Raw genomic sequence first — 71354 nt, 5'->3', positions numbered from 1 at the left:
GATGTACCAGCAACTGAAACCATAAGAATGATTCAGGCCCTCCAGCTTCCAGCCCGGGCATGAAACAGGCTGGGACATTGCACTGAACCCACCGTGGGGTCACAAAAAGGGACCTGAGCTGGCACTGAGAGGGACAAGACAGTGAGAGAGGTCAGTAATTCTTCTAGATCAATATTTTAAAAGAAAAATATACAGAGATGTTTTGAATAAGCTCCTGTGACATAAATAAAAAATAAGCAATATAAAATCTATATACTGTCATACACATATGCATGCATTACTGAGAGCTCTTCTTTACTCATTAATTCCCTTGGGAGTAAGAAAATCACAGCTAAAAACAATCATTTGTATGCAGAGATAGATAGCATAGATAGATAGAATTTTCTGTTCTTAGCAAGACAATAAATACTTTTTGGAAAAACTCCAATAAATTAATGTAGGCCATACTGAATAATTTTGTCTAAACAATTAGCAAAAGAGATATTTTCAAAAAGTAAGGAAATGAAAAAGCTGATTGATTTTTGTATTTCCAGTTTCTTAAGTTTTAATTCTATAACACTGTTCTCAAGACCTGACCAATTCAACCCTTGAATGAGTCTTCTAGAAAACTGAGTGTGTATTGCAGACACAAGGTTGAGGAATACTTCCCAGAATAAAAGGTAAAACTCCCCAAATTTGATTTTAAGAGTGCTTAGAACAATCATTACACTTTTCTGATTCATCTTCAAAGCCAAAAAATTCCCAGTGTTCTCATGCAAACTCCTGTGTCTGCCAACTGGGCAGGCAGTCCATGAGCAAGCAGCTCTACTTGCCCTGCCACTGGTGATGGTGGACACAGGCAGTCCCACTTCTGCTCCAGTACTTCCACTTGTGTGTTGCATCTTTAAACCACAAGGCACAAGTCCTTGAGAAATAATATTTGCTCTGATACTTCATAATCTGGTCAGCATATAAAAATGGGGAAGACTAGAATAATGTCTCCCAGCAGAATGAGTTTGGTGACATTGACTGATTTAAAAAAAAAAAAAAAAGCTATGAAAAAATTAAATGTTTTCCCTGGACATTGGGAGGATGAGATGTTTCCTAACATTTCAATCAATATTTCCTGTTTTTTCCTGCCCTTTTGCAGCATCCCCCTGACTTAATTTCTGATCTTGAACATGGAAGATTTAATCAATCATTGCTCCTTCTGCTTCTGGAATTCAAGTGCTTCAAAGCGCATTATTTACTGAATATCATTAGGCCATGGTGATGAAGTAGCTCTGCTTGTATCTTTAATCCACTCCTTGTTACACAGCAACATAAAATAGACCTGTCTTCCCCTGGTAGCACTTTACCAGGTAAAGCCCCAGGCACTGTACCAGGACAGGAAAAGGACTGATCTTCCACACTTCTCTAGGCTAATCGTAGGGGTTAATAGAAAGAGAACAACAGATGCCTTGTGAATTATTGCTCTGCATATTAAACCTTCCTTCTTTTGTTGAATGCAAGGCTGGAGTGTTAATTATTTTGTTACAGAAACTAGCAGTAGTTGATTTTATCCATAGCACCACCAAATTTTATTTTCCTCATGCCTAGAGAGCTGTTTCAGGAAGAGATGACAGATGCTACCAGCAATAACAAAACCACATGCCCTTTGGATATGTAACTGAAATGCAAAGGACTTGCCTCGCTACTTCCAGAAGTACAAGCACATCTGGCTACAGCAGGAGAGAAAAATGGAGAGCTGCTCCCTGGGGACTTGCAGCAGCTCCCCTCTGCTGCAGGCAGGCCTGTAGGAGGCCTGTGGGATTCACCAGCTCTGCTATACAGGGTGCCCATACTACTGCTTTAGGCAAGTCTCTAGCAATCCACTAGGCTTGGTTTTTCACTGTGTAGAACAAGTCTGAGACAGGACTTGGGCCATGGTTGTTCCGAGATTCTGTTCCACAGAGCCACAAAACTTCACAGTGCCAAACTCTCCCATGTTAGGGCTCATCAGGAGTTAAACTAAAGATAATATATGTCATAAATAGTTTTGGGAATAACAAAACATCACCCCACATTGGAGTGGTTGAGTCGTGCCTTGTTCTTTGTAAATACATGGTGAATATTTTGAACAAATAATTACTAAACTTCAGAGTCTCTCCTTCAGGATATTCCTTGGTGGCAATTTTTGCTTCACATCGAAAGAAACTGATTCTTCATTCAACAAATGAAATGTTTGCCAGAATGACATATCAAGAATTATAGAATCATAGGATGATTTGGGTTGGAAGGGACCATAAAGATCATCTACTTCTAATCCCCTTGCCATGTGCAGGGACACCTTTCACTGGACCAGGTTGCTCAAGGCCCCGTTCAGCCTGGCCTTGAGCACTTCTGGGAATGGCACATCCACAACTTCTCTGGGCAACCCATGACAGTGCCTCACCGTGCTCACAGGGAAGAATTGCTTCTTAACATTTAACAGAAGCTAAACTCTTTGCCCCTCTGCCACCAGGCAAGTCATGGCTTTACCAGATAGTGGAAGGAACCCACCAGCGTATCAGGCAGGAACTTCTCTGAGCCTTCCTCCCATCCCCAACAAATATCCCCACAGTCAACATTTCCGAGGTAACCACGACCCTTGGGGTGTCAGCCCAGAGAAAAAGTCCAAACCACATGAATTCATTCACAAGCAGATGCAACATCTGTAAACTGTTTTGCCTTGAATGTCGGGAACACCTATTTTGCTTGCGCAAGTAATCAATAAATGTTATCCTCACTATACGTAAAGGAGCACTTAAGCTTGTCCTTAATTTGTAGAATCGTATTTAAGGTTAAACTCATGTTTAAACAACGAGCAATTTTTCTTCTTTTAATTAAGATTTATACAGGTTCCCATATGTACATGAAGCAATGAAGTCCTAATGAGCAGAGACTTTAATTATGATCATTCTGTAATTGAAATAATGGTGTGCCTCAGAATGAGACTATTATGTTGCCAGATAATGGACTAATGAGCTCCAAAGAAGTACTAAAAAAGGTCTGCAAAAGATTCTCACAATTCTTATGAGGACATGCCTGCTTGCGGACACCTCCATGTAGTATTCAAACATGTATAATGGAATATATAGTGTGATACATCCAAAGATTTATATCAAGGTGTTGGAAATGGCTGAAGGTCAAAGGTATACCAAAAGCAATGCAATTAATTATTAATGCAAGACAGAAGAAAATAAGCCAGACACAGCTGCATAAAGTGATTTAGGAGACAGATTAAAAATACAAAAAGGGAAGTAAGTGGGAGTCAACACTGGGAAAACGATCAACATCCACCACAATATTGGTTCCATCAGCTGTAACCAGCTCCCTCCACTTCTGATTGATGAAATACACTAGAGTCCGATATTTTTTTTTTCCCTAAATGACCAACTCTAATCATGAGCTCTACACATTGCTGCTTTCTTCATCGTTCAGCTGGTCAGGAAAGAAAAGATAATTACAGAATGTTTGTTTAGTAATTGTCTGCTTCTATTTTGGAGTTTGCTTCTGGTGCTAACAAATGCGACTCCATTATGTCATTTATCATGTGAACAGTCAGGTTGAGGAACATTTTAAATCAGGAACTATTTTGGTTTGCATGAGAAATAACCCCACAGAACAACTGACAGCATGTGTGAGCAGAAAAATTCCATGGCTGAAAATGATAGGTTAGGTGATTTCACCGGGTAAAAAGCTTAAGGAGATATCTTTTCACCAGCAAAGCAGAATGTTCATGGGGAAAGGAAGAGTTGTAGCCCCATATTTTTCCTCACAAGGAAGTCCAGATTTTAAGTTATTCAACTGGCTTGCTAGGTAACATTTGTTTTCTATTACCTTTTCTTCTACCACCCATTGCAAGGGAGAGCTTTCATTTAGATCTTGAATGTGCTAAAAATTATACTCTAAACCTGACTTAAGTACAGGTAACACAGGTTGTAATTATATCTCAGGTGTGGCAAGAGTGGGGAAAGTAGAGCTAAAGGGAAGCACCAGACAGACATTATGCACAAATATATCTAGAAAGTGATGGGGAGTTACAGTTATTTACAAACAGCTTCCTCCCCATAAACCCACATCTGTACCCAAAACATTTAATTTCTTATGTTATACTGTAGCATCAGGTACATGACTTTTTCCTGACTTAATACACCCCACACATTGCTCTTGTCCATTAGGGTGGGATCTCATGTGTATTCCCCATCCTGTGGACAGGGGTCATTCTTGGTGAACCTAAACATGGTGGCTTGGGCTCAGTCAAAAGGCTACCAGGACCACACAACCATGTGAGAACAAACTGGAAATTTTCTCTTAGGGTATTTTTCAACCTCAAAATAATTTGCTAACTGATTGCACAACTGTGGGTTGAGAAACCTGTCTGAAGTGACTGGCCAAAGGAAAAAAACATCCATTTAATAGGGTGTTCTCCCAGTAATAGTGGAACAGGAGTTGTTTGACAATACTTTGGGTAATGTCTTGAAGGCTGTAGATGACTAATAATAGCAGTGCCTTTTTTTCCAGAAATATGAAAGTCATAAAAATGATGGTTTAGAGGGACCAAAACTATTTATAAACTGAAGAAGAATTCAGTGAAGAGTTTTGACTAAAAAGGAGTGGAGGGGAGAATTTTAATGTGCTTGAAATAGAAGTCAAATCTTAAAGAAAAAAATGCAAATCTGAAGTATTTTAAGTGGTTTTAAAAAAAGTTGAGTGGTTCAAACATGAAAGGACACCTTTTGTTTCAGATCAGATGAAGATTTCATGTTTACCAGGATAAGCAACCTTAATTTGAAATGTCCTCTAACTTCAGCCTTTTAAGGATGGGCAGAGGACTTTGGTTCACCCAGGATCCTTCATCCATGCTATACACAGAGAAACAGTAATACAGAGAATTTTAACTGGAAAAAAAAAAGTTCCCAGGAGCATTGACTTCCATCATAGGGTTTATTGTTCATTTCCTTTTGGCCAATTACTCTCTTCAGAAACGTCTCTGGCATATTATGAAGACTAAGTGCTAAACCTGGGAGGTCGTTTCACTTGCAGCCTGTCGAGTATGTCTTTACATTGCTGGTTAACGACTTGTGAACTTCATTGTCAGATGCCGCTCTGCGACTTTGCATCTCCCCGTTGATGGCTCTCTGCCATGAGCCGAGCAACTGCTGGGGTTCGAGGGTGCCTCTCGCCCTTGTGAAATACAAGTTCATTCTTTTTCTGCTCGCCTCGCTTTCTCCCTGCAAATTTATGACTTGCTAACAAATGTGTTGCTCTTGATTCCCTCCTCTTCAGTGATCTTTAAGATCTCTCATTTTATAAGGAAGAGGCAGGTGGGAGATCTGCTTCCAAAAAAAAAGAAAAGAGTTTCCATAAGCGTGGCTTGTGTCTTAAGGCTGCCTATATATCTGTCCAATTTCCATTGACTTAATTCAGTCATTTTGGTCAAATTATATAGCAGTAATTAACTGCCCTAACCAAAATGTTTTCCTCAAGGTGCTCACATTCCTGTGAGAGCCATAGGTTGTAGCCACACATGCAGGCAGCATCCTTTCATTATTCTTCATACAAATTGAATACATCCTCTGCTGGCCTTTATAGTTGTTCTCCAAACACTATTCACAATTAATGGAATATTCCTATATTCACCTATTACTTCAAAAACCTCTGTTCAAGGTTGTTATATCCTGGGAGTCATAGTATTTTTTGCACCTTCGCAAATTTTGGCTCAATCCCTCTTCCTGCCACAGGGAAGAAAATAAGTTTTAAGGGCTTCTGATTTTCCCTTGAAGATAGATGAGGGAACCCAGGACTAAAAGTTACAAGGAGAATCCCTGAGCCTTGCCCTCTGCTTTCACAGACTCATGATGACATTTATAATCATACTGATTTCCATTTAAAAACTGATCGATCTGTTAGGCTAATTTACCCTCCTTGCATCTGCCAGGAGGCTGCTCCAGAAACTTTCCTCCCTGGCACTTCAGGAGGTAATGATGAACAGGTGGGGTGGGCCTTTAGCAGAAGTCACCCACATCCAAGCAGCACCATGGCTGTGACACAGTGCCAGCAAGGCCAGCATTGTTCCCCTGCTCCTGTCACCAGAGCTGGTCCCCTGTGGCGGCACGGGGCTGCATTGTGCTGATCTGGCACCCAGGAAATCAATAGCACTCGGGGTGGGAGGAATTACAGCACATTCCTAGTAATTGTGCAAATGCAAATTTATCACTCCAAAATCTTCTCTAATATAAATCCAGTGAGGTCAATGGAGTTAGAGCAAAACTGGCCATTCTGCTTCATCTGTTATGCTCATTTTTATAAAGATGGATAGCAGCTGTTAAGAGAAAGGAACTTTCAAATGCCTGGAAACACACTAACCTGGGAAAATGAGCTGCAAGGATGCCAGGAATCACTCTTTGTGCAGATGGGTATTCTGCCTAACCACAGCAATCAGCATTGCCAAAAACCTTCGCCAGCATGAACTGCTACAGCTCCATCAGCAGCACTGATTAACAGGAGCAGAGGGTCCTGCCTTTTGGTTAAAATGTGCCAGCCTGTTACGGAGGAATTCCCAATTTTGGCAAGTAACACCATCTCCCTACATCGAGGTCTTGCTAATCTGCAACTGCCCTTTCCAGGGATTGTGTAAGGTTTTCTGCAGTTTCTTGAGTTTGCTCCGAAAATCTTCTGTTGCTTGTGCAACCTTTTTAAGAGTTACACAAAAGAACTGTTTTCCTTAAGGAATCCTTAGCTTGTGCACAGATAAACCCAGAGTGTAAATGTTAATGTTGCTTCATCACTGCTGAAGTGAAACCAGAGATTTTAAAAGCCATTCTGCAGAATGATCTTGCATCTTTAGGGGGGAAAGTAACTGTTACTGATTATAATAATAAGATTTTGGAATGTACTTCTGGAATTTTTTTCATTCACCCGATATGATACTCTCTTTTTTTCCATAATCATTGTGGTTTATCAACAGTTACCCAAAAAAGTTGGGGTTTGTTCAGAAAAAAAGACTATTGAAAAACTATCAAAGGGTCAAAGCATCTGTATAAACTTCTGTCAAGACAGGAGGAGCTTTTACAAATAGGTAGGATAAAAATATGATGTATTAAGGCTTTTCTTTCTTTCTTAAGATCTTTTACTTATCTCCCAGGAAAGTGTGTTACTTCAGTGCCTTTTCCCATTTGCAATGGTGTCAGCAAACCATCAGCCAGAGAAGCCAGGTGTTTGAAATCATCCCCAGAGACCGCTGCATGTAGAAATACCCAGCAGTAGGGAATTGCCTTGATGACCAAGGCTGTATTCAGCCTATCTAGCTTTATTAATCTGCTGACAGGCTGCCACTTCCCACTGGCATCAGTGAGAAAGCGAGTTAAGCAGCAGCTTAATTAATGGCCAGGCTAGGTGCTTTCTTCAAAGACTGACTGAGACAGACACTGGTCTTGCCCAACTGAAATGCCAACGCAGTTTAAGTGTTCCTGCAACCTCCACGGTCAGGCTATTTATACAAATTTGGTATGTTTGAAAACTTTGTGCAGAAGGATGTTTGGGCGTCGTAAACACAAACCATGTGCAACGTAGGTACTTGTGGGTCAGATATTTGCCAAAAGTCAAAGCCTTTAGCAGGATAAGAAAATATTCCTCTCCATCGCTGATTTGAAATAGCTTTAGCTTGTATGAAACACAGACTCATAGGACTGGAAATATCCCTGGCCTTAGGCTGTATCAAAACATGTGTGACAGAGATTTGAATGGACTTAGATGCAAGTCATGTAAGGTCAAGTTTCCATTTAAGAACCATTTGCATTAGCAGCCCTACCACTGTGTAACACAGAGGAAGAGACACTAACGATATTTAGCACATTAACATGGACAACAGCTATTTGCCACATCCTCAGGAATAAACACAGATGAACTTAAAACGAAGCTGCGCTTCTAATCCCTCCTTGTTGTGCAGGGTTTTTATAGAGGTTCACACAAAATCCTCACTGGGGAGCGAGATTTGAGATCTAGTTTGGACATAATATGGCAGAGAATACACAGTCTGTGCCAGTCAAGCTCGCCCGACACAAATACAATTGCAATTCCTCGTGCATTTTGGTGAATGAGCAGGCTCATACCTGTCTGTTCAACCAGGCTCAGGTTCCTCGCTGAAAAATGGTCCCAGCAGAAAATATTTAGCCCTTGCACCTGTGTGGGGGCAACCTCAGCTCCCTTGACAGAAGCAGATGGGAGGTCCATGTGCTGCTACGTCAGAAATGTCTGTCATTCTCCCGTTTCTCCTATGTCCTGTGTTTTAGGTTATCAGGCGTGCTCCTCTTGATGCCAGTTAAAACGTAGGTGTCAAACACAGAAGGCATGTTCATTTATAACTACACAGACTATAATTATATGTAGTCTAGGGCTTATTTCCTCAACTAGGAAGAAGGAAAAATGGGTTAGGTGGGTGTGAGTAAAGTAGCAAGCAAGAACATGTTTTTTAGAGGTTATGAAACTACCTTGATCTCCCAGTATGAGAAATGCTGGCTAAGAACAAACAAATTGGAAAACTGTGTGCAGGCTGAGAGTCGGGACAAAAACAAGGGAATTGGGAACTGACAAGGGTATAGTAACAAGTTCCTGACTGAGCCTGGGAACTTAGCATTACAAGGAAAAATGGAGGAGAAATATGAGGTCATCACCACGGCTTATTTGCAGGAAGATAAATGCCAGTTTGGGATTACCAGGTGAGATATTTCAGTGAGAAATGGCGGCTTTAATGTCACTACATGAAGCATCAGTAAGACCTCCTCCCATTTAATACTCTAACTACTTTTGGTCATCTATATGCACTTTAAGATTAATTGAAACCAGAGCAGATGGAGGGAAGAAGTCTGAGGTGAACTGAGAGTCATTTAGGAAAGAAGATTGAAAAGCCAGTCCTGTATAGCTCAGGGGGGAAAAGGAGACAGGAACCATCTCCATAAAAATACTTGAGTAATGAGCAGTGAGCAAAACAGCTACTGAAATGGAAGCCGGTGCTGGTGCAAGAAAATGTGGGAATAAACTGGTGATAGAAATGACATGAAGGTTCCTGACCATCAGGAACATGAACAGCCTGGGTGAATATCACAGAAGGAATAACAGGCACAAAACACAAAATTGTTTTAAATTGAAGGATGGTCTTTTCATGAAAAAGACCATAAACAACATCGTTCCTGGCACAGCAGAGAAGTGGGCTCTGTGATCCAAGCTCCTCCTGTGCTTCTAGCTCTAAATTGCCTAACGGGAATAGAACAGCAGCAAACCAAGGCCTTCGGCTACTTGTTACTGGAGATCTGTGGAATATTTTCACAGCAGCTGTAATGCCAGAAGCTCCAGTGTCCTGGCTAAACACCAGGACATTCCTCTGCTATTTAAGTCCCCCCCGTGGTTTCACTTAGTAATGCTACTATTTGCTCCCAGTCCAAAAATTGTGGAACAATGCTGCCTTTTTGGGCTTTAAAGATGTTTTCTATTTACTGAATTGCTCTTCAAACTGTAGTATAATTCACTCTAGGGTGTAACTGTGTTGCATTTTAACCTGCACAGAAATAGCATGTGCAAGTGTGGAGAGAGGATGGGAGAAAAAATAGCAATATAAAAATATCTTTATGACAGCCCAAGTGAGCAATATTACCCTTATTTTACATTAGAGAATTCCTGATCCTTTTAGTCTATAAGCAAAAAAGTTTGAAACCTTTGCCATGAACACAAAAAAGGCAAGTGTGATTTGGGGCTTTGCTATCAGCTGTAGCTTTTAAACAGTCTCTGGAAGCTTGGTCTTGAATCTTATTTCATGACCTTTTCAAAGAAGTCTAAAGTTGAATTCTGGCTTTTCATCAAAATCAGAGAAAATTAATGACCCTGGCCTAAAGATCCTAATATGCACTGGCAGGCTTGGAGTTTGGAATGGTATGAATTTCCCAGGGTGTAAGAGTCAATGACTGTTAACCTGCATTACCTGTATTGCAACAGTGCCTGGATCCTCCCAAACAAGAATAATGACATGTCCTATCCCAGATCTGTATCTATGGATGGCAGATATTACGTAGAACAAGGAATCATTATTATTATTTAATTCTTGCAATCACCAGAGCAGCTGAGCTACTCCCACAGCTGCATTAAATATCACGACTAAAATATGCAACCCTTTTGTTATTTCATCTTCTATGAGAAAAGTGGACTGTCACATTTCAACAGACAATTTTAAGCACATATTTCTCAGTAAGTATGTTGGGAAATACAGCTCACAAAACGTGCCCTGTTATTCCAGTTTTGCCTATATTCAGTAATACTACCTAAAGTAGCTCCAGACAATATAGCTTGGGTCCTGGAGCTGTGCAGGTAGCATGGAGCAAAATATAGACTAATCTGCCCTAAGACTGGAGTAAATAAGTCTACACAGAGCTCTGCCTTAACAAGTTACTTTAATATTTGGATGGAATTGGGTTAGAGATGGCTTGAGTAGAGCTGATTCTAAGCACAAGCCAAGTAGGCAGATTTTCAAGGGCATTCACCACCAGGACGTGAAAGCTGCTGAGATAAGAAACTTTCTGCCTAATTTTGCTGTGCCAGAACCCTGTGAAGGGGAGGAGAGAGAGGTGCAGGAGGAAGAGTAATTCTTGCTGGAGCTGCAGGAGCAGCACTGGCCTCCTATCGCAGCTCCTTCACAGCCTGTGGCATAGTCAGGCTGCAGCCACCCTTCCTGAGGATGGAGGAACTTCGGGTGTGCCCACCTTGGTGAGCTGGTGTGAGCTGAGGAGAGCAAGGACCCCCTTTCCCAGCAGCCATGAGTGCAGTGGTGCCTCACATGGCCTTGCAGAGGAAACAGGAAGATGACTGATAGTGATGGCTATGAGAGGTTGTGCCAGATGCTCTGGCCAGACCCTGCCCTCCAGAATAGGTTTGTTGCAGAGGAGCTTCATAGAATCACAGAATCAGCCATGTTGGAAAGGGCCTCTGAATCATCAAGTCCAACCCTTGATCCAACACAGCTCTGGTTACTAGATCATGGCACTAAGTGTCACATCCAGTCCCATATGGTGAAGTGAAATTTGGTCTCCTAGATATCCTGGATTCACCTTCTGGGGATAACAACTAAAGTATTGAACTTGGTCCAAGTGTTGTAGCCAATAGTGCTAAGAAGCGCTGCAGGATTTTGAGCAGACAGGAGTCTCCTTAGCCCTAAAGACTTTTTGTCCAGCCATCTCATTTTGCTGTCAGCCTGACAAGAGGTGATAAAATTACCAATAACGGCAGATCACTCACTGCCAGGATGGAAGAGAATGCCAACTTGAGAGGAAAATGAGCTTTCCTCATGGATCAGGGCAAGGGCACTCCTGCACTAGGGGCTGCATGGATTATCTCCAGCCACATTCTTCAGGAGAAGGTGCTAGCCCAAATCTATGCAGATTCTCATTCCACTCTCCAGACTCACTGACACTGCCCTTGCAGCCTGTTTCAGGTGCCCACTTCTCATCCATCAACAATTTCAGCCTCATCCGGGCTGCGTCTGTGGCAGGGATACAGCAAAACTACGTGCCACTTTTCTGGGATGAGGCAGCATCACGGCGCCCAGCTTGCCAGCTCGCTCCAACGAGCTCAGACAGGAAATTCCCGGGAAGGAATCCCAGCACATCAGAGGGGAGAAGGAGAAACTTTATTGTCACGGGGGGCAGGTGGCCCGTAGAGCGGCGCCGGAGCTGCGGCGTTGGCACCACCGAAACAGGCAGTCGGTTGGCTCCGAGGGCTCCGGCCGGCTCCAGGCTCCCGGCTGCAGGCAGCGCCCGCCGGCAGGACAGCTCCGGCCAGGAGAGGGAGCCGTGGCCCCGCACACCCCGCCTCGCACCCGCCTCCTCCGGCCGGACAGCGCGACCGCTTCCCCCTCACGCAGCGCCCTCCGGCTCCGATCCCGCTTTCCCGGAGCGACCCGCCGGGGGCGGGGGGACCCTCCCCGAGCGCGCAGGGAGCGCGGCCGAGGGGAAAGGGGCGGGCAGGGCGGAGCGGAGCCGCGGGGCGCGGATCGGGGACGACGAAAGAGGTAGAAGAAGAAGAGGAGAAGGAGGAAGAAGAGGAGAGCGCGGCGCGGGGCACAGCTGTGCGCTCCCCGTGTCCTCAGGTGAGCCGCGGTGCGTGGGGATGCGTGGGGGTTGCCCGTGTTCCTGTAGGCGTGGGCAGGGACAGGGGTAGGGAGCTCGGTCCGCCCCGCCCCGGCCGTGAACTTCCCCGCACGCAAAGGGAAAGTTTGTGTCGGAGGAGGAGGTTTCCAGCCCCGGCGCGGGGTGCGCGGGGTGAGGCGGGCGGTGGTGGTGGCGGCGGTGGCGGCGACCGTAGCAGCCCCCACAGCCCCTGCTCCTCGGTTGGGGAGAAAATAAGAAAGAAAGAAGAGGAAGCGCTCGGGAGAGCCTGAGGAGCAGTGCCCGGAGGGCCCGGGCACGGACGGGTCGGCACGGTGAGAGCGAGGTGCGGTGATGGGGGGAGCGGGGCGGAGGAGGCGGCGGGCGCGGCTGTGCCGGTGCCACCGCGGGGCCGGGGACCCCGCGCATCCTCGGGGGACCCCTTCGCGATCCCTCGGGAAGGAGCCTGTGCGTGTGAGGGAGGCGAGCCCAGCTCCACGACCGCGGATTGTGTCTCCGGCGCTCCTGCTGACCGTACCTCCGGTCTCCAAAATACGGAGCGGTTTCCTTAAATTTGCTCCCTTGGGCCAGGGAAATCTAGATATTTCTGGCTGGAGATCTTACACGCACTGACGAATGCAACTTTAATTTTTTATCATCCGTATTGCAAATATGGGAGCCTCTGCTACCTGCTCCCCTCCGCTGTCAGATATCTGAAAAGGAAGAGGGGAGAGGAAGGGATCAGGCTTAAGCCGCAGCAGGGAAATAAAGTGAAAGAGACAGGTCCAAGAAGACCGAGTCGAAGCGATTAGATATTGCCAGCAAGATGGCATTTGCTGTGTGTTTGTTGGGGACAGATACCTCTTTATTAGAAGCATTTTGGGGAGATTACCTTGAGGGAAACGGGATGGTGGGAATTATTTCCTGAAAAAGACGGTGGGGGAAAAGGAGACTGTCAGGGCTTCACTGTTTCAGGTGTCTCTTTTCTGTGCCAGTGTTGCTTTCCCCCGGGTAGAGTGGCAGTGCTTGTTCCTCAGCCTGAGCTGGTTTCTTTGGGTTTGTACTGTGCTTGGCACGACAGAATCCCAATCTCGGGCCTTAGAACGCTACAATAAAGTGGATTATAAATGCACTCTCACAGGCACACTCTCTCTTTCTATCTTAACCTCTGCTTTGTGAATAGCTGATTATATTGCTTGGATAAAATTCTGTTTTGCTTTACTGATGTTTTTTTCTTATAAAATGATGGCTTTTGTTCCACACATTCAGTTTTGTTGTCCTAGCAAAGGCTTTTTACTTCTGGATTTGAGAGATAAGCAGCAAGCTCCTTATATTTTTCAAAAATTTACCTCCTTTGTGATTAAAAAGTATTATTTTCCTGACACTCCATTTTTAGCAGTGCCTCTTTTGGGTAAGAAGAACTTACACTTCCATACCTAAAAGTATTTTGGGGAATTATTTATTAACTGTACTGTGGAGAGTCCATATCTCATAACTTAGAGGGTCATTTATAACAGGTTGCTTTTGGCAGCTCTGGAAGATTTACTTGCTGTCTTGTGTTCCTTGCAGGAAAGGCATCCCTTGTTTGCATGGAGAGCATCACTCCAGCCCAAGGGCTCTCTGGTGGGCAGGCTTGGTGCTAGAAAGGGTCCTGTTTTCTGCCTCCATTGCCTGCCTCTGGTGAGCAGGAGAGGGCAAGCAGAGAGGATTAAGCTCTAATACCTAGATGTTCTCCTTCTCTGGATGTTGTATGGTGTTGTTGCTGTCCCTTGGAACACTTTTTCTGTAAGAACATTTAAGGATGCAGAATAATGATGGACATGGAGAGTAAGACTGTGAGGACCTGGGGTGGTGGAAGCATGCAGGGCACTGAAATGACAGGAAATATTAAGCTGGGAAGGCAGGAGCTGCTGCATGGAGGTGAAGCAGAGGGCTGTGGGGTGAGAGGTTATGTTTCTTGTGCAGTGCCTCTGTGCAAGGCAGAGGGCAGGTCTGCACTTACACAGCCCTGTGACTTGCTTTCCATGCATCTGGTTGTAGCTTGAGTTCAAAGTGTCTACATATTATATAGGAATAGCAGTGCTGGCTCATGTCTGTCCATTCCTCCCCAGAGTCCAGAAGGTCCTCTGGTCCCTCCAGAGTCTCGAAGGAAAGCTTGCGTCTGAACATATTTAGGCTCTCTCCTTCCAGACTCTGTGGCTCTGTGCAGTTATTCTGCATCTAAAACAGTGAGTGTGCAGTGGGGATAAGTACTGTGCTGGTCTGGGCTCCAGCACACTCATACCCTTGGTCAGGTAGGGCTACCCAAAAGTATCTGGCAGGAACACGTAGGTAAGACAGACTTCAGAGGACAGGGAGAGTGATGTGGCAGCAGGTTGGATGGTGCCTGGTACAGGAAGGTATGGGAAGTGCCTCAACGCTGGACTCAGTGCTGTGATTTTATGCTCCGAAATATGCATATAGGAAGAACAAGGCAGAGAGAGTTTGTCCCAGCTTTATTCCTTCAAGACCTGCATGAATCAGATGCTAGCTCGAAGGAGGAACCATGACACTTTTTCAGAATAAGAGGCCAGAACTTGTGTTTTTATTCCTTCTTCTCACTTATTGTTATGTTTGGATTTCTATGCTGGTTATTTTGGCAGGCACATGATTCATATTCCTTTCCCCATCTGTCCTGGGTCCCCTACTCTTGTCAAGTGACCGTTCATTTCAGCAAGACTGACTTGCAAAAACTTGCCATGGAGGTAACCCTTGTGGCTGGTGGTGTGGGAGAGCCCCAGCTTGATTCTCAGAGGACAGGTTGCATTAGCCAGGTGGACAGTCAGGAAGAACATATCAGCATGTGAGTGCACTCATGTCTTTTTTTTTTTTTTTTCCCATCATACAGTAATGGGGAATGCTTCAGGAATAAAAATAGATATATGGAAAAGCCTGTATAAGCTGAAATCTGTGAACAGCGCCACATTATCTGGGAACTGAAACACATTCTACAGTGAATCTTGCAATTCAGACATTGCCTGCTCTCCTCCTTCCTCCCCAGCCTTTGTGTTGACACAGCTCATGGATTTCACTGCCCCTAAAAGCAGAGCCAAGAGCTGTCTCCTTTGATGCAGTCTGGGCTGGTACCATCTCTGTACCTCGTACGTGAGAGCTGGTGTTCCTCCAGCTGTCCAAAGTGAGACAGATGCAAAGGCAGAAGGAAGGCAAAGCTGGCTGTCAGGTTTGCCACGCTGACCCTTTCTCCACACCAATTCTGCACCCTGTGTGTAGCTCGGAGGCCCACGTGCAGGTGTTCTTTTTTCCCTCCATGGTTTGTAACTGCTTTGTTCTGCTTTGCCATCACCAAAACGTATGGCTGAGCTTCAGTCGGTGCTAAACTGGAACAAAACAGCTTCTCCTTCTGGGAGGTATTTTAGGATTTCTCCCCCCACCCCAATGATTTTGCAAAGCAGAAGGCTAATCTTCCATTTCTCAGCCACAGTGTTGGTATGTGTAGGGCTTCTGCACGCGACTGAGCCACATGTATGTTCGGCGAGAGTGTAGGAAGGGAACTGATTTGGGGAAATTACTTCATATGGTGCCTACACTTCTGGGAATTGTGAGCTTGGCCAGTATGTTTACTGTGTTCAGCTTCAGAGGTCCCAATAAGACACATGCACAGAACATGATACTCATGAATTCAGAGTCTTATTTGACAGAAAATAAAATGCAGGAACATGAATGTACAAGTGTATGTATTTTGTTATAGGGTTCCCTAAAATAGTTGCTTGTAAAACAGGATTTCTAGTATAAATGAAGAATCATATCTCTAGTCAGTCCTTTGTTAATTTAACAACTCTCAGTTTCATCAAATGGGGATATATCCCCAGGAATTCCTCTGACACAGGTGTCCCCTGAGTCTGGATGATTATCCAATTACAATTTAAAGAAAACTACAGCAAGGATAATTGGCTAAAGATAGAAGTATCTGAGAGCGTTAGGGAAAGAGAAGTAAAGAGTGTGAGAGCTTCCCTTTCTCATATGAGTAAATGAGAATTATTCCAGTCCTTACCTTTTGCAATGAGTGGAGTCAAGGCCCCTGGTGTTTGGACCCTGTTACTTTCTTTCCTTCTTTCTTTGCTTCTACACTCTCACTTATGTGTTGACTTCATATTTATATGAAAAGGTTACATTAATTCTTATGGGGTCTTTTTACATTTACATGTGTTGACAAAAAGCGACTGTTAACTTAAATGCTCTGTTTGCAGCAGAGAAGAAGAGATTGCCATGAATCCTGGGCTGAATGGGGGAAGTGGTAGGTGGTTCCTTCTGGGAACACCAAGGAGGTGCTAGGGAGACATTACCTTGGAAATTCCACTCAGAGTAGTGCCATCCAGCTCTTCCTAGCTCTTTCTTGGTGTCCATAGGAAGAGACCTGTTATGTCTGGAAGAACTTCAATGGTCTAGCACTCCCATCCCATGTCTGTCATGGGTATTGGGATCCTTGAGCTGGCATGGCAGAGCTTCCAGTTGGTTCAGAAGCATTTCAGACTGCCCTTAAGCCTGCTCACTCTTTTTTTTTTTATTGCTAACAGCTTGCTTAGGCATGGCTGGGCAAGCTTTACTCTTTAACCCTTAGAGCTTTGGATCTGGCCTTCATCCTGAGCCAGCGTGACCACGGGTCAGCGTGTTGTCTGAGTGCAAGTGGAGAGCTCTGTGGTGCAGCCTGGCAGTACCACAGTAGGAGGCTGGTTGTGGGCTCCACATGCAGCTCCAGGGACAGCTTTGTTGTGCAACTGAAAGGCAAAGATACAACATGAATACTTACACAAATTCTTAAGAGGCCTCTTCAGCTTTACTAATCCAAAGTGTTCTGAGAATTAGAAGAGGACTTAAAAAAAAAAAAAAGGGAAAAAAAGTTTTAATACCTCTCCCTTTATCTGGAAAAGCTACCGGGTTTGATTTTTTTGGTTGTGTGTTTGTTTGTTTTCCTAACTGTTTTCTTTAATCCCTTCTGTGACTGAAATAAAAGCGACATGGAATATCTTGCCTCTCTTAGGCCTGATGCTATCTGTTTGTAGGGATGTGAGATTTTTTAGATGTTCAGAGGATGATTCTTAGATATTTGATCAATTTGTATGTAAAAGCTTGCAAAACTGTGACCTAAATGTTTATCCTTAGTGCTGACAGGATGCCGTGGAGCTGTTTAACTATATATTTATAACAATTATCCTACTTGGCAAGAAAGATATGTTTTCTTCTCAGAGGAAATTTTTGCGCTTTTTTTCCCCCTTTTTCTGCTCATGACTTGTGATTATAGTTGCCTTTCTCTGTCATTTTACCTTTTGTGTTAGATGTAAATAAAGAGCTAATTACAGTTAATCTCAGTGCAAAGGAATGAAATTTTAAAGAGTGAAAAATAAGTCCCATCTGTTGGATTTGCAGTAATGTTTTGGGGTTTGCCGTCTACTTGGAAGGATGCCAACAGTTATCTTGCTCAATTTAAAGTTTTCTTTGCACTATTTAAAATAGATTTTTAATAATTTAAAAAACAAACAGAAATGGAAAAAGCTTTTCAGATTATGTTTGGCCATGTGCTTAATGTGGTGGTTGCTAAAACGTGAACAGCTCTAACTGAAATGAGTTGAAATCCTGCTACCAAATTCTATAGGAACATGATTAAGATCTTATGGAATAGCATCTATTTTTCATAGTACTATACCGCATTTCTGTGTTTCCCCTCTGATGAGCTCCATGTGCCCAACTAACCAGCCCCAAAATGACTTGTTCCAAGGGAACTGTTGCTTAAGTAGTTATTATTTTAAGACAGGCTCAGAACCTCAGTTTTGTATGATGGGTGTGTTATACATTTAGCCCCATCAGCTCCACTGACTGTTGAGCTCAGGGAATTAATCTATACTTTGCACTCATATGTTATCTTTCATTTCAGCATCTCTAAGCATTTTAGAGACATTAAGATGCACGGCTGTGGTGTGAGGTAGGGAGAGGCTGTTATAAATGTGGCTGGGGAAACAGAGGCACAGATTTCAGAAGCCTCTACTAATGCGCTCAGTTCAGGGGACAGCCATTTATAAGTTCTCTAATGCTTGATTATCAGGGAGGCACTACAATTTTTCCTGCACTGCTTTTTTTTGGTGACTGATGCCTACATGTAGGTTTCGTGTACATTAACAGAAACTCATATTTCTACCCTTAACTAGTAGACAGCTTTAAAATCATCAGCCTTGGAGACTTACAGGAGCATAGTAAATGGCAGAGTAAATAGTCCAAATTTCTAGTTTCTTTTTCTGAGGTTAGTTTGCAATAAGTACAACAATCTCACCTCCCTCCCACCTGTAGTACCATCCAGGGCCCCACCTACATAAGTTTATTAGCAATCTGTTGAGTCAAAGCTCAGATCATTAGAAAATACTGATTTTGACAGTAAGAGCCATGCAAATTCATTCTAATACAAATAATTGGATTTGTTCTGTTTAGAAATAGCTGCCTCCCCCCTCTTCCTTCAAGACACAGGCACTTTCCAGCTGTTGTTTTTAGGAAGGGGTCTTGGCAATGGGACAAGAATGTATATATTGCTGCCCAGCTGGCAGGCTGTGGAGGTCTTAAGGCTACCCAACCTCTTTGAATGAGCACAGATGTGCTGCTGGATCCCAAAATGTGTTTCTCTAGTAAATTTTGCTGGTTTCATTTGAGCCAGACAGGGTTGATGTGTTGGGGTGACTGAAGGACATGACAAAACTCAGACACCACTGGAGTAACATGCCCACAGACTGGGTTTCCCCATATCCATTCTCCTGAAGAAAATAACTGCAGTCTCAGTGCAATTTACCTTTCTCCACCTTCTTTGTTCTCTCTCGTGTTACTATGTAGAATTTAGGGAGGCTGTTTAACACTGTCTTCTTGGGAGGTTGCACACACATAGACACCCTGACTCAAGGTCATGGAGAGATGGAAATATTTTTCACCAGGCTTAGTGTGTTTTCCTTTTCTCCCATTGCACAGGGGAGCTGCATCTTGCATTGCAGTACTGCTGAACAGCCCTAGGTTGTGACTACCCAGGAAGGTAATGTTTCTCCCTTTATAAGCATTTTTTTCCCCCCTTGTCTGACAGGTGCAATGACTGTAGTTGCTGAGACAAAATGTCAAAGAGCAAGAGGGAAACTCAACCCAGCTTTCCAAAGACACTCAGTGATTACTTCCTCTCACTGCAGAGAAGTGAGCCAGCCCAGGGCTGGGGTCAGCACAGATTTCAGGATATCAAGGCATCCACTTCCTGGCATTGAAAGTGTTCAGAAATTAAAATTTTGGAGGCTTTTCAGATTTCTGGCCCTTTGCAGCAGGGTTTTAATGTGCAGCAGTATTTCCTTGTGTCGCTGCTCCTTGTAGCCTTTGGAAATGTCACCAGCGAATGTATTGCCTTTTGTTTGTCGTTCAGCTGGGGAAATGAATTCATTGCCCTCATGAGATCAATCATATTCTCCCCAAATAATTAATATTGATGACAATCACAGCATTCTACTGCCTGCAGCTCCATCTCAGCCTTCGCACTGTGTACATGCTGTGGGTCAGAGAGCAGACTTTCTCAAAGGAGGCTCCAGGACTTAAAAATTCAGGGTGGTGGTGTTTGAAGGTTGAATTTTGAGCTGCACTGATGGGGTCAGTGCAGGCAGAGCCTGAGCAAGTTCCTTGTTATGGTGCAACTGAATATTTGCAGAAGGAAATGTTAGAGACATGGGGAGCAAGTCCAGTACACATCACAGGGGAAGGATTGTCTCATTCTGTCTCTCTTTACCTCCTCTTTTTTTACACAGCTTTTTCTAGTCCCCTTTGCAGAGTGCAGCTGTACTGTGCTGACCAGGAAAGGGCAGTATGCAAATGAAAGCTGCTCTAATAGTCATCAGGAGGACCAAGTGGGTGGGTTGGGAATGTGGAGGGCTGGAAGGACCTCTGGAGAACTGCTTGTAAGTGGGGTGCTGTCCTGTGGGAGGCCTGGAGCTCCTGGGCTTTCTGATTCAGTATTGCTTTAAATTTTGCCATGGATTGATGTGTAAAGTGCACTTAGAACAGCCTGTCTGAGCTGCAGGACAGGGATAGAAGCATTTGATGTCTTATTCTTGTTTGCTTTTACGTATAAGGCTAAATGGGATTAAATTAACGTGATTAATGTAAGTACTGGTGTGGAAATACTGTGTGGCCCAAACTTGAAAAATTCATCTGACTTACTTTTACCCTTGAATATGTTGCTTATCCCAGCATACCAAGAGTCACTTGAGGAGATCCTTCTCTTATGCTGTGGGGAGAGCTGCATCTTCCCCAGTGGCAACAGCATGGGCAAACCTGCTGCGGTGCTGGAGACATTGCAGGCTGCCTGAGGAATTTGTGGCACTTCTGGAAAGGGAAGTGAAAGACAGTGATGATGTGCTCTGGAGCATGGTGGTGCTTGGAGGATTTTTGACTGCTGTGTCCCTCTCTGGAGGAACAAGAAGGGGAAGATGTTGGCTGAATATAGAGCAGCCAGTGTAGGAATCTGGTCTGCACGCACTGAGGGCTATAAGGGGAGGAGGTGAAATCAAGGAGCATGTATGTAGCTGGCAGCAAGGGCTTGAACTTAGGAAAATAAACTCTTGGAGTGTTTTTTGAGACTGAGGCCCTATTGCAGCTAGTGCTGGGCAGGGCTGGGTGTAGCCCCTGGTGTGATAGTGGGGGTGTGGAGTGGGCAGAGCACTGGCTGTGCCAGGCTGGGCTTATGAGGAGATACCTCTCCTGGGAAAGCTGCTCTGGGATTCAAGAGTCACAGGCTGGTGGTGTGAAAGGCATTGAGCCCAGCTGATAAACCTGCTTGAATCTGCATTGTATTCTCTGGATTTAGAGACTTGGGCAGAACTAACTTGGGGTTGCTGCTGTGCAATCTGTTGCACAATGTGGACGTGCTGCTGTGTCCACCACAGCAGTGGAACAACCTCTTAGGGAGGATAGTGAAGCTGCTTACATTGAAAAACCATTTAAAAGGTCAGAATTTATAAATTAAATGCTCATCAGATGTCTCCAGGTGCTCCGTGAGAGCTAATTGGAATTTTTCCAGCAAGGGAGGAATCTCACTCTGGATTCCTTAAGTCTTCTCAAGTCTTTGAGCAATGTTGATTACAGATTTCTTTTTTTCTGTGCAAAGATTAGTTTGTCAGTTTATTTTGTGGTAGTGCGATATGTGGGTTTCTCAGAACTCTCCTTTCACTGTAACATCGCCATCCAAAATAGAAGCATTGTGTCTGGCTTCATGGAAGATCGCGGCTCTCTTTGAAGCTCTGTTGGAAACTTTTCATTCCCTGGCTATTCAGACTTAAAAAATAGACTATCTTGGCTGGATACCTTTTGCTTGAGCTCTTGTATCTTGGTGTTTGAACTGCTTGGTGGCCAGCATGTATGCATTTGTAGTCTGTGCTGTTTGATTTTATAGCTGTGGCTCTACCTGCCCCTCTTCAGCCCACTCCACAGTGGGTGGTAGCCCCAGCTGTTTATTTGTCTTGTCCAGGTGTGCATATTTTGTAGAGGTGACAGATTACTGAGCTAGTTTATTTTTGATGTATGAAATGCAGTGTGCTCTGCCTGCTAAATAGCTGCCAGGGTATAATCAGCGGCACCCTGGCTTCCAGCAGAGCAGTGTGCAAGATCTGTAGCATTTCTGCTTTGCCAAGTCCTGAGAGGACCCCAGCAGAACTGCAAAGAGAAGCAGGGGGTACTGAGTTTCTTTAGATGTATTTTCAAGCCACCCCTGCCTTTCCACATGCTTAGATTGCACTTTTTTCCTTTTGAGAGGGAGAAAAATAGTTTCTTCATCTGAATTCTGATTATTAGTATAAAATCCATTGAGCCAAAAGGATGCCAGGAGATGGTCTCTAAATGCCAATAGCAAATCACAGATTCCCTGCCTGGCAATCACTTCCACGTCCCAAACATTGGCACCAGCAGAGGCAAATCTTGCACTGTGAAGGAAGCTCCCAGAAATGACTCACTGTGAATTAAAATCTCTGCAATTTTCCCCAAGCCTCTGAGCTTGAGGTGAGGCTGCTGCCTGCTCTGTCCTCAGGAGCTCTTAGTGCTTTTGGAGAGGCAACCTTGCTCATGCAGTTTGTGCTGCTCTGTTGAAGGAGAAATAGCTTGGGACCACCTCCCATGGTGACTCTGGAGTGGCACACCGCTGACTTTATTCTTCCCATGTTAGGGATTTAGTGAAAATTAATTATTAAAATCCCATCAGACTGCAGCCCTTGGCCTGGATGGGCAGGCAGGAGGCCAGGGAGGGGCTGTGATGTGTGACAGGCAAATGGAGCCACCTGGGATGCCTGATGTCATGTCCTTGGCTGGCAATGAGCTGGCTGAGCCATTGACTGAGAAGACTGTTTCTAGATTTTTTTGTTGTGTGTTTGGTTTTAGTTTTGGTTTTTTCCCCCCTTTCTCTTCAGGGTACTTGGTAGACCTCGGTATAAAGATGTGTGTGGGCACTGTATCTCCCCAGTGCTGGGAGCCAGTGCTTCCAGATCCTGTGTTCAAGTGGCCAGCTCTGGCCAAGCAAGACAGAAGATGCTCTGTGCTAGTGACAGGGGACACCTCTCACCAGGACAACTTTGCGTCTGACTCCCACTAGTTTAATATTTTTTTTTTCCTCTACAAAAGTAGGTTTGTAATATCTGCTGTAATTCTAGCTGGTGAAAAACTTTCAGACTGCTCAAATTGAAACGTTTCCTTTGGTTCTGATGACATAAATTACTTTTATAATAGAAACATTTCAGAACAAATTCCTTTCAGCCTGCTCTGCTGTCAGGCATGTGATAGCCTGGTGAGTGCAGCTACCCTGGCAGAAGTGGGACTTCAGTGTTGATCTTGCAGGTCCCTGCACATCCCTTGGATGTGTCACCATTAGACTTGCTGATTCAGTCACACTTATGGCTCCTGTGATATCCCTGATTGCTGGGCAGGCTTCAGCCCTGGGTGATTCCTGCTGAAATGTGCCTGGCTGTTAGGGAGCTCCTGCCAAGATAAACTGGGCTCCCTGCCCTTAGGGGAGATGCAAATGTTTTTCCAAGGACAGTGTTGGGGGCACTTTGGTCAGTGTGCCTGTGTTTGAAGTGATGAGTGTGGCATAGCATGCACCAGAGCAGGGAAAGTGCTCCGAGCTGCTTATGGCTTTCATCATCAAACTGCTGCTTGATTCCTCCCTGTTCTGTTCCTGGAAGCTGTCTGGGAATGAAAATTGTGATGAATGTGTTTATTCCTCCTGAGGAGTAAAGACTGGACTTCTGAACCCCATTGCATGTCTTTCTACCCATGTTCCCAGAGATTTGGGTGTAATATTCCATTCCTGTGGGGGGCTGCCCGTAGGACTGGCCAGCTCCCTGCAGGAGTGGCTCCCTTTGGGCAGAGTGGAACTGCTGACACCACAGCAAAGGGTGGTGCCATGTAGTGCCCAAATGGCCTCCGGAGGAGGGGCAGGGCCAGAGAGACACTGCGCAAATCCTGGGTAAGTGGCACCAAGATGGTTTATGCTACAGTAATTCCCCCTTTTGTCTGACTTACTCCTGCATGTACTGAAAAGCAAAAGTGTTTCCTGGAGGGCTGAAGGCCCTTTTCCCATTTTCCATTAGTGTTTTTGCTATTACTTTTCTGCAGTTGCTTTTGCAGGCTGCCCTTTGTCTGCCTTTTGGATTCTTTGAATTTACTTGAACTGTACATTTATTCTTCCCTATAAGAAAACACAGCAAACTCATCAAGCAGCCTTCTCCAATGCTGCTGCATGGTGATGCAAAGACCCAGGGCTTGTGTGCACACTGTGATGTAGGAGCAGAGGAGCTGTGCCTCTCTCCTGAGCACCAGCCCCACTCTGCAGCCCATCACTCAGCCTTCATCGTCAAGTCCATGTGGCTTAGAAACAAAGCATTTCCTAAGCTAGCCCACCTTGCATTTTGCTAGCCTTCCTCTGTCTGCATCCCATTTTTGGGACCAGTGCTATGTTCTCAAGTGCTTCTGACTTCGTACAGAATTACAGAAAGAAAATAGTAAAAGCTGCTTTGGCTGAAGTTATTTTTTTCCTGTTTCTCCAAGTGCTTTATTTTAAATGCCCTTTCAGCCAGAGCACTTAGTGGCAAGGTTTTGAAGGGTGCTTTTGTTCTGCAGGCCGTAGTGTGACTTCTCAGTGAAAAGCAAAAAACCTACCAGCCCTCCCTAGATGCCTGTGGTTAGGAGGGACAAAGGCATTTTTCTTGGAAAATGCAGCATTGTTCTGTAGAATTGGTACACTGTCTTTGAGAATAGGTGTGCAGTAGTTAGAGTGCAGCTCTCTTTGTTAATTATTTGACATCTATCTTGGGTTTTATAATTGTTTAGAAAGTGCATAGGCTCTATGGGGTCTGTGCTGCTAAAGGCAGGAGTGAATGATTCCTTGCTGAGGTCTGTTTGGAAAGGGTGTTTTATTAAAAGGGGTTTTATATGAAAATATTAATTTTTTTTTTCTGACAAAATGCCACTTGTGACCAATACTAAATGAAAAAAACACAAACTTTCCACCCTCTTTGCTGTTAGGGAGACATTTCTGTGACTGTGTTTCCCCCCACCCCACTTTTTTTTGCTCCTCAGTAGACAGAAGGTGAAAGTTTGAAGAAGAAAGTGCTCAGGGAACAATTTCTGATTTGAAACAAAGTGAACATATCAAGTAAGTACCTTAAAAAAAATTCTAACAGTGGCTGTGATGGATCATTTTCCCCAACTGTTCTATGAATTATTATTATTGAAATGTTAATTTATGTAGATATTAAGAGCACCTCAGAGTATATTGGTCTCGTGAGGAGTTCCTGAAATGCTGAGGATGTATCAGAGCTCTCCAGCTGTCTTCTGGCTGCTCTGATTGCCTGCTTCTTAGCTGTGGTGTGATTTCTGAGCTGGTAAGCTCTTCTGCTCACTGATTTTATTCCTGGCTTCCTTTAGTGTTTGCTTTTATTTTTATTTGCTTTGTGTGGATGCAGTTGTATGAACCCCTCTGCTGCAACCTGGATTTGCACTCCCTGGCCTCTGGCTCCATTGCTTGCTGCCACAGATGCTGGTGTTTCAGCACAGTGCTACAGAATTGCATAAGTTCACCAGACACCATTGGAATTGCATCATATATGCAGGCAAAATGGCAACATGCTTTCTGATGTCACAAAGAATGTTGAGAATATTCTTCTGTTCCTGGCAAGACCAGGGTGTGTTGTAGTCCTGTGGTGTCAGGTTCTTAAGGGCATTGCAGAACCCACCCTCTCTGTGATTGGATGCAGTGTCCTTCTGTCTGACCACAGGACTGCTGTGGGAAGACCCTTCTGTTTGGGGTAGACCATAGATTTGGGGCTATTTAAAGCAAAGCATCCCAGTGCTAGCAGAACTAGTACACAGAACCTGTCTTAGTACAAACCATCAGATCTTGTGGCTTTGTTTTCTGGGGATTTGGTGTGGTGGTTTTTTATTTTTTGGGTGTGGGTTTTTTTTTTTTTTGAGTAATTACAGGAATGGAGCTGGACTGCAGAAGCCATCCTGCCCTACTGTCCCCTTTATCTTCTTCACTGCGTGTGTGAGCTCTCCATTTCTTTACCAAACAGAGAGTTTCCTATTCCTTTATCTCAATTGGCAAATGCTGGCCCAGTCAGGGCATCCAGGAGGCTGTGACAGCTCCTCTTGACCAGCTCTTGACTCTGTACATGTACCTTCCATGGCCCCTTGCATTTTGTACACTGTGAGAGCAGCCAGGGCTGTGGTCAAGCGCGTCCCTTTCCTGTAATGGAGAAATTGCTGTAATCTGACAGGCTCTGTGTCCGTCTGCCTCCACTGATAAGATCTCTGGAAAGCCTGGAATGAACCAGAAGTAAATGACTGTGTAAGGCTTCTGATTTTACAGTTAGGTAGAGCAAGAAGCAAGGATTTTCCTACTAGCAGGCAGAGCATGGAAATCTTGGATACCTTGCTCATGGGAACAAAGACTTAGTGGATCTTTGAGACAGTTGAAAGGAGCATGTTCCTGTGAGCATAGCTAATGGATGTAAATATTAGCTCACTGCGGAGTTCATGTATCACTGAGTGAAATGTAGTAGTTTATTTTGGCCTCTGGCCACATAAATGGCCTTGCTCTATACAAGATAAACTCATCCAAAGTCAGTAGTTGTTCCTGCTTGCTTCAGGGCTGCATTCAGTCTGATTTATGCAAAATACAGGAGAGAATCACTGGAAAATAAGGGTGAGTTAGGACACGCTGTGCATTTAGCTAATGACAAATGGAGAGGGAACCATGAGGGATCTTTATTATTGGAATGATTCCCTGTTACTTTTTACACCCCCTCTCTTCAAGCAACTAAATTACCGAAAGATCCTAAATTCCTACCAGAAGTATAACATGTTGGTTCTCTCTGTCTGATCTGATGGTGTAAAGATATTTTGTTTTTCTTCAGCATTTCTGGGGGCTGGGAGTACTTAATGCTGTTTCTTCTCTATGGAGTCTTCTTAAGTAACATTGGGAGCTGGTTGTAGGTGGCAGTGGAGAAGGGTTTGATTAGCAGCTGGCATTTCAGTTTGGAGGAAGGCAGTAGGGGGTGACCAGCCCTCTCAACTGAACCTCAGGGAAGAAAATTGACTTTCTTCCCTGCTTCTTGCCCATTTTTTAAAGCCCGATGGCTTCAGAGGCAATCTGCAGCCCTTTGCATGGACTGTGCAGGGAAGAGCAGGCTTGCTCCGGATTTCCTTTGTCTCTTTGAGATGAGCCCAGCCAAAGGAAAGCATTGCACAAAGGCTTTTCAGATGTAAGCACTGAAAAGGAAGGATTCAATATCCGCTGCTGGGTTTTCAGAAGTACAGTTCACGTGTCCCATTCTTGTTAATCTCTGCAATCTGTGCAATCTTAGGTGCTCTCTGCTTATGCTCAAAGCCCTTCTGTGTACTGCATATATTCTGGACAGGTTTATGAGGGACATGTTTAAAGGAGCTTTGTGGCTTCTCTCCCCACACTCTTAACCCACCGCGATGGAGCAGATTTCCCTGTCATATTGTGAGCACACTCCTGACAGTATCACCATGCTCATTACTGCATCTGCCCGGTGGAGCTGAGATGCTTTGATGAAGTTCAGCCTTTAAACCATCTCTTCTCCCTTTGTGATCTGACAGCACCCAGGAATATCAAATGCGACCTTCACCCCCTTAATGAAAGCATCTAGTAGATGTCAGTTTATAAGCTGCATCCTGAAAAACCTAGAAACAGAGAGAGATTTAATTCCGGTGAGTGAGCAGCTCTGAGAGCCGAATGCCAGATACCAGAGCGGCCAGCCAGTAAAACTCTGGCAATGCACATTTATCTCAAATTACAGGAAATTGTCTTCTGTAGCAGGAATGGAAGTCTGGGATTGTTTTTTGCTTATCAAAGCTGCTTAGAAAGTATAAGCCTTTGTTCAGATCTCTTCTGAAAAGCCTACAACCCTGATGCTTGTTTACTCCTGTGAGGTGGCTGTTCAAAGGAGGGTTTGACTGGAAGGGGTTGGTGAGGCCTTGTGTCACCTCCACTGCCTGTAGGAGCAGAGTGAAGCAGTCGGGACTCTGGCAACCAGGCTCTTTGCAGGTCAGCAGCAACAGACCTTGCCAGTTTGGTCTGCACTGGTGTGGTTGTCCTGTTGAACTGTCAAACACATATTCAGTGCAATTGTGCTGCCCCTGCTGCTCAGTCACAAGTGCTTTCTGCACTTGTTCTTAGGAATGAGCCGAATGAGGTCTTGGCAAAGGACCTTGGTGTTTTGGGAGTCAAAGCTTTGCATGTCTAGCCTGCAAGTGCCTATTTTACTCCTTGTGATCCCGGATACAGACTATTCCAGTGATTTAAGTCAGTGATTTGGGCTGTCCTCTTCAGAGCCGTCACCTCCCAGGCTTGGCAAGCTGCCTGCAGGCGGAGCAACGCTGCCACGCAGATACTATTGTCAAGGAATCTTAATGAAATAAAAAAAGAACATACCAGAATTAAAGAATCACTGGGAGGACGGAGGGATAAACACACACACTCAGGGTTGAAAAATTTCCTGCAGTGATGAAACAGTGTCAGATAACCAGAAACTCTGTGTGCTTTGTCTCACAGGATGAAGATGGTCAGTGTCCTGCTGGTTACACTTTGGCTGTCCATGGTCACCCTCGGCAGAGGCTCGGGTAAGGACATGGCATGCGATGGGTCTGCCCAATTAAACTGTGGGAAGAGCTGGCCTGAGGCCAGAGAAGAAAACTGTCTGCAGTGAGTTTTAAGAGTTTACAGCATTTCTGGATTAAAGGGTTGTATGCAAAATGCTTCAGCAAAGTATTGAACACAATGTTAGTTCAGTGGGGTATTGTACAGTGCTCATGTATAGAGGCTACAAGCATGGTGTAAATGGATGCATTAACAAATAGGAGTAAGCACCTCCTTGACCTAAAAGTGCTTTGCCAATTCAAGGTGCCCACTTGGTCATTATCCTTATTCCCCTTTTGTGTGGTGATGACTTGTCACTGAGTTGCAAGCAGGACCCAGACTTGAACCTGAACTCTGCGATTCCTGGTTGGATCCAGAGGGGGTTGAGATTCGGCTCTCCAATTCTGACTCATGCCTCAGCAATGCAAGGGGAGAGGGGAACTTCTGGAGTAAGAGGAGCTCTGATACCCGTCTCACTGAGTCACTTTCCTGACAGGAAATATGTTGTCATGCTCGCAGCTCCTCTGGCACACGTTCAGCCCAGCTCTTCTGAAGAGGCAGATTGTGCATGTCTCTGCTCCGGACTTCCTATTTGGGGGCGGAAGGAGACAGCATGATTTACAGGAGGCGAGTGGAAAGTGGGAGGGAGGAAAGAACAGGCGCTGGTTTTGTGGGGGAAATGTTCAGAAATAAGGGCTGTGCAAGGGATTGACAAGCCTCGCCATGAGCCTTTGTCCCTCTGCAGCGCTGGCAAACAGTAAGTTATAATACCCTGAGCAGATGAACAGCTCTTGTGTCATTCCCTCTTGGACCACACTGAATTATCATGGCCGAATTCACATCATGCACCTCAGCAAGGTTCATCTCAGTGCAGTGTTCATTGCAGAGGCTGGGAGGTTTTTCTCCTCCTTGGGCTGCCCAAGGGCTGCAGGCATTCACAGCAGGCCGTGGTCTTCAGTAGGGGATGTCCCATCCTGGCTGGCATGGGCTGGGTGGAAGTGGTGAGCAGTGGGGAAACAGCAAAGGAGAAAGAATGTATGGGCCTGGGTCTCCTCTGCTAAACCCCAGGGAGCAGGAGCGCCTGGGGAAGGAGGGATGCAGTGACATGGATCTTTGCTGCTCGGTGGGAAAATCCCTGCTTTGCATGTGATTCTGGACGTGCTGTTCTACTCTCCACCAACGCAATATCCTCCTCCTGCTGAGGCAGCATTGCAACACCCCACGTGCAGTCATCTTGGGCTTTTTCAGAAATGGGAGGTAGGTGCAATTGAACCAGGATTGCCCAGGAAATGTTAGAGCTACTCTAAAAGCTGATACAGTCATCTGTGAGCTGTGAAATGAGCACCCTGGTGTTTGGGACACACAGGCTCATGTCAACTGATCTGGCAGAACCAGAACCCTCCGTGCATTTTTGTAGGGTGTCTAGTACTGTTTAAATATTCCTCCTTTAGCAGAGGTTTTCTGTACAGGATGGTCAGAGCCCTTGTAGAGTGCTGCAAGAACATGAGTGTCAAAGGGTGATGCATGAGACACGTGATCAGTTAAAATACATTTCTCCTGCAAATCTAATGCAGTATATGCATTTAATTATCTGGAGGTCTGTGGGTGTCAGACACACACCTCAGTTCAGAACTTCCTTTTTATGCTATGGACATCATAAAACAGTTTGGGCTGTCAAAATGTCTTTCATTATTCGTGTTGGGCCTGGGTGGCTGTTTGTACTTGGATGGAGGGGCAGCTGTCTGTGCAGCCCTCTGTTACACTGCAGGGTTTCCTGGGGCTGGCACCAAAAGGCAACTGGAGTTCGTTTTACCCTTGCAAAGTTGTAAATACAGAGCAGTATGGAAGACCAGACTTGCTCTGGTAATGTTGCAGCATTTGAGTTTGCCTCTTCTTTCAGGAGGAGGGAGCGTAGGTGGGGGGAGCAGAGCTGAGGTTATCTGGAGTGAATGCAGAAGGGCTGTCTACAGCTGCCCCGGTGGCTGCCTAAAGCCAAGCAATGCCATGGAGATAGGTAGCTCTCAATGAGGAACCTGGCTCCTGGGATATTGAACACGTGTAACTTGGTAGGGATTTGTCATTTCAGATGAATCTCTTTCTGTGGTTTGACTATTAAGTCATGTAATGCTGTATTGTTGGGACAAGCTCTCTCTCCAGCCCAGGATGGACTGAGGAAGGCTGGAGGCAGGGACAGGAGTCCTTCTGTGGTTTGTTGCCACTTTTCCTGCCTCTGCCATCCTTCTTGGTGGAGCACTGTGGTCAACAACACTGACCAGGGACTACCCAAGCCAGGGGTACCAGTTCTGCTGAGTCCCAGGCTCCTCATCTGCTCTGTAAGCTCACAGAGCCAACACTTGCTAAATTTCAGCTTTAAAATACCAGCACTGCTCTGGCTGTGATGCAAGCAGCCTTTCCATCCAGTTCAACCAGTACAGATGACAGTCTCCCTGGCAATGTGTCAGAAAGCTTCAGCATTATGCTTTACTCTGCTTCCTACTGGAGAGGCAAATCCATAAACTTTATTTCCCCCCCCAGATTTTGCCTACAGCACTGTGGCTCTAAACATCTGTTCTTTGGGCGCTGCTGTTTCTGCTGCGTATGGAGGCTGGTGCTGAAACAAAATCACTTGCTGGAAGGGAGGTGCAAACTGTATGAGGAAAGAAATGTGATCTGAGTAGTGTAGAGTAAAAGATGTGGAGTCTGAGACTGAATTGATGCCTAAGTCTTCTATTCGCTCATACTGTATGTGAGGGTAGATCTTTTCTGGTCTTGAGTGTACGTGATCTGCAGTGCATGGGTTTGAATTCCTTACTTGTGACCTTTGGCATAGTGTTTGCAATGGTGTTTGGGGTCTTTTGCTTTCATTGCCTAGCTAAGCCATCCTTAGATGGAAATAAGGCTCTGCACTTGTGTTGTAGGATACTTAGCGAACCCGATGTTTTGATATCCAGAGAAGCATTGCAAAAACCAATGGACCCAGTTCTGGTCTTAGAATTATTTCTTTGACACTACTGAAGTTATATAAATATACACTGGCTTAAAAGAGATGAAAAAGCAGTTGGACAAAGAACACTACAGCCAGTGTGAATACAAAATAATGTTATGTTCTTGTTTCTGAACAAAGCTAGCCAATGTTAGATACTGACTTATGTAGAAGATATATCTGTAGTTGTGCTCCTTGTTCCATTTTCCTCTCTCTGCTAACCAGGCTGCTCTCTTACTTTCCAAGAGTTCTCAGCTCTTGCAGGGGGAGGGCTGGGGAGGGGATCGACGTTAGGAGTATTGTCTTAGGGAATTGCAAAAGCAGAAGAATGTTGCTGCCATGAGAGGAGGAGAAGCCTCATTCTGATTATCTGAAGGACATGTATAAAATGTTAGCAGGTACCTGCTGTGCAGTCCTTTGGTGGGAGGAATCATGTGTTTGCATAGGAACGCCTCTAATAGCTCCCTTGGGGAACTCTCAGACTATCAGATGGGCTGTGTGGTAGGATGAACCCAGGACTGAAGCCAGCTTCTACCCAGAATGACACCCCAGCACAGTGGCTGTAAGGCAGCCAGGAGCTTCTGTCCTGGGAGCTTTATTTCAGGCTCTGCTGTTATTTGCTGGATTGTGAGCATGTCTTTTACACTCCCCCATATCAGAGGCTTTCAGGCACTGCTTTTGTCCACTCCGAAGTTGGCTCCAAGGTGCCAGATGTCACCGGTGCTTCTGGATTCAGGTGGTGACTGGAGCAGAGAACTTGCAACTTCAGAGAGAAAGAAACAGAGGTCAGGCTCCAGAGGTCAGAGCTGCCGCCTGAGCCGTCTCTCCCAAGGGCCAATCTGCACTCCCTGTCTGTGTCGCACTGAGCAGAGGCACAGCAGTTGCTGATGGCCAGGGGAAATTTGCAGATTAATACATTACTGTCTGTAAAGCACTTTGAAGATGGAAAGCCCTGTGCAGCTCCTCAGGATTATTACTATATAGCTCTTTTTCTACTGATGGGGTTCCAGTGGCCTTATTTTCTATATGATTTGTGACAGCCCCAGAAGCTGAGAAGCTTATTTTGGTGTGTAAAGTCAAAAGAAAAATAGATTAAACTGCATTATTGTTTTCTAAAGAGACTAAATCCCTCCCCCATAATCTTCTCTTGGGATTTCCTAACTTCCTTCTACTCTTCCAATCTCAGCCTCTTGCTGTCCTAATTTAGGATGTAATTTTATAACCATCCTTACCCATCTGTGAGTTACTGTGGTTGTAGAAGTTTATGGCACTTGGGTGCACGAAGTTATTCGACACCGAGGGTGTTGAAAGGTGCATAGCCCTGAAGTGGATTAGGATAAAACCTGCAGAGCTGACCTGGGTGCAGACGTGTAAGTGCAGCTGCCAGCCTCCCTCTGCACCAGCCAGTCATGCCCGCTGAGGAGATAAGACCTCAGTCTGCTTCTTGTCAGCTGAGGAAATAGGTTGTGAGGGGTGAGTTCTGTGCAGGCGTCAACGCGATGTGACCTATCTGCATTCAAGTGCAGAAATGTGTGGAGGAAGGCAGCCCTTTTTGGGTGTGTTGCTGATTTGGTATTGAATAGTCACTTTTGCTCCTCTGTGTGTATCAAATAGGGCATCAGGGGACACTGGAGTCCTGTCTCCTACCCACCTTATCCGTCAGGTCCCTCTCCCACACTGCACAGTTGTGTGCCCAGTCTCATACATTTTATTGCACACAAGTGACTCTGTTGGGCTTGTAGACCCTCGTGGTGCATTTTATTGCCTGCTGTGTTTTTTCAGTTTCCATCCTCGCCCAAGGACAGTTGCTGCAGCACCTTTGTAATGCAGACATCCCTGTAGATGGACAGTGCAGAATCACTGACTATTTTAAAGCAGGCAACAGAACACCTGGCTAAACACAGTAACTAGGCTGCATGGTTTGGCAGAGCCAGGAACTTAGCCTGGACCTTGTCAAACCCCAGCTTGGTGTCTCAGGCACACAGAAGAGCCCCTGCCAGCTTGAGCAAAGCTCAGTGGTGACGCTAATTGGGTGAACCCCCTTTTCGTGCTACCTCTCCTACAGATGATTTTGCAATGAGGTGTTCTGTTTTGTGTATTTCTCCTCCTCCCATGCTGCTCTTCTTTGCTTCACGCAAAAATTTTCTCAATGAAGTAGGATGGAAAGTAGCTATTTGCTCCTCTTATCCTTCAGGGAAGCAGTTCATACCCCTACTTTATCGTTTTGATCTCAAATTTAAAGAAAGCCTTCAGGAAAATATATCAAGCTTGCTAGAGGAATCTGAATATAAGTTGCTTTTTTTTTTTTTTTTTTTTTTTTTGGCCCAGTTGCTGGAGGTAACCAAAATACTCTGTGCCACATACAGTAAACAGCTTTATGCACAGATAGAGAGTGAAGGCATAAAGCTCACTGTGGAGGAGTTTTAAAAGACACAAATAACTACCCCATGTTACAGGCTGTGCTTGATGAGATAAGGCGATTCAGAGTCAGAAGCTTTGGGCTCCATACATTTTTTTGGATGTCATGCCTTGGTTGCTTCCTCTGAAGTCAACACAAGTTTATGCAGTCAGCTTGTTTTTCATGAATTTGGCAGAGAGACAGGCTGTCACACCTGTTTAAACTAGACTTTCAGGATCTAAAGTTAATTTACCACAATGTACAAGTGCTTTTGAAACGATGAGCCATTCTGCAACAGAAAGTACTTTTCCTTCTCCCTTTCTCAGCTGTCCTACCTATTTAAATGATAAAAGCACTTGGGCAGGGAGAGAGGCACTCCATCCTTGTGTGCAGCATCCAGAGGAGCTACTTTTGTGAGGTCATCACAGCTCAGTGGCAAAACAGGATGGATATGGTGAGACTTGGGAGAAGTGTAAGACCATGTCACCAGTGCCATCACAGCAGAACCACATGGATGGGGCTGGGCTGTGGTAGGAGGTTTCTGCCAGGATCACTTCCACTTACTTGTTCTACTGGAGAGGCAGTGGGAGAAAGGCTATGACTAGCCTTTTTTGATGTGTTTCCACTGGAAGTCAGATTATAAATTTCTTCAGAGTTCACACAGTTTCTAGGCCGAGCCTCCAAGGCAGCTACGGCCTCAATGCAGTTGAGCTGTGACCAGTTTTTAGTCGGTCTCTGACCACTGTCCCTGCTGCAGAAACAGTGGGAGCAAATGGTGAGAGCTAGTTCATCTTTGCTATGTCTAACCTAGTTCTGTGTCATTCCCACCAATTTCAGTGTGTTTGGGTCTGTGCCTCTTCTCGCACTTAAGGGCAGATTTCATTTGTTTTGTTCCATGCTTCTCTCCCTCCATCGTGTTGGATGGTCAGATGGGATACAGGCAACATGAGGAACACTGCCCTGCTCAGCTGCTGAGCAGAGAACACAGCCAGGGAGCATGGTGTGGTCTTGTGCAGGGTGGGTGTATGAAAGGAAAACTGCAGTAGAAGCGAGGGTGCTCCTGGCACTGGCATAAATGGAAGGCGCACCCACACGTGATGGTGGCCACAGCTGGTTCCTCCTGTGCCCACAGTGCAGCTCCTCCGTTCAGCCTGGCTTCCTCTGCTTCCTTCTCACTGACTGAGCTTGAAAGATGGTGGAGAGGAAATTTTTTTTTTTTTTAAGGTAGTAGTGATTAATTCTTGCTTAACTGCTTTGCGTGATCAGCTGTTTCTGCCTTATTGATGCTGATTTGTGCATCGAGCTAGCCACTGGCCTTGCTCTACTCCCTGGGTGGAGGCTGACTCATACCAGCTTTGCTTTCAGACAATGCAGCAGGGGCAGATAAAGAAAGTAGGCAGCTGTTGAGATATGGCCCCACAATGTGGGCTTGTAGCCCGAAAAATCAACTGTGCCCTGGATCACATCAGAAGCAGCATGGCCAGCAGGTCAAGGGAGGTGATTCTGCCTCTCTGCTCTTGAGGGACCCCACCTGCAGTTCTGTGTCCAGCTCTGGTGTCCCCAACATAAGAATGATATGAACCTGTTGGAGCAAGTCCAAAGGAGGGCACAAAGATGATCTGAGAGCTGGAGCACCTCTCAAGGCATATGATTTCAAGATGGGCATCCTTACCATCAGCCTTTTGCCTGTACTTTAATGCTGGGGGTGGGGGGATGTTTCCTTTTACCATTCAGCCTCCCTCCACCCTGTAGAATCTTCATCCCTTTTGTGAAGCAGGAAAAACGTTCCTTTGCAAGCAGGAATGTTTCTTGCCTTTCTCTTGCATTGTCTCTCAGAAGTAGGTATTATGGGTCATAGGCTGCCCTGCTGTGTGATTGCAGAGCATTCAGCAGTAAGAGGGGTCAGTTGAGACATCTGCAGTGCACCTCATTTGGTAATGAGAACAAGGTGGTTTCTTTCGAAAGTGTTTTGCAGAGATGTTTCTAGGAAGATACATTTGTGGGATGGTGTATTTTTAGAGAATTTTATTGTGTCCCTCAGGTATGTGTGTAGTGCTCCATTTGCTTCAGCGTGGAAGGGACTGGAGTTACTATAGTTCCATCTCCTCGCTGGTTTCCATTTGTTAGCAAACCTCTGAAGTCACAGCATGAATGCTGATCCCACTTGATTTAATCAGGAGCTGCTCTTAACTCCAGCAGGTGTTTTGTGCAGGAAATGTTTCAGGAGAGAAGAAATTTGCTTCCTAGGCTAAGCCAATGAAAACAAGTGTGAGTTGCTGCAAATGGACACAGCACCACAGAAGTTAGTGCCGTTTCTCACAATGAGAACTGGATCCTTGTGTCTTCTTTCTGCAATGCTCCCTCAATTATTGTTACTGGAGTCAGGATATATCAATGTGTGTGTATAGATATTTTATATATATATATATATATTTTTTTCATAGTGGTAGCTGCTTTATGCCAGTGAAGGGTCACTGTAGAGTCATGCCACTTTTTTCAGGCTATCTCCAGTTCAGACTGACATCCAAGTAGCTGCATGCTGATGTTAGCAGCAAATAGGCTCTGAATATCCAATAGAGCTAAAAATAGTGGAAGGGGCACAAAATTTTGAGGGGAAGCTGTTGGATACAATAAGATTATAGCAATAATAATGTGAGCATCCTCTCTATGCATGTGTGTGGAGTGCAGCCAGCTGTTTGGGTATGATTCCTGTGCTGGGATCTGCTGTAGAAGTGCCCCCATGTCAGAGGTTGCTATTTGGCACAGGGAGAAGAGCACCCTCACAGCTAGGGAGCAACAGGCTCGCAAATGTGTGTGTGAGGGATGCCCTGCAGTCCTCACACATTATGTCAGGCAGAGCCCATCTATCTTGGTCATAAAACACCCCAAAAGATATAAATAGCAGTGCTACTGTCAGCATAGCACAGGGAGGAGGGAAGCTGTGCAAAGGACCACAACTTCTGTCCTTGGTGTTTTGTGTCTGAAAGAGCTCTTGCTGCAGCCTGGGGTGTTTCTTCCATCTCTGCTGTAAGTGATTGGCATTGATTATATTATGGCATTGCTCCCTGAGCCCTCGGAGCTGTGCTTGGTGGCTTTGCCCTGGCAACCAGGAGGAGTCCTTGCCAACCAGGTGGCAAACACAGCCTCTGATCTCACACTGCATGGTTGCTCCTGTGCTCTGGGTATAGCTGCTCAATACTAGCACAGTTATGTGCTGTTTTTGGGGGTTCAGCTCAGTGCTTGCAGCTACAGGTAAGGGCATATGGGGAGCCTTAGCACTGGCTCTTTGCTGTGACAGTGTTCCTGAAGCCAGGCTAATTAGCCAGCTCTGAGACAAAATCTCCAGGCACAGCTCTTATAGTAAAACAATAACAGTCACCTCTGCCTGACCCAAGAAGACAAGGCCTGTGCATTGCTTTTGAGAAATGTAGGAAGAAAAAAAAATGAAATAGTTGTATTTATTTTCAATAACTCATTCAGGTAGAATGGGTAAGTAGTTTTACAGTGCCGATTTATGATCTGTTGCAAAATGCAAGAGCTGCTCAGGATTGCAAATTTCATTGATCTTGACTCTAAGAATTTCTGTACTGTAATGTTTTATATAGTTTTCTCCCTCCCCAGTCCTGCCATTTGAAATAATAAGGACAGTTTACCTTTATGCAGCCCAAGAGAAGATAGGTGCCAGGAAGAGAACCCAGGTGCCCTGATTTATAGACAGGTTTGCTCTTTATAGACCCAGGTTTGCTCTTTCCAGAGGGAGAGCCTTTCTTTACAAAAAAAAAAGTCCCCTCTCCATGAGTAGCAGTCCATGCTTTATCATGCAGTTGGCAGACAGTCTCTGCAGGCTCATTTGTCTCATTGCCAGTCTATGGACACTTGACCATACCTAATCCAGTAGTTTGACCTCACCAGCATAAAGCAGCATACTGGTTCCAGTTAGCCTTGATCATGGCGGTGACTGGCAGCTATACACCTTCCCATGGTATAAGACTTCCAACAATGGTTTGGTCTTTCAGAATGAGCCTTGGCTCTGGCTGTGGTAGCAGACATAATATGTGATTTTGTCTTGGTTTAACTACAAGATGTTTGGGAGGCAAGACCTCCAATGAGAGGTCAGTCCCCAGGGAAGAGGCTCCAAAGGTCAGCAGTGCTCCAGCGAGGCAAAAACCCAGGTACCAAGAGAGAGCAAGTTCTGGGGCAAGCCTGTTTTTATCTCCTGTCTCCCAAGTTCCTGGGATGCTTCACTTCAGGGACCTACCTTTTCAGCAGGTCCCAAGATGCTGGGGACAGTCTTTCCCTGATTCAGCTCGGATGGGGAATGGGCAGTCCCCCACGCTCTAAATTATGTGGTGGTATGAAAAAGATCACTAAAAATCTTTCCCATTTCAGTAAAACTACAACAGATGCTGTGTGGTTGTGAAAGATCTATGTTTTTTAGATAATAAACAATGGCACTTGGGTTTGTGGTTTCTACAGGCAAATATTTGTGTTCTGGGTAGCTTCACTGCCTCTTCCTAGCCCAATTCATTCTCTTCCTCCAGAAGTAGCACTCTGTCATATGGGTGTTCAGCATACCACAGGAGGAGCAGTGCAGCTTGCATTTACATTTATGTGCAAACCTGCCAGAAAACATTTCTATTCTTACTGGCCCAGATTCCTCCTCCCCATGACTAACCATTGCTGAGCCACAGGAGTTAGCATCACTGCCTTTAAGTGTGGCAGGCCTATCTTCTCAAAGGTTTATCACTTTGCTTTTTTTAATTAATTATGAATTTGGGGCCAAGCTACATCCCACTGTCTATTTAAGGAAGAATAAATGCCAGAAATCCTACTTTGGGTCTGTGAAGTCAGTTCAGAAGAATTTGGCTCAAAGAACATATTGTATTCTGTTTTTCCTCTTGGTCTGAGTTCTTCTAATATCTGCAAACGGGAGAGGCTTTCTAGTGTTGTCTCTGGTAAGACTGTAATGTGCTGAGACGCTGCTCCCAGGGACTGCTGCAGGCAGTGCACCCCTCTCCTCTTTGACTCATTTTGGGTTCTCAGACATCAGGCTGCCCTGGCAAACGCCTCCCAGCAGCTACAAGAGATGCACTGGGAAGTGTGCCATGCTGTGCTCTGCCTCGTCAGCGTGGGGAGACAGGAGATGCAGTGACAGCAGCTTCTCCATGTGTCTCAGTTGGCACAGACAGTGCAGGTTGCTCTCAGGTTTGCTGACACCCTGGTACCATGCTTTGCTTGCACTGAGTCCCTTCCTCACTGGACATCCTGATGGGTAGGAGGAACTGAATGGAAAGGACTACTCAGAAGGGAATTGGGTTTGAACTGTGCTTTTGTCCTGAAACTATTTGCTAATGAGAAGAATAATTTTTTTAAAGAAGTAAATAAAAAAAAAAGGCACTGCACAGCTTTTTCTCATGTTGGCCAATTTCTGTCAGACCAAGTCTGCGGTGAGCCACACAGCCTGTTGAACTGTGCTTGGGAAATTACACATGGGTGGTGCCTGGGAATTCTCAAAGAGAACCTGCTGCTACATTCTCCATACAGTCTCTTCTGCCCCTCAGCCTCCCTTCTTAAACTTCACTATAAACAGTTGCTCTGTGTCAGTTATTAGTGCTTGTACTCTTTGTGTTACCATAGTGTGCACAGGTAAGACAGAAAAGACAGTTCTTGCTTTTGGAACCCACAGTCAGCTGCTTCTGTCAGGGGCAGTAATCTATAGCTCTAGGGCAGGGTTGATGTTTGTGTTGGGTTTTTTACCTTTTTTTTTTTTCTCTTATTTTAACATGTCTATTTTCATCTTCCCTACCATTGTGTATGGATGCACACACACCTCTGGCATTGTTTTCATCTAAACTTTATCTTCCCACACAAGATTTTTGTGTTACATTTTGTTGAAGCTCTCTAGGAAGCCTGGCTTTGTGCAGGAATATCTTATTCTGTTGTCCTGATGAGAGATAAATAGCTTGGAAGAAGTGTAGGAGGTGTACAAATGAAAGCAGAGGTTTGCAGGTTCTGCAGAAATGAACACAGTGTTCTTGCTCTGCTTTATAAAAGCCCAGTTTGCTTTCATTGAAAACACTGTTTTTACCTCTGATTTTAGTGGACACAGGACCAAGGGCTGAGGGGAGCATGGGCAGAACTGTTTTTTGTCCTGCAGATTTGCAAGCTAAGCCACCTTGTTCTTCCTGGCTGCAGAACGCTGCGATGACTGGGGTGTGGATACCATGAAGCAGATCCAGATTTATGATGGGGAACCTGCCAGGATCAAATGCCCACTTTTTGAGACCTTCTTGAAGTACAACTATAGCACAGCCCATTCTGCTGGCTTAACCCTGATCTGGTACAGGATCGCGCAGGACCGGGATCTGGAGGAACCCATTAATTATCGTCTCCCAGACAATCACATCAGTAAGGATAAAGACACCCTGTGGTTCTGGCCTGCTCTCCTCAATGACACTGGGAATTATACCTGCATGCTCAGGTAGGTTGTGTGGTGCAGCTCCTGTCTTCAGTGCAATTGAAGGACTTCTGTGAAGGTGGGGAAATTGCACTGTTAGCACCAGATCTTTCTTTAGGGAGACGACCATTTGCATGAGCATTAATGGGAAAAGAATGTTACAATTATAAGATGGCTCAGTGCTGAGCTAATTTACATCGCAATAATGCTTGGAGCCTTGCGAGCGTTAATGAGTGTGCCCCTCCTTGCTTGCTGCAAGTGTCCGTGAAAACATTATTGCTGAGCCCATGGCAAAATCCACAGGCGCTCACCATTAAGAAGTGATCTGGATGTCTAGAGTAAAAATAGCTTCAGATGCAGGGGTAATGTTTTGACTGCACACTAATTTGGCAAAGATTCATGAGATTCAGACTTCTAGGAAATTAAAAGTGTCTCTGAGTGTGGTACAAAACGAACATAGCATCTGCTATGCGCAAGAGCTCTTTTTGATCTTACGTTGTTTCTTGTCTGTGTCTTTGACCCTATGATCTGCTTTACCAGCGGGGGAGTGGATGCTGATTGTTAGTCGTCTTTATAGGCTTTTCTGAGCTTGTGTGGCCACCTTTGATGGGGTTTTCTTGCCCATTTATAAATAAGTCAGCTAAGGCTGTATCTACCACATCAGCGCTATGATGCTCCTTACTGCAGATGTAATTTTAATTTCATTGCACTGCTATAGGAGTAAACAAGTTTCAACTAATCAGTCCTATTCTTATCTGTCCTTAGAAATACAACCTACTGCAGCAAAGTTGCGTTTCCCTTGGAGGTTGTTCCAAAAGACCAGCATTCTTGTGTGAGCAGTTCAATAAAACCCACTGAAGAGATGTTCTACTTGGAGCACACCAATCAGAAGATCATATGTCCAGATATTGATGGTTTTTACCCTGCCAGTGTAACACCAACTGTCAAGTGGTACTTGGTGAGAAGGACTTACATGGGCAGTGGTGTATGTGAAAAGACAGTGGTTGATGTGAGAATCATGGAGCATGTTTGAGAGTCTTCCCAGTGATGATGCCGCAAATGAAGCTTTACTAATTTAAAGAGCTTTGTTTCCATTGAGTTTGATGGTAAAACTGCTCTTGGAAGGGAATTGAGAGCTAATGCTGAAGTTTTTTTGACCTGAGTGCACAAGTGGAGAATACTGTAGCAGGGATTTAGGAGCCTCAGTTCAGTTATGGGCAGTATGCCTGACCTGCTGTGTGAACCTCTTACTATCCCTGTAAAGGAAACTCATTCATATTCACTCTTTAAAAAAACCCCCACCTGTTAATGAAAATCCTCTAAGGTCAGAAAATGAGGCCTCTGCAAGGCCCATAGGTGACCCTGTTTGACACAATTCAGCAAACTTCTTTTCTGAAGATTGAGACATCCCTACTCCACCCTCCATACTGTTCTAATGAGTAGACTGTCTCTAGCCATCCTCAGGCTCTTGCCTATGGAATTACTGCTCAATTTTATTAAATTTGATCTCGCTGTTTTTCTCTAGGTAGGTGCCTTTAGTCAATAAAGAATAAGAATTCTCAGAGGATGCACAGCCAGAGGGGGTTATAGGAGTGAATTCTTTAATAACTGCTTAGAAGGTGCTTTTGGCTTTCTAAGTAGGAGGTTCTGTATAAGTGAAATTAATAATTAAGCTGTCAACAAATATATCTGCTCATTTAAAAAATAATTAAAAAAAGAAGACCCAAAAGAAAAGCCCTACTCTAAAACCCTTTAGGAAAAACTTGCTTTTGTATCCAAGAGGAGCAGTTTCACTCCAGTAGTTTAAATGCTTTACTTGTATCATTCATTGAAATTCACATCTCGGCAATCAATTAGCAGAATGAAACAAAAAGCCCCTTGGAAGTGATTTTTCAGACAGCAAGTCATCTCATGCCTAATAAAAATCATTAAAAATGGTATATGACCCCTGTCTTAAACTGCCCCATTAGGATGTATCTGATTTGGAAATGTACCATTCAGAAATAATCTCTTAGAAAATGTGCACATCTTAGGGTTTTATGACAATCAAGATATTATCTGCATAACCCCTTTCTGAAAAGGGATCTCTAGCTTGGTATTTGGCAGCGTTTTCTTGCCTTGCCTCACAGAAAGAGAGGAGTTATTAAGATTTCTGTACTGCAGATTCTCATTTGCTGTTTGCCAATTTTGAGGCCTCAGCTGAAGTCAGTCAGGGCAACTTGATTAGTCCCAAAAGATGGACATCAACAGGGGACATGTCCCTTAGTCTTAGTATCCATTTGTGAATACATCATCATTTTCTTCTTGTCTTTTCTTACATTTTACTCATCTCTTTGCTGAGATGCTCACTTTAATTGCAAAGGTACTTCTGGATTAGAGATCTCTCTCTTATAAAACTACCTGTATTTAAGGTGGGATAAAACTATTAGGGTTATCTGCTTTATCACTTCATTTTCAAGGTGAACATAGCAGTCTGTATTCCAACATGCTCAAAGTTCATGGTATTTAGGTCTGATCTACATCATGATCCCAAGTACCATATTTATAGTTGAAGATCAGATTTTTGTAGCAGCATTTAAACCAATGTCTTTACTTTTGAATCCCAAACTCAAGTGCTTTTCTGCCTGACTCCAGAACTGCAACTCGGTGGATGGCTTCAATGAGCGATATCCCCAGGGGCCCAGGCTTGTCATCGTCATTGTCCGCAGTGCATATAAAGGGAATTACACTTGTATTGTGACATTCAAGGACCATGGAAGAACATATAATCTCACCAGAACCATAAAGATGAAGGTGGTGGGTAAGAATGACTTTAAAATATGTAAAATGCATGTGGATAACTGCAGAAGTGGTAAAAACAGCTAGAAGAGTCTGCCACAGGATCCATTTATGGTTGTGTTCAACCTGCATTACTCAACTGACCTGGTGTATTTTTTCTTGTTGAGGTCAGCTTGGTGTGACTTCTCAGAACATGTTGCACTAGAGGCTTTACCCACCACCATATCAAATGCCCCCAAACACAGAGAGTGGCCAGGCATAGGCTGGTGAGGTTCAGCCCATGAGATGGCCAGGGGTACCCTCTGCTGGTATGTGAGTGAATAACCCTGGCACTCCTGCTCATTGTTGTCTCCAGTGCCCTTTGCTCATCTTTGTAAGATTGTCCCTTTATAGCCAACTTGTCTTGATCTTCTTGGAAGCTCAAAGCCTTGTGTGCTGAGGTTGGGACTGTTAATCACCCAGGCAGAGCTCCAGGTACCCACTGCTTGGACAGGTCTGTCCCAGGCACAAGGGCTCAGCCCACCTGCCAGGGAATTGTAGACAGAGCTTAAAAACCTAATGAGTTGTAGGATGGATTCTGAGTCCCGTGGCAACAGCTGCTTTAGGAGCTGAATTAAATATTTGTGACAGGAAATTATGTTTGTATTTTGGTTCTTAAAAAAAAAAAAAAAAAAAGGTTATGTCTTGTGGGAGAGGAGGAGGGTATGGAGGTCTTCTGATGTGAGAGGCCCAAACTAGCTTACCTAAACTTTGGAGAAGCCTCAAAATGTATATTTGGCCCTCAGTTTGGGGACTAAAATTAGATTTCTCTGTGCATGGAACTCTGAAAGCGGGACTATATCACAAATTAGTTTGGGGAATGTGCAGTGGGGTGTGAGGGCATCATAAATGAAGCTGAAAGGGTTCCAGGTTCTCATGAAGTTTGGGTCCCTGTGGGGGGCTCTCTGTTGTTTCCTGCAGGATCTCCAAACAAGGCCTTGCCACCACAGTTCATCTCTCCAAATGAGAAAGTTGTGTACGAACTGGAAGCAGGTAAATTCCAGTGCTCGATGCCTGCAGTTGCTGCCCTGACACCCTGCCTGTGGGTCAGGGAGACCCAGCCAGGCACAGAAGCTCTCTCCTTCCACCACATCCCCAGAGCACACGAGCTGCCACAAGTTGCCTTGCAGACAGCGTGGGATGCCAGTTCTGGATGCCAGAATAGGAAAGCACAGCTTTAAAAGTTGATTTTTTGCAAGCATAAATAAAGACAGATATTCAGGCATGGTGATGGAGGATGCAGCTGCAGAAGCAGATGAAATGGGGACACTGAGCTGCTTAGGAAAATTCCTGTAGGATCTTGTCTTGGCCCTGGCTGTGGTTTGCTTCCACACTCCCTCATTCACCCCCATAGTGGCTTCAGCCTTTTACCTACTTCTTGCTCATCTCTCCCTTTTTGGCTGATTACTTCCTAATTAGTGACAGCTCTCCTTCTGCTGGCCTCGCAGCATTGGGTAATGGGGTACTGCACCCCTTCCTCAACCCCTTCCCCCACCCCATCAATTTCAACTTACAGCTCCTTGGAGTAATTCCCTATATTGAATGGGTTGTGTTCCATTAGACTGCTGTAATAAATGTGGTGCCAATTATTATGATTAGCCTTAGAATCTTCACTTTAAAGTACAGCTTTTTAGGCTCAGAAGGTCAGACTTCTTCAATAATTACTTTATAAGAAAAAATCACTTATGTGCTGATCGCAAAGATATTCACACTCCCAAGTCTGATCTTTAGCAGAAGTCAAATTCCTGAAGAAGTGTTCCCACATCAAAATGCTTTTGTGGAGCTTGATGCTTCGCATTTTGGCATCTGTCCCCTCTGCAGTGGGGACGATTAACACTGCTTGGCTTTCCAAGGAAGTGGTTGGCATGGAGCATCTCCCTTTAGGTGGGTCATTTTGTGAAGTCAAAAAATTTGTAACACATTTGAGAAGGCAGGATTTTTTTTTTCTGTTTATGAGTCTGTCACAAATCATCATGTCCAAGATGTTAAAGTGTTACTAGATGTCAGAAAGTGGATGCCTCCTTCCCTCCTGAAGGGAGGCAGAGCTCAGGCTGGTAGGATCCCCGGATAGCACAAAATATGGGTGGTGCTGTTCCTGTTTTGCAATACCTCACAGTGGTCCTTTCTTTCTAGGAGATGACCTCATCCTGCCCTGTGAGGTTTTCTTCACCTTCCTGAAGGACTCCCGGACTGAGGTATGGTGGACCATAGATGGAAAAAACACAGATGACATCACAGACCCCAAGATAAAAGTCACACAAAGGTAACATAAAATGTGAACCTTCATTTGAATCTAATCCTCTCTTGGGTCCTGCAGAGGGGTGTGGCTCTAGGCATGCACAGTCCCAAGGGAGTGTGGAGTCCCCTGCTTCCCTGTTAATCAGGAACCCCTGTGTCTACACCATGCTGTGATGAACACCAGGAGCTCTAAGGAGAAGGCCTCCAGACCTGGACAGTTTCATATCTTACAGAAGGATTTGAGGGAGCTTTGTTTTCTAGTTCACATCATCACTTGTTCAGGTCCTGGAAGTGCTGCCAGTAGCTGGTGTCATTGTGTGACTTCCAAAACAGGGGCAGTCAATTATATTTAGAGGAATATTCCAAAATAGCATAAGTGATAAAAATGTTTCAAGAAAACAGAGGCTGAAAACAAAAATGTAGTATTATACATATATTTGATTAGGAGGAATAAACATTCAGTTGCGTGAAGGACCCAAACAAGGCCCCATTTGCTGGATTCTGAATTACAAGTGGAAGGCAGCCACTGCCCCAGCTGATTTGCAAACCACCCTAGAAAAAGGAAAGGCAAAAGGAAATACTGTAGCCCTATTTTGCAGATGGTCAATTCAGGCAGAGAGAGACAAAGTGACTCATCCAGGATTGTATGCGGAATGTGACGTGGGCTCTGAATCTTGAGTTCCTGAGATCTTCTTGTTTTATAGGCAAGAACTTCCATTTTCTCTAAAAGGCAATGTGACACAGCTGCAATGAGAAAATTATGAGTGGTAAAATAATTATTAAGGGAAATCAGATAAAGGAAGGGCTGCAGCTGTATTAAAGTCTGAAGTGTGTATTGATTTATAAATATCAGTTTATGTGTTTTGGTCTTTTTAAAGAAAGAGGTTACATCAGGGAAAGGAATATCTGTCACTAAGACCTTGCTGCAGCTTTCACGTATGTAATGCTCTAGTTTTTCTTTTACAGTGAAATTACTAGAGATTTTGAAGACAAAACTATCATAAGGACTCTAACAATTGCAAAGGCCACACCAGAGGAGTTGAAACGGAATTATACTTGCTATGCCAGGAACGCCAAAGGCGAGGACCAGAGCCAGGCCGTAGTGCGCATGAAAGGTAAAGTACCTGCAGAGCCTGGGTGTGAAGTGAGGTGTTCTCAGGGGGGGCTGTTGGTCCTGCCTTGAGCCTTGCCCTGTTGCAGTGGGCTTGCAGTGTATGAGAGAAGACAGAGGTTTTTAATGTTGTTTAAGTGAACGTGTTTCCAAAATAGCTTTTGTAACTCTTTTGCTAAACTTACCTTCTCTTTCCCAACATCCCCCCCGGTGTTATCTCTACTTTGGTAATGTCTGGGAAATAACTCAAAAGTTCTCTCATTGGCTTTGTTAACCCTCGCTTATCATTGGTGGGTTTGTAAGACCTCCTGAACTCCTAATGGTTACTTTGTAATCCCCCCCAAGAGCTATTTATGTCGCTGCCCAGAACAATAAACTCTCTCTTGCTCTCTCCTCGCTGCTGGTGTCCTGTGGTCTCTGCCATGGGGACCACGTGTGTGTGTGGGGAGGGCGGAGGCACTTTCCCCTCCAGGTAATCCTGGAGTCCTGTTCCCTATCCAGCTTCATTGTTCACATTGCCTTGCAAAACAGTAAGGGAACAAAGAATTCCATCAGGACTTTTTGCCTAACACAGTCTGTTCTGTACATACTGCTGCATCATTGCTGTCATACTGCACCACTTCTTCGAGATGGGGTACCATGGTCAAGTGCCTGGGAGGAGAGAGGGGTGGGGTGGATAGGTCTTCATCCCATCCATGTACCACAACTGAAGCAGACCTGGGTGGGACAGGCTGCTTGAAATGATTTCAGGTTGCCTTGACTGGGTGAGGGGTTTGTGTGACACAGTTGCGTCCTCCAGAAGGCACACTGCACTGGCTGGCATTGCTCAGGGAATGAGATGGTCAAACCACAGTGCTCTGTGGTTTACTCCTTGCTGTGATGATTCTTCAGTCTAGATACAGCTACCTCAGTGTGGATGGTATGGACTGATTCAGCTCTGTTCAGTGTGAGTTTTTCCTACATCTTTTTTTCATCAAAGATTTTGTTCCTATTTCCCAGACCCACCTCTCAGTAATAAAAGCTATGTGAGGTTTCCTGATTAAGGTGTATCTTTCTGCCTCCTTATCAACCTCATCTAGATCTCTAACACCTGCTTTTACTGTAAGTTAGACCTCCCCTCTCCCAGAAGGAATGCTGCCCTGGTAGGTCATGTCAGACCTACTTTGCCCCCTACTCTGCCCTACAAGCATTGGAAGACTCACACAGGTCTTTATTGGAAGATCTTTTTCTTCTTGATACTTGACCTCCCTCTTTTTTAGTCCCATTCCTTTGAGACAAACCTCTTTTGGATTGTTGGGAAGGAACACATAAGTGAGAAAGGCTGAAACCATCTTCCAGTGTGTTCATACTCCATACATAATTCTTTTGGGGTGATAATGTTTGTACATGTAGCAGAAGTGAATCTAAAATACTAAGATTCTTTTTCTATATAACAGTGCCTAAATGCTGTTCTGTAGTGGACTCATCTGTATCACCCTCTCTCTTCCTCCCCCATCTGCTCCTGGGTAGTTGACTGGCTTTTCTCTGAGCAGATATGGTTACCCACAACCCTTTCTTCCTGCTCTGTTCTTGGATTTTTCTGTGGAACAATCTTTAGCTGCTGCTGGCAGAGCTGCCTTAGGCTAAGCTCACTGCAGCCCATCCTGCTGTGCATAGGAACATTAAGAATGCCTGAACTTGACCCTGCAACACTTATCTTCCAGTTTTTAGCAAGTGGCTATATATGTTGGCTCCAACTGTTTCATTACATTAGATTGCATACATTTCTTTCTTTTTCTGGATTATTTCCCTCTGCTTCTCATGTACTTCAGCTGCTCATCACTTAATGAAAATTGATAAATTCTTTCCATTTTATTTTTTGTACTTCACTTTTATTAAAAACTTATTAAATATTGGAATTTGGTGGTGTTTCCACTCCCTGCTGTTCTTTTATTGTGCAGTTTGCCAGTGTGTATGTCAACTGCCACCTGGAGAGTTGCCCAGGGATACAGGGAGAAGAGTTATTTTCTGTCCTTAGTACAAAAAAGCAGCAGTGCTGTGACAGATAGTGTATGAGTTGGGGGGGAAGCTGTGATGTTCTGGCTTGATGTCCACAGGTTGTCCTATTTGTTTACAAGCATTTCAGCTTTTCTTTAATGAACTCTGATTCTTCTTTTCTGGTAGAAAATAATCAGGCCATGGCTAGTTATGTGCTTGCTGTCAGAGTTATATGCTTGCTGTCAGTCTGGGGCAAGCTCTAAGACCTGTGTCTGTTTGATGGGGAGCAAAAATAGTAGCCATTGCCTTTATTTTGCTGCAGATGAACTTTATCTGGCAGTCCTAGAAGTAAGTGCAGTTGTGTTGCCCCAAGAGTGTCTCTGCTGCTGAGAAGGTTATGTTCGTGAGCTGGTTTTGGACTAGGAAGGTTTTTTTCATCAACATGTTGTTCTGCCATCTGGCTGCTCCTGGGATCTTGCTCAGAGACAGAAGTCCAGCCTTTGCTATGACTTGCTCTGCCAGCTCAACCAGACCTAATAACTGAGAATGGGCATTCCAGGGTGGCCAGCTATCATGTGTCCTGCTAGAGAGCCTTGGCTTGGCCACCTTACTCTGAAGGGCCAGCTTGGCTCCTGGCTGTTCCTTTATGATGTTTGGCTGCATGTGACACGTGTTCTTGCCTAGCTGAAGGCCCAACCTGTTTTTTAAACCTGACCATCTCTTTCTTTTTGGACCCAGTTGTAGCACCGAAGTACACCGTGGAGCTGGCCTGTGGACTGGGGGCGACTATCCTGCTTGTGGTGGTGCTGATTGTCATCTATCATGTGTATTGGCTTGAAATGGTCCTCTTCTATCGGGCTCATTTTGGAACAGATGAAACCATTCTAGGTAATGTATTAAAGAGTTTACATTTATTTTATCCTGCTACAGACCAGGCCCTTCATTTTCATACAGGAATTTTCCTGTAAGCTATTTTTAACCCTCTTCAGAGCATAATGACATTTTGACCTTCCATTTCTATACCTACATTCAGTTGTGTGGGTCATTTTAGAGTAAGAGGAGTCAGGCTTGGGTCAAGGGAAAGGAGAGAGAAATCCTCTGTATACTCTGCAGAGGCAAAGCGTGGACATGTCAGGTTCCCTGGGGCACTTCCCTGCTGATGGCTAGCTATTTCATCTGATCTAGACAGTAAAGACAAGTCACCAAATTTCAGTACATCCCTGGTTTCTCTGGTGACTCTGTGTAAGAATTCATGATCTGATCCAGACTGATCTGCTTTAAAATGTGGGAAGTCATCCAAAAGGATGTATCTGGAAATCACCCTTCGCTCCTCAGTTTTTCCACAGCTTCCCTGTGTTACTGGGAGTTCATTGCTAGGGACTCTGAGGTGAGATTTCTTCCTCTGGAGGAGGAGGAGGGTGTTTGAGCCCTCACAGCTTGGGGTGTGAACCTGCCATGGGGGTGCAGCAGCTCACTTAGGGTGTAGGCAGGGTGCAAGCCTCTGTCTGGTGGGACTGCTCATGTGGATAGACTGCAATGACAAGGAGCAATGTCAAAGATGTCAAAAGACAAAAGGAACCTGGACAGAACAGATTGATCATCTTGCTTTGATTTTCTAACTTCAGCGACCCGGCAGTATCTGAGTTCGTGCACATTCAGGCTGGATAGTCAAACAGGCAGCGCTGCTGTCTGGTAACTGTGGAAATCGATGTGTCCTAACCTGCAGTGCCTGGGCTCAAAGTGAACCTTTATACCTGCTTTTCCCAGGAAGCAAGTCAAAGGCCCAGCATGTGCAGTATCACAGGTGTCTCTTCTGCCATTTGTGTCTCTCTGTATTCCCAATGCTCAGACGGGAAGGAGTATGACGTGTACGTGTCCTACGCGCGCAATGCGGAGGAGGAGGAATTTGTGCTGCTGACACTGCGGGGAGTCTTGGAGAATGAGTTTGGGTACAAGCTGTGTATCTTCGACAGAGACAGCCTCCCTGGGGGAAGTGAGTATTTCACAGGGGGCTGTGCTCCATGCACATCCTCTCTTTATTGTTCTTTGAGGTATTGATAATTGTTTGGAACAGGCCTATTCAGGTTATCTTTTGTTTTCTCCTCCCCATCACTATTAATGAACTCTTTTGGGTATCTTCTAATGTTTTTGCTTCACATGACTATTGCAGATGCTCCAGGCCTCCAAAAAAGCTGTGGTGGGCAAGTGATGGTGGTTGGTTGTTTCAGTTGCTCTCTCCAGGAGTGATGTGCAGGAGTGATTGATCTATCAGCATGGGGAACTGGACAACTGATCTTCATGCAAGCCCTCTGAGCTACCTTAAAAAAAGGGGATAAAGTCAAGGCTAGAAGAAAAGAAACAGGGGAAGTGTTATACTGGACCAGAACAGTAGCTCACAGAGGGTAATGGTGAATGCCTGTAAAAAGCAGGAGTGTCTGCTTCAGGAAGGTGGGGAGAGCACTGTGCCAAAATCAGTGAGAAGATAACATGCGTCCCACTCACCCTCATAAATAAGGGAGTTTGTGTCTAATATGGCATACAATTAAACTACTATAATTAAAAGTACTTCGTTGCAGGTGGTGGGACTATCTCTTCAGTAAAACGTAGTCTTTTTTCACTGTTTTGAGCTAAATCATACAAGGTTCTGGACATAGTGTCTGCTGCAGGGATGCAGGGAATCAAGAATGGAAGTTTGTGAAACTCCCCAGATAAGCATACCTTCACACAAGTGCCACAGCAAGGGCACAGATCTAGCCAACACTCTCTGTTTCCAGTGTCCTGGGGGCTCAGTTGGCTGTGTGACCCCTGATGCCTATTTAAAGTCTGAACTTCTGCCAGTGCAGACCACCCCACTTTGAATTCATGGCCTTTGGGTCAGGACCCCTCTAATGACAGAACCCATGCTGAAATTCCATTGGGGTGCCTTTTGGGAAGGACAGGAGGGACTGCTGGAGTCTCAGCCCAGTTGCACGACAAAAGGAGCAGAATCAGTCTGGAGTCTGTTATCTTTATCTCCTAGATGCTTGCTAGCATCTAGGAGCACCTCAAAGTTTGAAGATAAATGAGTAAGTTTGCCTCAGGGGACCTGGAGACAGATGCAGTCCTGGTGCTGTTCCTTCTAGAGAGAGAATGGATGACATGGCAGGGAACTTTCCAGGCTCAATTTGCTTGATGCAGTGTCAGACTCAGAGCAGGTTTGCTCTGAGCTGTTCTCACCAGATGTCCTCCTTCCTCCTGTTCCCTCTGCCACTTCTTGCCATCCTTCCCCTTTTGCTTTGAAGGGTGTCATTTTCCTCCCACCACAGCTCTCCTGGGCTCTCTGTCCCTCACCCTAACCCCCGAACACTCCCATCTCTGCCCCTCATGCCAGTCACTGTCAGCCTCAAGCCAGTGCCAGCCCTCTGGAGCACTGCTGGAGTGGCTTGTCACCGCACTGCCGTTCGCGATGCTGCTGGGGCTTCCCCGTTGCTTCTTAGCCAGGATTTGACTAATCTTCTTGGGAAAGAACGGCAGACCAGGAAATAGCTTTTGGCAGCTGATGTCATGCCTCCAGAGCGTGCATCTGTGTCATGGGTAGAGTTATGTTGTCCTTGATGAAGAAACAGTGGGAGATGGATTATCCCATGAGTTAGCTGACAGGAACTAATCAAACGAGCTTGACAGCTAAATGAAGTTGCCTGTCAGCATTATTTTATTCTCCATTGTAATTTCTGACCAGTCAAGAGTGTTCCCTTGTAAATGAAGTGTGGGAGATCCTGCTGCAGAGAGTACAAGCGCTGGGATTCACACTTACAAGGGATTTTCACATTAATTACAGGAGGGTGCCTAAGGACAGTCTACCTACAGATGTTAGAATATTAAAGAGGATCCACAGTTACCATGACATGGCCCTTCCTTGGAGGGTGTTATTTTTTGGACACTTAACTAAAAGGCCTCAGAACAGTTTACTTTTTAGTTCTAAAATTGCTCTAATCTGCTTTCATAGATGACAGCAACAGGAACAGATGGATGAGTAACAGGAGTTAGGATGGTAGTACTACCAAAACAAATTAACCCACAAGGACACTCAGGGAGGGTGTAGATGCATAGATATATATTGTGTGTGTTTGGTGTGGGGAAACTGAGGCAAGAGGACTGAAAGGAGTATCCAGAGTCATTCCAGATATCTCCCAGAGGAGGATGTAAGCACAGACATTCAAGCTTCCTGATACCTCTTCAGGCTGAGTTTTTCCCTTGAGTTCATGTGTTGTTCAGCTAGCAATTTCCCTGCTTTGCTCCAGAAAGCCTCCTTTTCCCCCTCTCTATGAGATCAGCTGCCCTCTTGGCCACAAGGCATCCTCATGGTGCTGGGTGGTGTCACTGACATGTGGTACCGTACCTCTTAGATGTAGCTGTCTTGGGCATCTCCACACAGCACAGGGAGGAGGAAATGCATCTCCAGGCAGTCTGAGGCTGGGAGTAGAAGATGTCACTGTGTGGGGAAGTGGGCATCAACCACGGTGTAGGAGGTCCCACCTGGAGTCACTTGCAGGGTTGGGAAGCACCAGTGTAGTCTCTAGAGAGGGCCTCTTAGGAGGCCCTCCCCTCCCCTTCAGGAGACACCTGGTGTCACACTAGCATCTCAACAGCATATTCTTGGGCATCACTAACCACCTCAATGTTTCTTTCTCCCAGTTGTCACAGACGAAACCCTGAGCTTCATCCAGAAAAGCCGACGTCTGCTTGTTGTCCTGAGTCCCAACTACGTCTTGCAGGGGACACAGGCCCTGCTGGAGCTCAAGGCTGGTCTAGAGAATATGGCCTCCAAGGGCAACATCAAAGTCATTCTAGTGCAGTACAAAGCCATCAAGAAGAGCAAAGTGAAGGAGCTGAAGCAGGCCCAGGCGGCCTTGACTGTCATTAAATGGAAAGGCGAGAAATCCAAGTATCCAAAGGGCAGGTTCTGGAAGCAGTTGCAGGTGGAAATTCCAGTGAAAAAAAATAGCAAGAGTTTGAGCCTTGATGGGTTGACGCATATCCCTGAAAAATGTTTGACACTGCCAGAAAACAAACCAAAACAAACCCCCAAGTTATACCAGGGAGTGGGAAGGAGCTCAGGGTTTTTTCCATGAAGGACCACGTCCCAAACTTTTTGGAGGATTGTCATGTTTTCCCTGCAGTTTTGTATTGCTCCGACAGTAGAGGGACCAAAGATGTAAACCCCTCCTCTCTGCAAATGTATGTTCTTGTTATCAACCACACAAGCCCTGGGCTTAAGGTCTAAATTTGGGCTATACAGGTGTGATGCATCCAGCACCTTGTGATGGTGTGGTATTTGTATAGGCCAGTATTCCTAGATCCAGTTCCATGGGACCTTCATTAGCATCCAGGACAGAGCTCCTTTCCTCTCCTAAGTGCCTTCATTCCTTTCTGTTCCTTGGTCCCTGTTGCAGAGGCTGAGGAAGAGTTTGAAAGGTGGCTCCAGGGTAGAGCCTTTCACACATGTCCCAGCTCTATAGTCTGAATCACTGTGGGATCACAGACTTCTGCTTCAGTGTGGGGAGCATAGACTCTTGAGGCTTCTCATCTTTGCTCCCCATATTTCTGTTGAAGGTGCATTCAGATAGTTTGCCAATGGGAAATGGCTTTCATAAAAGCATTAAACCCCTCCTCTCACAACACTGCTAGGTGATATTTGTATTGTAGCACTTTTAGTAATGAGCGATCAGTCTCTGGAACTCTGAGGTCTCATGAGTACCCCAGATCCCTCAGAGCTGTAATGCTTGTAATACAGGGGAAGTCTCTTATTTGTACAGACCATGGAGCATATCTGAGAGATGTTTCTTGTAGCGTAAACTCAGGGACTTCACAAGCACTACAAGGAACCCCAGTGTACTACTGAACCTGCCTACTGCCTCTGCCAATGGCTGGGGGACAGCATCATGCAAGGTACTGCCAAGGCCTCTGGGATGACACTGGATATATGTCTGACTCACCAGGAGGCCCTACAAACTTTTTGAACTTATAAAAGCTACTAGCTCTGTCCAGCTGGGTAAGACTATGAGGACAGACTTAGAGAGCTGGGGTTGTTCAGCCTGGAGAAGAGAGGGCTTCAGGGAGACCTTCTTGTGGCCTTTCAGTACTTAAAGGGGGCTTGTAAGAAAAATAGGGTGCAACAGGACAAGGAGTAATGGTTTTAAACTAAAAGAGTGTAGATTCAGACCATATTTAAGGAAGACATTTTTTACAATGAGGGTGGTAAAATGCTGGCACAGGTTGCCCAGAGAGGTGCTGGATGCCCCGTTCCTGGAAACAGTCACGGTCAGGCTGGACAGGGCTATGAGCAACCTGATCGAGTTGAAGATGTCCCTGCTTATTGCAGGGGCGTTGGACTAGATGGCCTTTAAAGGTCCTTTCCAACCCAGACTATTCTTATGATTCTGTGAAGAATCTGTCTTCTCTGCCTGCATGTGAACACCATCACTGTTCCTAATTCAGAGCTCAGGTTTAAACCAGCCTTGGCTTTACAAAGCAAGTCTCCCTATTTTGCTTCCAGCCCAGAGTTGCAGATCACAGGGTGTATCTCAGGTTCTGTAACCTTTGCACGAAATGGAAATGAAAAAAATCACTGTGTACCAGTCCTTGCTTCAGTGTGAGGCAGCAGGAGAGGACCTGGTGAGCTAACCCCCATCACACAGGCTTTTAAGACAGAAGAGGGGAGTGTCCCTTCCCTTGTAGGACAAACCAAAGCACAGTGGGACCCTGGCATTGACTGGTGCTATGGCTCACAGTGTTTTCAAATAAAACTGCAAACTGGGGGTGTCACTGTACTCCTGTAGCTTCCAGTGCAAGGACCTGCCCACTTCCAGTATTATACACACAAAGAGCATGCTTATTTTTTATTGATAATGGTTGATGCTGAGTCACCTTTGACTCATGTGTTCACTCTGGTGTTCAGTGGGTGAAGCATATGCATTCATAATGGCATTAAAAAGCACTACAGTTTGGAGCCTATGCATTACTCATCCAGCTGAAGAGGTTTAAGGGCATCCCAATAAAAAGCCCAGCCTTAAAGGTGTGGGACAGAATCCTGGCATCAGGGAAACCCCTTGCCCTTAGCATTTTATGATTAATAATGTTATTCCAGGGCTGTGGGGAGCTCTGCCCTTGGTCAGGTACTGTATGCCATGGTTTAGAAATGTTACTTCCCAATTTAATGCTCCCACTGAAACCATGTGCCATTTACTCCTCTACCCTTCCCCTCCTCCGCCCCCTTCAGCAGGTTGAAGAGAATTGGAGGGACAAAAGGTAAAGATCACAGGCTGAAATAAGATAAATTTACTGGAAACAGCACAGAGATAAGAAAACAAACAGTAGCAGCAACAATACTAGTGACAGAGGGTACAAGAAATGAATGATTCACACAGAACCCCCCGACAATAGAAAATACCCGACCGTTCCCTCCCACCAACCTGGAAGGGATCCATTCTTCCTGAAAGAGACTCCCTTCCCCTGGCAGTTGTGTGAGGTGATATAGAATAAGCTCCACATCCTGGGCATGCCCCTTCTTGGCTACTGCAGAAATTAACCCTGTTCTGGCTGGAACCAGGATGCTACAAATGTGAAACAAATAGAGCTTCTTTAGAGCTTCTCCTCTTCATCCTCCCCACCCCAAGTAAGTTTTCCTTTAAGCAGATAAAATTGCAGTCAGTTTCACTGGAGGCAGTGGAGTTTCTCATCTGCTCATAGGTGCTTAAGAGCTTTATTGTGAGCTTTTCTACTGTAGTTTTCTGAGGAGGGACATTTATAAGAGATAATACCCAAAACCATGCTCAGCTTTGTGAACCCATTGCAACCCTGTCATTTTGTCTAGCTTCACCTTTTTGTTTGTGTTTTAAGCATCTCTGTAACCAGCTGCCAGATCTGCAGGCAGAGGGAAGGCCCTGAGGCCAAAGCAGAACTGTGTTAGATTCGTAGATGATTTTTAAAAAATTGATTCCAAAATATGCATAAATTAAATTGACATACCCGACCTCACAACATCACATCTCACTTTAGCTGAGTTACCAAGAGAACTTCTGCTGATGTTTCAGTAAGTCTGATTATTTTAGAAAGTTAAATTCACCTCATATATTTTGCTGATTTTATTCAAAGCATTTTCCAAATAATTAACAAACCTGAACTTTCTCTGGCACCATTGCACTGGCCTTTGGATACATCTCTGGAACCAGTGGCCTTTGGTGCCATTGCAACCTGAGAACAGGATTACTGAGAGACATCAGCGGAGCACCCACAAGGTGAAAGATGTGATGGTCTGGAAGGGTTCTGAGAGGTCTAGAGGGAACAGGGTGGAAGGAATAGCGCTGGAGCAGGCTCCACTCCCCCAGGAGCTTTACCACTGGCTTTGCTGGGATCTGTCAGGCCAGGGTTAAAGCCCAGTCTTAGCTGTAATGCAGATCTGCAAGCACCTCAGATCCACCTGCCATTTTATTCTAAGCCCCTTGTGGTTTTCCATTGTGGGATTCTGTCACAGCATGTGTCTGAATCAGTTGATTCATTTGAGTTTCTGTGCTCTAACCTAATATTTATGCAATATGCACCTCATGCAAAGTTCCTCATTGTTATTTCATGGGGAAACAGCGTGGTACAAATTGGAAAAAAATATCTTCCCTCCCTGTGCTGTTTGATGTTGTACAGCTGTTCCAGAGTTGTTTTCCCTTCTCTTTTCTGCATGTTTTTGCCTTTGTGTGATTTGGTCTGTGAAGTGTCAGTATTATTTTATTTTGCTTTTCAATAAAACATTTTCACTTTTGCATTTCAGTCCTCGTGCATTACTCATAAGTACCATTCCTCCCCATTATGTCAGCGAAATGCTGTTTAAGAAAGATAATTGTGTGTAATCCAACAATCAAGATCACTTGAGACACCTCCTTGGAGGGGGACACTTTCCTAGCTGTTTCATGTTGTGCTTGCAGAGGCACCTGAGCTACCAGGGCCATGCAGGCAAAAACACAATGACACACAGCATTGAGGTGTCTCACAGCAGTGGACACAAACACACAGAAAATCCCTGATCTGAAGAGTGACTGGCAATCACAAGACAGAAAGATGAAAAGGAAACATAATCTCTTTGCTTTAGAGATCAAGTCAGAATGTTGAACGAAAATCTTGGAAGTCTGGCCAAACCACAGAAACGAAACTCACTGTTAGGCTGCTTTGCCCATGTCCTTCCAGGCAACTGGGTAGAAAAGTTTCAGTCAGCTTCATATTTTCTCATCCAAGCCACTTTGTCTATTTCCCTTGTTTGCCTGTTAGCAGGTAAGTTGAGAGAGAGCCTAGCACTTCCAGACTGCTAGCAAAAGGAATACTTGTGACAATCTATGGATTTGAGGTCTGTGGGTATGGGATCTAGGGCCATAATAGTTATAATCCTCTGTTACATCTCTGGGGTGCATTAGGGAAGACACAAGTAAACAAAATATTCTGTAACCATTGAGTAAAGGTGGAAGTTTTTTAGTGTAAAGCAGATAACCAAGTGTATTGAATCCCCAAACCTCTGTGGTGTTATTGCTGCCTGTCCTATCCTGTGCTGTGGTGTCACTGGGACCTGCACACTGTGAAGTGGCCACTCAGGATTTTTCATGAGCTGGGTAAACATTGTAAACTGAACATCCCAGAATATCCTGGTCAGACAAGTCTAAATGCATCCCATTCTCAGAAATAAAATCTGTCTTTGGGAATTTGAGTGTTTTCCCTGCCAAAAAGTGTCAACTCTCAAAAAGTGTTGCAAATTCAAAACAGATAAAAGAAAACCAGCACTGTCACCTCAGTCAAAACATTTCAATTCAGCATCATCAGAGTCATTCATGTTAATTGAGCCTGAACTTTTTGAGCAGGCAGGTAGAATAGCGGACCTCCCAGGGGCTGCTCGTGCCTAAATTTCACCATGGTTCTGTGATTCCAGTTTCAAAAAGAAAGACCTTTCAAACCAGCAAAAGATCTTTTTCTTTCACAAAATTTGAAGCCTGGCTGTTTTCAAAATAGGTCTCAATCAGTTGTAGAAAGGTTTGAATGAGGTCTGGACTCGATAAATTGGACGTTGCTGCCAATTCTTTGTGCCTTTGAAATAGGGTGTTAAGAACGTCACAACGTTAAGTGACAATTCTGACAGAGTTGACTTTATTATCTACTTTTGGTTTCAGTGAATCAGTGTTCTCCTGGGTGTGTTGGGGGTGGGGGGAATCCCCCCAAACCTTCTATACCAGAAAAAAAAAAGTTGATTTTAATTCCAGTATTATGTTATAAAACCAAACATTGCCTTACTTGCTCCATTAGGATATTACTATGTGATCATTTTTCCTATCCCATGTTCTTGGTCTCCAACTAATCTAGTGACAATGAGTTTTACAGCTACTCATACATATTTGAAAAGTATTTCTCTCTACAATATTAAAATAAGGTTCAACCAGAGGCAACGTGGTGGACTTTCTACTGTGAGATTAGAGACAGCCAGGTGCTGGAAGAATAAGAGGCATTGCCATTGCAGGGAAGGAACAGTATTTTTATTTATATAAAAGACCAGTGTTCCACTGGCAGGGAGAGGGGAGTCTCCAGACTGAGGAATGAACATTTCAGCAGTGTGAAAGGGAAGGGAAGCAGCAAGTAGCTCTTCTTCCCAAAACAGATCTTTGCAAGACATTCCTACATGCAGGTTTTTCTCTCTGAATCTGCAAGAACTCGTACTCAAATGATCCCTGTCCTGCCTGAACACCAAATTGTCCTTGGGTCCCCCCTCATCTCAGGCACCAGCACTCAGTCAGTATATGTTTTTTTTAAAGTTTTTACAGTTCTATTAATCAGCTTGGGTTAATTTGCAGAGTGCCTCATCCCTATAATTCCCATCATTTCCACTGCTCACCCATTAGCCGTGACACCTTCAATATGCTTCCTGCATCCCAAGCCACAGGTAGAAGTCTGAGGACATCCTTCAGGCTTGCTGCTTTTCAGCATTCATAATAAAAGAGATGCTGCCCTTGCCTGGCACCATTCCAGCTAAGCATTTTGCTGAGCTTTACAACTTGCAATGAATCCCAAGAAATGTTTTGAAGCATGGTATTTCCACCCCCCATGATGGCTAGGGGAACTGATAGAGAGGTTTAAGGCTGACATATTTGCTTTCTAAATTTGGAGGTTTCCTTTTCTCTGTGAGAGAGCATGACAGGGAAGGAGGTGGATCTTGGCCTTGGCAGTGTGAGTTCTGGCAGAGTGACATGATTGCTTCACTTTGTTCCCCTGACGCAAAGGGCTGCTCAAGCTGTGGGCAGGTGGTTCCCAAACAAGACCTGCCCTTTATGAAATGCCTGCACTTCCCTGGGCAGGAGTGATGCTGTACAGAAGTCAGAATACAGCAGTGGCATATCCTGGCTTCTTGTTTACCACTTCAGCCTTCTCAAAAACACCCTGCACAGCAAAAATGCTGCCAGCAGGAGTGTGGGCAAGTCGAAAGTCACAGGGCTTGTGCCATGTTTCCTTCTGTGGGAAAGGGGGATCTGTGCAGGTATGCCACCAAACAGCTTCCTTCAGTTTTTATCTTCCTGCTCCCTTCTCCTTGTGCACCCCAACTCCTCTGTCCTTGTACTCTTAGATACCACCGAAGCCGTGTTCGACTTCATCCAGAGGAGCCGCAGGATGATCGTGGTCTTGAGTCCTGATTACTTGACGGAGAAGAGCATCAGTCTCCTGGAGTTCAAGCTGGGCATCATGTGCCAGAACGCCATAGCAACCAAACTTATTGTGGTGGAGTACAGGCCACTGCAGTGCACCCACCCCAGCATCCTCCAGCTGAAGGAGTCTGTCTCCTTTGTCACCTGGAAGGGGGAGAAGTCCAAGCGCTCCAGCTCCCAGTTCTGGAAGGCATTGCGGCTCGCCCTGCCCCTGCGCAGCCTGAGCGCCAGTGCTGGCTGGAATGAGAGCTGTTCCTCCCAGTCGGACATCAGCCTGGATCCCATCCAGCGGAGAAGGAGCCGGTTGAAAGGGCAGCCTGACCCACGGGGCACCGCAGCAGTGACTCTCACTCATGGAGCAAAGGCCCTGACCCCTGAGTCAAAGGCCAAACACCGAGCTAAGCGCTTCCTGACATGCCGGTGTTGTGGGACCTACTGCAATGACAGCAGCAGACTCAAGCACAAGCATCAGGCTGTGGCTGAGACCAGGTGGGACACTCATCTCTGCAAGCCAGGCTTGGGCAGGCCGGCGGCACAGGGGCTTCAGGGCAGGGGTCGAGTCGAGCCCCCACCAGCACAGGCTCCTGCTCTTGCCCTCTGCCATTACAGCGACCTGTCAAACAACAATGACTTCTACGTACTCTGACCCATAGGCTGACAGCACTGCTGGTGCTGGGCCAGCAAAAGAAACTCACTGCAGCCTCAGGAAATTTTTATCTTATCACTGGCTGGCGTGGTGCCTTTCAGCGTCAGTCCCATGCCAGTGTGGAGGACTGCAGCAATATCATTGCTGGTGACCTGAGCCACGGACCTGCAGCCATGCACAGAGCAGTTGCTGGGGGCTTCCTGCCCGGGTCCTTCTGCTGAATTTAAATTGCAAAGTGGAGCTGAAAATGTGTTTCTCTGGCATTGCTTTTCCGCAGCCGCGATGGTGTTTGCAGCACGGCTCCTGCTGGGGTCGGGAGTGGGAGGGCAGGTCCCCAGCTGGAGCCTGGGAGGGAGGGAACGGGGAGGAGCCATCCTTCTGGCCAGTAACCTTCGGAGGAGAGCGAGCCTGCATTTTGCAAAGAATAAAACTTTGCTATGAGAGTAACAGGAACCCCTGCCAGTGCAGTTGTACACTGTGGTTTAAAAGAATTTGGTCAAAAGTGCTAAGACAAGCCCTTTCTCGTCAAATAAAACTAATTTCTTTAACCTGCTGTTGCTAAAAGCGCCATGGGAACTGGTAAATGCCGGAACCTCGTTCACCGGGTGCTTCCTGGAAAAATAGTTTGTCCAAGCTGGCTCAGGTGCCCTTCTGTTCCCAGAGCTTCAGTGAACTCCTGGGCTTGGTCCCTCTCCCAGCGTCACCACATGACGAATTTGTTTTGTCAGTTGAGTGGCCTTTCATGCAGCAGGAAAACAAGCCATTAAAAATCTAGGGAAATATGATTTAAAAAGAATTCTCTGAGTAGTCACTGAGCTCAGGGATAGGAGCAAGACCTCAAGCGCTCACAGAAATCCTCCAGTGCTGAAGCTGAGGGGTCAAAACTCAACTACACTTCATTAAATAACCAAAAGAGCCTTGAACAGTCTCCCTGGGGCTACTGATTCATAGTCTGTTGAGCTGTCTGTCAGCAGTGTTTCTCACTCTTCTTTTGCAATGAAAACTTCATTTGCCTCATTCCTCTTTGTATAACAGCTTCTCTCCCCATAGAGGAAGGGTGTTAATCCTGGGAGTCGGCTGCTTCCCTTCAGCTGGCATGACCGAGCTGGTAATACCCTGCATTTGTTTTCTTTTCCTGAGACAAAAAAAGGTCTCTTCACCACTCTGGTCAGTCTAGTAATTGTGTGCCAGGTTGGCAAGTAATTATTTTTCTTCTTCCTTGGAAATATGAACTGAGCCCTTGGGGTACAGGGTCTGGTGGCCCGTAGGACAGATCTTTATCTGATGGCCTCAGGTGAAGCCCTAGTGAAATTGCTGGAGCTGTGAGGAAGGGGGCCATGTCTCACTTATTTTAATAGTGCTGAAGTTGAGTTATAATTCACACATCACTTTCCTTCCCTCAGCAGACCCTCTTCCTCAATATTGCCCTGACTGTTTTGATCCTTTCCTTCTGAGATCAAGCACAGCTGACAGCTCTCCTGGTACAAATCTCTGTGAGCTGAATCCTAACAGCAAGCAACAGACTGAGAAATAGAAACCAAAAAACCTGGTGCTGAGTCAGTCTAAATAAAGCAAGGACAATAAACCTCTACCAGCTCCTAGGAGCTAGAGATTAAGAATCTAGAGAACTCTCCAGGTGTGGATTTCTCTCTAATTTCAAGCAGACACATTGTAAATTGCTCTGGAAAGTTTTGTCCATTTGTGGCCATTGCCAATGATCAAAGAGAAGAAGCAGGAATGAGATATTTGGAAAGCAAGCTGCTACATTGCAGGATGCTTTGTAAGAAGTAATCAAAATACCATTAAATGGTTAAATGGTTCCAGTTGCTTACAATTAGATGTGGGATGGTACTGTCAGTGATTCTGGTAGTGCTGAAAAATGCAGCTACAAAATATAAAGAATTTGTAATCAGTCAGTCTCCAGAGTCAACATATTTGTTATTTGTTGACATTTAAATAGCTTTGATTTACAGACTTTGCCCTTATTTGAGTGTGGTATTGTCTTGGTTGACTACAACAATGGAAGATACAGGAAACAACAGCTGGAGCTCCTCACAGATGTACAGAATGGCCAAATGCAGCCTTTTGGGGCAAACTGTCATCTCTTCATGAAAGAACAAAAGCAAACTGGTAATGGCCATTGCTATTCCTTTTGCTTCAATAGGAATAGCAATTTTACCATTAGTGTAATTTTATCACTTCTTTTCCTACCCACCAAATGGACCCAGGGTCTTGGTTGCTTTTGTAACAAATACTTAGACAAGGTGGATTGCAGTGTGTGCAGAGACTTTGCCCCCCAAGACAGAGGTCCTGGAGCCCAAAGACTCACCATGTTAGAGAGGATGTCTGAGCAGGGACACAGGGACCAACCCATAGAACCAATTTCTATCATGTTTGTCTCTCATCCTAAGCAAGTTGCTTAGAAATACGACCAAGGACCAGCTTGATGTCCTGCTTTAGGACCAGAACAAACTCTTAGCAGAATTGAATTCTGCTCTCTGAAAATCTCTTAAAATCTGTTCATGTCCCATCTGACCCTGACTGGTGCAGATGGATGTACTCACTGTTCTCTTCTTTGCTACATGTGTGTTTGCCATTTGTATACAAAAATGTAATCATCTCCAAAGTTAACAGCACAGTGTTATAACCACCTTCACTCCATACAGTTCTCCCCAAAGAACAGTTCAGAAGGAGCAGAGTCAGAAGATATAGAATTTCTACTATATCCTAATACAAAAACATTCATACGATGTTGAATGTCGTACCTGTGGTATGCAACTGTAAAAGACTACCAGGTCATGATGTGCAGAGCCATTTCTACAGAAATTCCACTGCTCCATAGATGGTTTTAGTCTGTAGATCCCTCTGATGCTGTCATGAAGACATGGTACAAGCATAACTAAACAGGGAACACAGGCAAGTCACTTAGTCCATCTCAACATCAACCTGTCTTCAGTTTAGTGATTGCAAAGGTCTGGTATCTAGGAGGTCTCTCTCCCTAGCAAGTTTCACTGGACATGCCAATAAATGGGCTGCTCCTCACACCTGAAATGTTAGATGAATCACTAACCTGCAAGAACTAATAGAAATTCTCTTTCTAACATCAAACAGATTTTTATTCTCATCTGATACACTTGATGCTGATCTCGGAGCATCTGATCTAAGTGTATTTATAGCAGACATTTTCCCAAACAATGACAAGATTGTGAAGGAACCAACAGATGCCAGAAATAGGGAAAAAATGCTTCAAACCTTTAATCCTTGCTCCACATTTATATTTTTTCTCCCAATGTTGATTCACCATCAATATCTGTGAAGGGTGGAACCACCTTCAGGATGGTGTTTTCCCTGTGTGACATACACAGCCTGAGAGCATAACCCAGAGCCATGTCAAGCAGGTGAGGGGGAGACCATATGGAGGGAAGGAGCACCCATAGCACAGAGCTGCATCCTGGGGCATATAGTGCTCCCTGATCACCACCCAGGCATTTGGCCTCACCTGGGATCTGCGAAAATGTGGTGATGTTCTGGAAATGTATGAGTTAAAACACTGTGGCCCAAGTAGGGAGAAACACAAATGACCCTGCAGCTGCTTACCCAAATCCATGTGAAAGGGGCACCATGGTTTGACTCTTGTTCACATGGTTGTTCACTCTATGTACCACCACTGGCCATGCTGGGGAAAGGCTGTGGCTCTGAAATGACATAATAAATGCACCGCAGAGGCTCCTTTTGTAAAGACATTAATGAGGCACATGGATGCTGCAGAACGGTTTACAGAAGATTATGGCTTGAATCCTTCAAAGTCCCGGACACAGTAATGGCCAGACATCAGGGGACACAGCATTTACACTGATATGCCTTTAATCAGGCTAATGATTTGTACTTCACTAAAATGTATCTACCACAAAGTCATTTGGCTTGAAAACATCAAAGAGTTTTCCAACTCATCAGTATTTGTTCAAGTGAATAATCAGCCTCACCTTTAATATCACTCCTGATTGCTGTGTAGCCTGAGTTTTACTTCCAGACAAGGTGCTGGTTCTACTCCTCTGCTGAAGCAAAGAGACTTCTCGGGTTTTTTCTGCATCGTATTGCCAAATCATCTGACAATCCATTGCCCATGAAAGGGTTGTTCACCAAAAGGTTGTTTTCCAAAAGGTTTTCTTCCTCTTCTTTGCCATTTAATAATTCTGAGCCCCTGGGTGGCAGAGACATCTCTCCTGTTGCCTGGGCTGCACAAGGAAGTGTAGTCCCTGACCCGCAGTTATTCACTGCTTCCCACTGACATTTCCTTTGTGCCACTACATCTCAGTTGGAAACTGGATTTCATTGCTTGTCCACTCCAACACCTTTCCCAAGGAGGTGTTATGGCTGAGGTGTCTCCTGGCATTCCACTGGCATGAGCTTAGATGAGCTTTTTTATTACACTACACTTATTTGCCTGGGGCCAGTTCATCAGTCAGGGCAGATCACGTTGCATGCTTGGTGAAGCGGGAAATAGCGATGACACACAATCTTTGTTCCATCTGCCATGGTTATTAGCAAATGATGTTTTATTTATCTCTGGATCAGCCAGAAGACACTGACTCCCATTAGAAACATGTTCAATAACAAGTTCTTACCTTTTGAGATTTATAAGTTAATGGATAAAGAACCAAAAACCTGCTATCAATGTGTGGAAGGTGATGCTTACAAAACACTACCATGTCTATGTACCCACAGTTACCAGCCAAGCTGGAAGTAGTATTTATAGAAAAAGGTAATTTCGGAATATCTGGTCCCATTGAGCCATTTTCACTGGCTACTAATGATTTCAGTGATACCTTGAAGTTCTCTGTGTGGGCAGTTCCATACTGACCTGTCTGAGAATGAGCCTGCAGTGAGCTATACAGATTCACAAAGAACTTGAATTTTCCTTTCACAGGAAATCCCATTTACTTTGATTTTTTTTTTCTCCTCTCCTATCATCAGCACAAGATGACATCAGAATTTTCCATGAAAATGGGAAACATGTGATTTGCATTTAAAATTATGTTTTAACATAAACATGTTTTGAAAAGTTTTTTAAACAAAGCTCAAAATGTGCTGTACCAAAAGTGTCAAAATCAGTCTGGTATTTCTGTTGTGTTTTGCTTACAGCATGCTTTGTTAAGACTAGTGCTTTTAAAAACATTTCAACTTACATGAAAACAGCATTTTCCTTCAAAAAGTAGCTTTCATTATAAACACATCAGGTCTGCATTTGTTATCAAACTTGCCCTTTTCTGCATATTGGCCCAGCATTTTCTGTTTTCAGTATTTGCAGTTTCTCAGTCTGCTAAGATTTATTAAAAAATTAGGTCAGTGATGCCACGAGCTCCCCAACCAGCCCTCTAGCAATTGAAAAGCCTCCAACTGTATTCTTACGGCTTGCTGGAAAAAATCAACATGTTTGCCTTTCAGATTGTATCAGCTCTTTAAATCTCACTCATGTTTGTGTATCAGGTCCAAGAACTTGGCTGTGAATAATGCCTTGCTACCTCTTTCCTCCTGTACATTGCCAACACAAATGGAGATGTCTCTGCAGACAGCAATCCATGCCTTCTGCTCTGCTCTCAATCTTTCAGTTCACACTGTTGCCAGTGGAAGAAAATTCCGCTCCATTCATGCTTACATTTTAATTGCATGCTCCTTTCTGGAGGTAGGCAAGAGTAACATCTATAATTTTGTTTCACATCTCTGCCTTGAAAGCATCTGCTCCATTTGGGGATGCCCGAGAGAGCAGCTGCTGGCTCCTGTTCAGTATCAGCCTCACTGGCACATGTTCATTTACCTGCATTTAACATCAGACAGCATTTCAGACTCATTCACTATACCCTTCAGATTTGCATACGTGAAAAAAAACCACCACAAACCAAACCAACCAGCATATACCTGGCATTTTCCCTTGATATCCACATCTATTTTGGCTGGTTTCATCCACTCCAGCAGCATACTCCTGCCAGAGTCCTATTTCACCTGAACAACAGTAAATGCCCAGTTGGTCTACTTTTGCCCAACATTTGGCACAAAGCTGGACCCGAATGAAGAAAAGTGAGGGCATCTGGGCTATGTCAATACCTCACTACTACCCAGCTCCTCAGATAACCATCAGACCCCATACAGGGCTGCTCTATTAATGCTGAGTCCTAGTTTTCTGCTTGCTTGGCTTCGTGGTCCGTTTCCCTTTGATATCTTCAAGGAAGCAGTTTAATAATGCCAACAGTGTCAGCAGGATCCATTCATATAATTCTGAGTTTAAGTATGTATTATTGCTTCTTTGGGGATTTAGGAAAAAAGACCCAAGTAACTGGGCTAAGTTATCCTTTTCCCTGGGGACACCTTGCACTTCTGTTTAGCTTTGTTGTTATCAGTGAGCCAGACCTCTCACACACGCCGCCTCTCACTCCTGCCAAGCTCCTACACACAGACATAATTGGGAAGATGCCCAGAGTTCACTCTAAACTTAATGCTTTGCTCAGTCCAGCTCAACTGCTTGCAATTCCTTTTACATTAATTTTATGCCAAGGGGGGACCCAAGGTCACCACTTTGTAAACTAGATCAAGATGATTTAGCTTCTCATCTTCATTTCTAATTTAGCTACCCCTCTGTCTTGCCTGTCTGAATCTGAAGCTTTCTGACAACATTTGCCATCCACACAAGCAGTATCGAAATATTTCCAACTGCTCTGCACACCAGTCTGACTATTAGAGGGAGACAGACTTAGCAGGTGGCTGGGATTCACAATCTGGTTGTACTCCATCCTACCTGCTTGCTTGTCTTCTCTCACTTATTCTCACTGAAGTACAGCAGATTACCTCCTCCCCTTATATCCCTCTGCTCTAACAGTATCTGGACAATTCAGTCTCCAGTGTATTCTTTTTTTCCCATCCTCCATGGGTAAGGAATGGTGTGCCAGCTGCTACCCAGATGTCAGGAGACACTTTCTTCTCTAAAGGGCCTCTACTCTTATTTTGGGTGATGCATAACCTGACAGTAAACTTCCACAGGGTACACTTAGTTTCTTCAGTCTGACCCTGTGTACAGTGAAGAGGTCAACACAACAGATGCTTTTGAGCAGTGACTTCATCAGCAAGTGTGGTCCAAAACTGTGTACAGACGTCTGTCTGCCAGTTACCAGCGGAATGCTGGAGCATCCAGGTCGGAGCAGCCTGCAGGGTGTCACCTCCTGTCACTGGCTGTTTCAGTTTAGTGAGTGGCTTATATTTAGTCTCTAGCAGGTGATCTTATGAAAGGAGATGGAACAAGGAAAGATGTGGCAATGAAAATAGATCACATGATTCCAATAATAATAAAGAAGTATTCATCCTGGCATTAGCAGTTGTACTTTTATTTATAAAAGGGTTGTTTCTTTTTTTTTTTTTTGTAAATACAGTACTTGAGAGCAAATAGCAGCTCTCTATTGTACTACTACAAAGTGAAACTGTGATCACTCATTTCAGATTGAAGGTAACCCTTATTCTTCTCTGTTTAGCCAATGCTTTTACAGAAACACTAGAATAAGGAGAGCAATTGCCCAAAAGAAACCTCTAGGACTATTGTTGAGAATTCCTGGATGCCTAGTTGACACCTTAGCAGCATTTCCCATTGCCACCTTTCTCACTCAGTCTGACTTACCACATTATTTGATTTTTGTTATTTTTCCTCTCACGTTGGCATTTGGCCTTTCTTTTTAAATACTGTGTGCTGCAATCTCCCTCCCCTTATAATTAGGGAAAGTTTGAAGCTCTAGCTCCCTCTTATCCCTGGCTGCAAAAGCAGAGCAGACAGGATTAGTATTAGACTAGTTACATTCATATTTTCCTTCAATTTTTAAAGATAGAATGCACCAAGTAATTAAGTAGCATTGCTAGCAGGTGGCAGGGAAAATTCTTGCAACAAGTTCCACCTGCAGCAACTCCTTCACTGCCTCAAGCAACTCCCTTAAGGTCACCCCATTAAATAATCAGTCAATGCTTATTAATCACACCAGCTGTGTCTAAGGGATACAGCTAGGCAAGCAAACCCTCACAGAAATGACTGAGAAGTGGGGCTGGGTTGAGATACACCACCATATGCCTGCTTTGGAAGCAGGTGCTGGAAGTGAACGTCACCAGAGATCACTTTTCTTATGGATCACTATGGCAAAGTATTACTTATTATCTCCCTTAAGAAAAAACACTGAAAGGTGGATATCTCTGTGCTTCCATATACCTTAATCTAGGTAATTGCTCCTGGTTACATACAGACTTCATAGCAGAGAGAGAAATTTTTGTATCTGTGAAGCTTAGTTTGTTCAGTTGAAATATACCCTCTTTGTTGTCTCTATGGAAAAACTGAAGGCAAATGTGCTGGTGCTTCCCTGCTGCTTTCAGGACAAGCTCTTTTGAGTTTTGGGGTCCAGATTCCCAGGGGTTGCAGACAAAATTGCTCTCTCCTGTGTATCCTCATGTCCTATTGCATGCCAAATTGATGTTTTAATTAGTGAGCTTAAAAGTCTTTAGTGTTCTTTCTCCCTCTCCATATTTTTTGTGGAGTTAACCCTTTTTATGAAGTTCCCCTGGACTAGCAGTTGAAATGCACAGGCTATCCTGGACAATCCCAGTCTGGATCAATACAGACCATTTTTTTTCCCTCTTGATCCTCTCCTCCCAACTTTTTACTACTTCTCTCCTGGCCCATTTTGTTTTGAAGAGACACACACAGAATCTTGAGAAATCCTGACATTGTTCATGACTTGCTCTGCACAGAAGCAGTGAGAAAGTCAGTAATGACAAATACATGGAATCCGTATCCAGTGTGCACCTTCCCCACTGTGCCATCAGCTGTAGCTAGCACAGGCTGTTTGACACACTGAGAGTGTATCACACCTTCCTGAAGTGCCTCTGGAGTGCAGGTGGGGGGAAAATGTGAGTAGCTTATTTTGTCCTGTTCTGTATTTTCAGGGATGCTTGGGCTTCTAATTATGGATTCATATATGGGAGTGAAGGCTTCACTTTTTTTCCCCACTTGTAGCCTGAAGTCTTCTAGCCACTATTCTTCTCTGTTAACCTTTGCTATGTTTGCTGTCATCTGTAAAGATTAGCAGTGTTTTCTACAGATGGAGTCAGACAGTGCCCTTCAGGTGCAGATTAAAAGGCAGGTTAACTCCACAGGGTATAAAACCAACAGTTCTCTCTGCATTAAGCACATGCCAAAAGGTCAGTAGATGCCTGGGAGGGGGCCCTTCAGATAGGGCAGCAGTTGGTGCTTGCCTGAGGATCGTCCTGTTAAGAGCACTTCTGCTGGCATCCACCTCTTGTGGGCACTGGGTTCATTCATATTTCTGCCACAGGACAACATGCCTTGCCACCCTGATAAGGCAGCTCTTCTGGGACATCGCACTTGCTCTGGACACTCTCGCACGGAGGCGTCAGCTTCTGCCGCGTTATTGTGTGTATCAGGAGTGCTGTGATATTTGCTCTGTGCTCCTGATGGGAGCTCTTCCAGCTTCCCCCACCTACTTCACACACAGATACACACACTTCAAGCTGTCCAGTGGATCTCAAGAGAGCAGAAAGTATTTGCTAAAAATATTTATGCAGGAGTTATTTATGGCCTGGCCCACATCAACCCCGTGGCAGCCGTTACACAATGCCGCACAAAGGAGCCCTTATCTGGAGGAGCACACAGCCAGTTTTGCAGCCCACAAGTTACCAAAAAGCAATTCTACTGACCCTTCAATCAAATCAGGAACTTGAGGCCTGGATGTTCAATTTAGATGTCAAGTCTTGTCAAGCAGGCTCCGCCAAGCTGCTTTCTCATGCCTTCCAATTTGAAGGGGGAGAGAGGATCAGAAAATGCTGTATCACTCCAAGGCATGGCACCTCTCTCTCAAAAAGCTGGAGGTAGGCAAAGCAGGTCTCTTTACCTGGAACTTAGATCAATCTTAGAATTATTTTCCCTCTCTAGTTGTTGTAGAAAACATCTCAATAGCCTATGTTATGGTAAGGAGACTTAGCCCTTGGCTGACGCTGAGCACATACCCACAAGGCTGGGCACAGAAATGGGATCTGGGTCATAAATGCATTCCACTGCCAGAGCGGGAATCTAGCCTGGTGGCTTTTGCTTTAAACCCTAATAAAGGTATGGGGAGTTTATAAAGCCCTTAATTTTCAAAAAATTACTCAAAATTCAGTGCAAGGGAGATCGAGCCTTTTGTTCTGGACTATCTCCACCTTCATATGGGGTTATTTGTACTCTGCAATAATCTGCAATGGCCTCACGGGTGCTGATCTTTAAAGGTCTGTACTAAAACCTCCAGCCTCATCTATTATGGTGGGGATGTGAGATATGAGCTTATGCAGATAAGAAAGCAGAAGATACTCTCAATATAATGAAACTGGTGGGATGCAAATGTACTAGAGGAATGACAGGATCATCAGCACTTCCCTGCCCAGCTGCTCAGTACCAGTACCCACAAGTCCGAAGTGATTACAGCATAATTCCTCAGTTAACTTAGGAGATGACAGAGGGGAAAAAGCATGGAAAGATATCAATCTCAAGTTAGGATCACACATGTTGTTTTCTCCTCCATCAGGTCACTCACCTTCTAAAGGAATTCGGGTTGGTTTGACACACTTATTTTCATCAGATCTTTGGCAGCAGGTCCTTATGGTT

At 44.8% G+C, this 71354-nt stretch overlaps 1 protein-coding gene across 6 annotated transcripts; it reads left to right on the top strand.

The window, feature by feature from the left end:
• The first annotated feature begins 12016 nt into the window (after positions 1-12016).
• Positions 12017-61221, top strand: IL1RAP (interleukin 1 receptor accessory protein). 6 transcript variants are annotated; one of them, XM_050308239.1, is made up of 12 exons: positions 12364-12466; positions 19134-19194; positions 28261-28328; positions 39921-40206; positions 40948-41140; positions 42817-42982; positions 43921-43992; positions 45133-45262; positions 46204-46352; positions 49064-49213; positions 50175-50318; positions 59949-61221. In XM_050308239.1, the coding sequence occupies exons 3-12, from the start codon at positions 28262-28264 to the stop codon at positions 60671-60673; spliced, it is 2082 nt and encodes a 693-aa protein (XP_050164196.1). In that variant the 5' UTR covers positions 12364-12466; positions 19134-19194; position 28261; the 3' UTR covers positions 60674-61221. The 6 variants fall into 6 exon arrangements, with proteins under 6 accessions (XP_050164193.1, XP_050164197.1, XP_050164198.1 ...); XM_050308236.1 differs by lacking the exons at positions 12364-12466; positions 19134-19194 and adding an exon at positions 12017-12133; XM_050308240.1 differs by lacking the exons at positions 12364-12466; positions 19134-19194; positions 59949-61221 and adding exons at positions 12017-12133; positions 53000-57117.
• Positions 61222-71354: the final 10133 nt, after the last annotated feature.

Source organism: Myiozetetes cayanensis, unplaced genomic scaffold, assembly GCF_022539395.1.
Source record: "Myiozetetes cayanensis isolate MyiCay16 unplaced genomic scaffold, myiCay2020 scf13, whole genome shotgun sequence".
Lineage (NCBI taxonomy): Eukaryota > Metazoa > Chordata > Aves > Passeriformes > Tyrannidae > Myiozetetes > Myiozetetes cayanensis.
Note: the sequence above shows the minus strand (reverse complement) of the source record. Positions and strands in the feature narration are given on the sequence as shown.

Excerpts from the sequence above, each read along its gene's own strand:
- IL1RAP (XM_050308236.1), top strand. The coding sequence starts at position 28,262 with ATGAAGATGGTCAGTGTCCTGCTGGTTACACTTTGGCTGTCCATGGTC. Across the intron at positions 45,263-46,203 it reads AAGATAAAAGTCACACAAAG|TGAAATTACTAGAGATTTTG; the intron begins GTAACATAAAAT and ends TTTCTTTTACAG. Across the intron at positions 50,319-59,948 it reads AGACAGCCTCCCTGGGGGAA|ATACCACCGAAGCCGTGTTC; the intron begins GTGAGTATTTCA and ends TTGTACTCTTAG.